The sequence below is a fragment of the Lactuca sativa genome, chromosome 3 (genome assembly GCF_002870075.4).
Source record: "Lactuca sativa cultivar Salinas chromosome 3, Lsat_Salinas_v11, whole genome shotgun sequence".
NCBI lineage: Eukaryota > Viridiplantae > Streptophyta > Magnoliopsida > Asterales > Asteraceae > Lactuca > Lactuca sativa.
Window position 1 is genome coordinate 73,424,069 of NC_056625.2, and position 72,089 is coordinate 73,496,157.

The 72,089-nt window shown below is 35.9% G+C and overlaps 7 protein-coding genes across 8 annotated transcripts; 1 reads left to right on the forward strand and 6 right to left on the reverse strand.

Moving 5' to 3' along the window:
* Positions 1 to 23,371: 23,371 nt before the first annotated feature.
* LOC111879087 (protein DMP9) lies at positions 23,372 to 24,635 on the reverse strand. Its single transcript, XM_023875564.2, has one exon. The coding sequence runs from the start codon at positions 24,035 to 24,037 to the stop codon at positions 23,372 to 23,374; it is 666 nt and encodes a 221-aa protein (XP_023731332.1). The 5' UTR covers positions 24,038 to 24,635.
* Positions 24,636 to 24,758: 123 nt separating this feature from the next.
* Positions 24,759 to 27,518, reverse strand: LOC111879074 (uncharacterized). The gene is made up of 4 exons (XM_023875554.2): positions 27,274 to 27,518; positions 25,973 to 26,540; positions 25,858 to 25,892; positions 24,759 to 25,776 (listed from the first exon to the last, which is right to left on the reverse strand). Exons 2-4 carry the CDS (start codon positions 26,295 to 26,297, stop codon positions 25,000 to 25,002), a joined length of 1,137 nt encoding a protein of 378 aa, XP_023731322.1. The 5' UTR covers positions 26,298 to 26,540; positions 27,274 to 27,518; the 3' UTR covers positions 24,759 to 24,999.
* A 20,746-nt stretch (positions 27,519 to 48,264) lies between these two features.
* Positions 48,265 to 50,539, reverse strand: LOC111879108 (uncharacterized). Its single transcript, XM_023875586.3, has 3 exons — positions 50,374 to 50,539; positions 49,280 to 49,776; positions 48,265 to 49,191 (listed from the first exon to the last, which is right to left on the reverse strand). Exons 2-3 carry the CDS (start codon positions 49,616 to 49,618, stop codon positions 48,544 to 48,546), a joined length of 987 nt encoding a protein of 328 aa, XP_023731354.1. The 5' UTR covers positions 49,619 to 49,776; positions 50,374 to 50,539; the 3' UTR covers positions 48,265 to 48,543.
* Positions 50,540 to 61,501: 10,962 nt separating this feature from the next.
* On the reverse strand, positions 61,502 to 63,264 carry LOC111879072 (uncharacterized). Its single transcript, XM_023875549.3, has 6 exons — positions 62,936 to 63,264; positions 62,562 to 62,657; positions 62,241 to 62,462; positions 62,049 to 62,145; positions 61,894 to 61,956; positions 61,502 to 61,766 (listed from the first exon to the last, which is right to left on the reverse strand). The coding sequence occupies exons 1-6, from the start codon at positions 63,233 to 63,235 to the stop codon at positions 61,573 to 61,575; spliced, it is 972 nt and encodes a 323-aa protein (XP_023731317.1). The 5' UTR covers positions 63,236 to 63,264; the 3' UTR covers positions 61,502 to 61,572.
* A 1,456-nt stretch (positions 63,265 to 64,720) lies between these two features.
* LOC111879073 (uncharacterized) lies at positions 64,721 to 66,966 on the reverse strand. 2 transcript variants are annotated; one of them, XM_023875553.3, is made up of 7 exons: positions 66,846 to 66,966; positions 65,823 to 65,992; positions 65,619 to 65,681; positions 65,490 to 65,537; positions 65,345 to 65,395; positions 65,155 to 65,218; positions 64,721 to 65,031 (listed from the first exon to the last, which is right to left on the reverse strand). In XM_023875553.3, exons 2-7 carry the CDS (start codon positions 65,967 to 65,969, stop codon positions 64,928 to 64,930), a joined length of 477 nt encoding a protein of 158 aa, XP_023731321.1. In that variant the 5' UTR covers positions 65,970 to 65,992; positions 66,846 to 66,966; the 3' UTR covers positions 64,721 to 64,927. The 2 variants fall into 2 exon arrangements, with proteins under 2 accessions (XP_023731321.1, XP_023731319.1); XM_023875551.3 differs by having other exon boundaries at positions 64,721 to 65,034.
* A 1,413-nt stretch (positions 66,967 to 68,379) lies between these two features.
* LOC111879104 (casparian strip membrane protein 1) lies at positions 68,380 to 69,485 on the forward strand. The gene is made up of 3 exons (XM_023875580.3): positions 68,380 to 68,659; positions 68,944 to 69,067; positions 69,165 to 69,485. The coding sequence occupies exons 1-3, from the start codon at positions 68,436 to 68,438 to the stop codon at positions 69,393 to 69,395; spliced, it is 579 nt and encodes a 192-aa protein (XP_023731348.1). The 5' UTR covers positions 68,380 to 68,435; the 3' UTR covers positions 69,396 to 69,485.
* A 315-nt stretch (positions 69,486 to 69,800) lies between these two features.
* LOC111879102 (uncharacterized) lies at positions 69,801 to 71,484 on the reverse strand. The gene has a single exon (XM_023875578.3). The coding sequence runs from the start codon at positions 71,455 to 71,457 to the stop codon at positions 69,910 to 69,912; it is 1,548 nt and encodes a 515-aa protein (XP_023731346.2). The 5' UTR covers positions 71,458 to 71,484; the 3' UTR covers positions 69,801 to 69,909.
* Between the last annotated feature and the right edge of the window lie 605 nt (positions 71,485 to 72,089).

Genomic DNA, 72,089 nt, shown 5'->3' on the forward strand with positions numbered 1-72,089 from the left:
AGTTGATGTTTCATGACGTGACAGAAAGAAAATTGAAAGTAGAATAAATTTGAATTTTGAAAATGAAATATGTTATTAATAAGAAAACTCAAAGTAGAATGCTTAAAATGAGTTGATTTTTAAAATGAAATAAGCTAATATGAAGAAAACTTATGCTAAAAATGAGTTGATTTTTTAAAATGCAATACGCTTGTATTAAGAAAACTACAAATACAATCTTATAATTGGTAGACTTTCAAGTAAATTGTTTTGTTAAGAAAAAAAAGTTGGATGTTTCAATGATGTGACAAAAAAATGAAAGAACGCTGAAAATTGGTTGGTTCTTGAAAGTGCAATATTCTAGTAATAAAAATACTCGAAGTTTAATGCTTAAAAAGTAGTGGATTTTTTAAAATAAAATGTGTTGTTAATAAGAAAACTATAAGTACAATGCTATAATTGGTAGTTTTAAAAAAAAATGCTTTGTTAAGAAAAAAGAAGTTTATGAATAACCAGAAAATCATAGTAGAATGCTAAAAATTGGTTAATATTTTAAAACTCATTGTGTTAATAATAACAAAACTAAAGTAGAATGTTAAAGATGGTTGATTTCTGAAATTTTAAATTGCTAAAAATAAGAAAATTGAAAGTAAAAAGCTAAAATGGGTTAATTTTTTAAAATACAATTTGCTAGTAATAAAAAACTATAATTAAAATGCTATCATTCGTAATTTTTCAAAGAAAAATGTTTCCTTAAGAAAAAAAAAGTTGGATGTTTCAATGACGTGAAAGAAAGAAAGTGAAAGTGGAACACTAAAAGTAGGTTGAATTTTGAAAATGCAATAACCTATTAATAATAAAATGCAATAACCTATGAATGTGGAATGCTAAAAACGTGTTGTTTTTTAAAATGCAACGTGCTCATAATAAGAAAACTCAAAGTAAAATGATTTTGAAAATAAAATGTGCTAATAATAATTAAACTCAACGTAGATTGTTTTTTTTTTAAAATGCAATATGCTAGTGCTGATATTAAGAAAACTAGGATGAGTTTTTAAAAATGCAATGTGTTGATATTAAGAGGACACAAAGTAGAATGCTAAAAATGGGTTAATTTTTTAAAACGAAATGTGCTAATTTTAAGAAAACTCAAAGTAGCTTGCTAAATAAGTTGATTTTTGAAATAGCAATATATGCTACTAATAAAAAAAATTGTAAGTATAATGCAATAAATGGTAGATTTTCAAAGGAAAATGCATTGTTAAGGAAAAAAATTGGATGGTTCGATAATGTAACAGAAAGAAAACTCAAAGTAGAATGCTAAAAATGGGTTGATTTTTGAAAATGCAATGTGATAATATGAAAATTGCAAGTATAATGCTATAATTGGTAGATTTTCAAAGAAAAATGGGTTTTTACAATAAGATAAATGAAACTAACAATTTATAAAGTTCTTCGGTACATGGGATGTTCACGATCCATGGGAACACCATTGATTTTAAGGCATATGTACCCAAAGTTGATTCTATTACCATTGACAATCTCCTTTACATAGAGGTTTGTAAAATTTGACCAAGCGCGAAACAAAAACAAAAAATAGGGACTTCCCGAGTTAAAAAAAATAAGTTAGGGACCAAACGCGTAAATTACCCCAATCCATAGGGACCATTCATGTAATTAACTCTATAAGGATATATGCGGTCTCAAGCATTCCTCTTAAAGAATAGGTAAAAACAAAACTAAGGAGGTGTTTGAGATTGCTTTTTAAACTAAAAGTCCTTTTTAGAAAATTAAGGACTTTTTGATTTATGTCTTTTTCCAAAAGAAACTTTTAAAATGTGTTTGTATGAATTTTTGAGGATGCAAAGAGAAAAAAATCCAAAAGTTACAAAAAATCACAAATTTGTGACCTCTTAAACACCTTCTTTTTCTTCTTTTCATAAAGTTAATATAAAAGAACTTTTGAAGTTATCAAACAACTTCTTAAACTTTTGGCTTTTTGAAAAAGTCAAAAGCCCAAAAAAATCATTTGAAAAGGAATGTCAAACACCCTCTAAACAATGATTAAAAATAAATAAACAAATAAATAAACATTAAAGTTTAGACATTTAGGCTTGATGAAGGTGGAGACCATTCATTAATCCAAAGAAAATAAGAAAAACTTACAAAGCACTCATCTAAATGAATCAGTTTGAGCCCTGGCTCACTTGATCCACAACTTTTCAATATGATAGGTTCTAATCATTAATGACTTCCTTAAGAACAATTCTGTAAATCAAGCAACAAATCCATTATTTCCTTGTTCCTAGATTGTCGAGAGAGAGAGAGAGAGAGAGAGAGAGAGAGAGAGAGAGAGAGAGATGAAATCAAACTCCATGAATAAGCTTAATATTTTTATCAAGATCATTTACATTAGCAAAATCATGAAACCGTTTTAAGAGACGTGTAAGGGAGTGATGCGTGTATATATATATATATATATATATATATATATATATATATATATATATATATATATATATATATATATATATATATATATATATATATATATATATATATATATATATATATATAGAGAGAGAGAGAGAGAGAGAGAGAGAGAGAGTGAGTGAGTGAGATGTGTGATTTGGGGTTTCCGACCGTTGATGGCGTCGACGGTGGATGGTGCTTACAACATAACGGTGGCCCCGTTTTCTTCCCTTTAACGCCTCAGCCCTCAACCTTGTGTTGTCAAAGTAAGGAAGGATAAGATGTTGGTTCAAGATTGATGTGGTGACTATAGTTAAGTTACAGAGAAAGAGAGACGGAATGTAGGTGGAAATGGTGGATGCCTTTTTCAACCATACCGGTCAAAACTCTTTTCAAATCTTACAAGCAACACTATTTTTGAAGTGACCCGAATAGTAATACAATATTTGGTATAATAATAAATGTTATTTTAATAATTATAACAAAAAAAAAATCTTCGATAAAATCTTGTCATTTCGAGATAATTTACGATTTAATTTAAAATTTTATTTTTTTAAACAAAAAAAATCTAGATTATCTAATTTTATACGATAATCTTTCATTTTATGTTGAAAAACAATAAGGGTTAATTTGGCAAAAAAAAATAAGAATAAAACCGTAAACTTGACCGAAAATATTTGGATTCTAACGGAAAATTTATCATTATACTAATACAAAAGGATCTGATAGGCTAAATAAAAACTGAAAATGATACATAATTTTTAATCTTTCAAAACTTATAAAATAAAATAAAATAAAAAAAAAGTCATTAAATGCTTCTAGTCTTTGAAAAAGATCACTGGTGTATTAGGAGATAGGAGATTGTTAGCAAAAAATCTTTTCTATAAATATGAGAAGATATATTTAAGTTTTCAATTAATAAAAAATCAACTACCACGAAAGGAAACAAAACTGAAAAGGAAAAAACTCGAAAAAAAAATCAAAATTTACATTTTTTGGATCATCGGACTCCCTTGTCACCTTCAACCTTTCTATGCCCTTGCCAATCGTCAGTCCCCTACTTTGACATCTGTTTCTTGCTTTGTTCGGGTGTCGGTCCTCTCCATCAATAAAGCATGACGATTGATTCACAATTGTACGCATCTTCGTCGTTTACACTGTCTTTATCCAACGACTAGAAAGGGATAGAGGGGCCATGGCCTCCCCTCTTTTTCAGCCTATTTATATAGTGATACCCTTTTTTTGGTATAGTGTTATAAAATGCGTGAAAGAGTACAGCACATTGCATGTGTTTGTGTATCTGCGTATCTATTGTCTTTTCTATTAAACACTAGAAGCTAAAAAGTATATTAGCTTTTGACTTTTCCTAATGGGATAATGACTTTAAAGGGTAATATATTTTTCGATTTGTACATATTTGGTCACTGAGTTTTTTTTTTGTCCACATTTACCCTGGCCTTCAACTTGTTAAACTGTACATTCAGTCATTATGATCGATTACTCCAGGTTAGCCAAGAAAAATGACTTAATAGGGTAATATATTTCTCATTTTGTACACATTTAGTCCTTAATATTTTTGTACACATTTAGTCCCTAATATTTTTTGTTTCAAAATAAGTCATTTTTGTTTTTGTACTCACTAACTACTTATGAATGGTTTCTTTAGGTTTTTTCTCACGACATCTTACATGGGACAATCATTGATGAAGTGTGTGCGGGTGTTGATGTTTATGTGTAACGTCTCATTTTCACTACAAAAAATTTTCATTTTTAAATAAGGCAAAAGTCCTTAATTATAAATTCATTATTAAGAAAAAAAACATTTATTCCAAAATATATTTATCGAAAATCAGAGTAATATAAAACACGTGGAATCCTCACTATTGTTAATGAGTGTGTACAGTCATGCATTGGTCTTCCCACGATCAACGATAGAACCTAAAAACATAAACAAATGGGTAAGCACAAACTTTAGTGAGTTTACCCCAAAATACTCGATACAACAAACGTATTATCATGCATAACGAGGCCACACTCGTCAGATTGGAATACCTTTGCCCAATCAGTCATCAGACTGGAATGTTAAGATGCAACAGGTCCAATCAGTCATCAGACTAGAATACCTAGGGTTTTTCGGCATGCCGTCTTAAACCAACAACTCTTCTCGAGCCTCCGTGCCTATGGCTTACAGCCGGCCCACACCAGGTATCTTGGCCTACAGCATATAGTAAGACCACCTCATCCTATCCCACCACCATATGGCTATCCCACGTAAGATGTCGTAAGAAAAAACTAAAGAAATCATTCATAAGTACTGAATGAGTACAAAAACAAAAATGACTTATTTTGCAACCAAAAAAAAAATTAAGGACTAAATGTGTACAAAAATAGTAAGGACTAAATGTGTACAGAGTGAGAAATATATTACCCTATTAAGTCACTTTTACCTGCTAACCTAGAGTAGCCGGTCATAAGGACTAAATGTGTACAATTTAATAAGTTGAAGGGGTAAATGTGGACGAAAAAAATTAGTGACTAAATGTATATAAATCAAAAAATACATTACCCTTTTAAATCATTATCCCTTTCCCAACAGATGTACGATTAGTAATTTGGTATATAATTAATTAATTATATATTTTTGCTATTAATTTCTTTTAGGAATATAATATAGTGAGTTATTACTGACCTGTGACTTTGTAAAAAGAATTTTATATATAAGGTGTGGTCTGGTGAGGACTCAAAAATGGAGAGGAATGCGAGGATAATTCTCCACCACCCATTTCATCAAGGGCATTAATGTCAAACTCAAAACTTAGTCGTGGTGCGTTCGCATGCGACTATGTCTGTGGTAATTATACGGAGTCGAGAATTTAATCGCGTGCGACGAATGTCCATAGAACTTCATTTAAGCGAGTTTTATTATTTATTTTCGTTTTTTATATTTTTTAGAAAAAAAGAAATTAAAAAAAAATTACACAGCTATACACTCGGTTTTCATGTTATCTATTTTTTATGATTTTTTTTATTTTTTCGTTTTTTTGTTTTTTTTTAAATATCGTTTTCCTTTTTTTCGTTTCTTTTCATTTTTTTATGTTTTTAATATCTTTAATACAAACTAGAAGATAATAGTGTTTTTGTTTATTTTTGTTTTTATTTTTTGATTTTTTTGTTTTTTTTATTTATTTTTTTTTTTAAATTAAATATCGGTTTGAGTTTTTGGTGTTTAAATATTACAAAATTTTAAATAAGAAAAATATTAAAGATCATAATATTTTTCGTTCATATTTTTTTATTATAAAATTTTGAATCAAATTCTTTTGAATTGTAGTATTTTGAATTAAATTATTTTTGAATCATATGATTTTGCATCAATATATATTCAATTAAATAAATTTTTTGTTCGACAAAAATTATGGATCATTATATATTTTGAATCATAAAATTTATAATTAAGGATTATAAAATATTTGAGTTTAAACAATTTTAGATCGTAACAAATTAAAGATCATAAACAAATTGAACTAAAAGTTTTTTGAATCATAAATATTTTTAATCATCACATTTTGGATCATATTATGTTCAACATTTTTAATTTAAAAAAAAAAAAAAAAAAAAAAAAAAAAAAAAAAAAACTAATATTTCTTAAAATTAAAAATAAACACTTCAAAAAGTTGTTTTTGATAAATTCCTTTTACAAAGTCACTAATATAATTAGTAGAAATATTCCTTAAATTTTCAATATTTTTGAAGAATTTTTTTTTCTGGGTTTGTTTTATAAAAATTAAAAAATAAAAGAAATATATTTTTTTTCAAATTTCATGAGTATGCTCATTTTATTATATACTTTTATTTAAAAATAACAAATTATAATAACGACAAGGGCCTTTTTTCCTTGTTCGTACTGGGCCTTTGAGGAAATTTAATTCCTCATGACCGGCCCTATATATATATATATATATATATATATATATATATATATATATATATATATATATATATATATATATTCAATGGACAATCATTATTAATCAGGAACTAATGAACTAATCCAAAGCGTCAATGAACCAATCCACAGCGTCTGAATTTAAAGCAATCGATGGTCAACAAAAGGGTTGTAGATTTGTACATTTGAAGTGTAGTTACCGGATTATACCAAAAATTCACTTCCTATTTTTAGTTTTATTTTTTTGGCCAGGCCGCACTTTTGTTGAAAAAAAACATCGAATATATGATTGTTTACGATGAGTAACAACATTTATTCAATTCTAACACTAACCTAATACTTAGCAACAAAGTATAAACTCCAATCTTGGTGATAGGTGAAGCTTTCCTATTCCCCATGATCAAGTTTATCTTCCCATGCTCCACATTCTCACTTCTTCTTAGTCCCTGCAAATCAGTACATATGTGAATACCACAACCTGTATCAAGGAATCAAGAATTAGAATGGGTGAGTTATTAGACAGTATAGTGTATATACCTTCATGGTTGGGTTTTACTTTCCCATCCCTTACATCTTGCAGGTACTTTGGGCAGTTTCGCTTCCAGGGCGACTTTCATGGTAATAGAAGCATTCAGCCTCTTTAGGGTTGGCAGAAGGAACGATGAAACCTTTCTTGGTTCCACTTGAAGAGGATCCATCAAGGGACTTTCCCCTGGTACCCTTCGAAGGGCTCTTCCTCTTCCTTCCTTTGCCTTGCCTGATTGCCAAGACAGGGGCCGCGGTAGGAGTAGGAGTAGTAACAGCCAACTTACCTTTAAGACCACTTTCCGCGGTCTTCAAAAGTCCTTGAAGTTTGATGAGTGTAACTTCCTCCTTGTTCATGTGGTATATCATACGGAATTGATCATAACACGAAGGTAACGAGTGAAAAATGATGTCAATTGCCAACTCCTCAGGCAAGTTCACATTTAGCTTCAGCAATCGGTCCACATACCTTTGCATTTTCTGCATGTGGCCCGTGATGGGTTCACCATCCTTCATCCGGGTTGTTATCATGGAGGAGATGATTTCATACCGCTCTTAACGAGTACTCTGATGGTAGTGGTCCATCAAGTCATGGTGCATCTCAAAAGGGTAGTAGTCCTCATAGGACTTTTGGAGCTCTGCTGTCATTGTGGCCAACATGATACATGCCACTTTGGTAGCATCTCTTTCATGTGCCTGGTATTCAGCGATCTCCTCAGGAATAGCAGACAACTCAAGCTCCTTAAGCTCCTTGTCGAGGACATATTCCTTGTCCTCATACGAGTGACCATCCTGATGTTCCTGATCCAATCCATAAAGTTGGATCCATCAAAGATGACTACTCTCCCACAAAGATTCTTGAGAGAGAAGGAGCCATTAGGGTTTGAGCCAGAAGCAACATTGTTGGAAGACATCTAAAAAAGGAAGAAAGACAAGTTTAGATTAGATATAAAGATAGTCCTTAATAAAACACCCAAATGTAATATTAAGGATAGGACCCAACACAATATTTTATAACTTAGAAGAGGGATGTCGTAATCTAAGCTATAAAATATTTGAAGGTAGGTGAATGACGATTCACCAATTTACACCATAAAAACAAAATAAATTATTAGGTTTTAATTGGTTTTGAAACTCTTAGATTCTTTGAGATTCTTGAACTTTTCAATGGCATGTTTCAATCTCGAGTGTGCCCTTCATGTTTTGTGACTAGGAAGCCGAGGATCACAAAACAAGGTGTGAAGTAACCATAAAAATTACTTGGTACCCTTAATGTTTACCACTCAATCGATGTGCTGGTTAACCACATGCGCTCCACCGACCTATGATAAACCTTAAGCCACCCTTTGCCTACCTTGTTAAGTCCAGGTTAGTGTGTCGGTTAACCACACACGCTCCACTAACGACTTAATCAAAGTGCAAAGTGTAATTTCATGGGTTAGCACCTTATTCACATTTTCCTAAAGTAACTAAGATTGGGAATTTATAAAAACATTTAGTTACTTTACATTCATCATACTTTTAATGAAGATTTAAAGTCCTTGTCCTACCCGTTCGGCTAACAACCCTCCACCGGTCAAGGAAGCGGTGGGTGAGAGTGGACACCCATTAAGCTGTCATTTTATAGGCAGCAACCTTATACCCCCCCCCCCTCCTTATAGACCAGCTTCGCGAATGAGGCCTACTAACGGTAAAATAACTTGTTCTTATACATACATACATATATATATATATATATATATATATATATATATATATACACTAACTTATAATATTATAATGTATAAGGGTTGAATTTTAACTTTTAAAATTCTAAGGGTTGGAACTAAGGTTTTTAAAGTGACTTTACATGTTCCAAAACACGAGGGCAAGTTTTGTAACTTTCAAAACTTTTCATCTTTCATAACTTATGAGTTAAATGGTTTATTAAAATGAGACTTTTCATTTTATATAACCTATGTGTTTCTTTAATGGACTTTAAAAGAGTGACTTTTGGTAATCCATAACTTGAGGACAAATTATGGATTCCATTAAAACACATAATGATCAAGAATTAAACTAACAATCAGGTTACAAATAATCCATATGATCTTCTAAACTCATAAGTTCATGAACATGCATATCAACAATTTCAAGAATCATAAATAAACCACATAAGACTTGAAATTTTGATAATGGCTATTGAAAATGGATTAGCATAACCATTACACCAACTAAAACAAGTTTTATAACACCAAAACAATTTAGGGTAATGTTTCTAGTCCATTTCCAATAGCAAAGCTCAAAAAACTGCTCAATGAATGACAAACTCGTCGAGTTCGTGCAATAACACATGAACTCTGCGAGTTTTTGGCCATAACTTGTCGAGTTTTCTTGTCTGGGCAGTTTTTGGCTTCTAAAAAACAAGTTTTCATCAAGTATCAAGTAAACAAGCCTAGGCTCTGATACCATTGAAGGGTTTTTGAGCATTCTAACAATCCTAAGGTGTACATGCAACCCTAGGAACCTTGGATCTATGTTTGACAAAGATACATACAAATTTGATTTTCCAAGGTTCTTCAACTATCTAGCATGGCATTGGAACTTCAATCATAAAGCTAGTAAGAAAAACATACATTTCTTGTTGCTTGGATTCCTTGAGAACCTTGTGAGCCTAGCACCTCAAGTGTGATGCCTCAAATGTATCACACAACACCACAACACTTGGAATAACCTTGAGAGAAGTTCACTAACACTCAAAAATTGGCTAGCCCTCTATTACTTGCTTGTAGTGCCCGTTTTGCTAGACTAGGGGTCTTTATATAGTTGTGGCACAAGTAGGGTTACACCATGTAAACCCTAATTGCCATGGCTTTCCATATTCCATGATCCATGGGTTTGTAAACTCCATGGACTATCCATGGAGCACCTTATGGGTTTTAACCCAATCCATACAAACCATGGATCATTAGCCCACTATACAAGAATAGATGATTTACACAATCAACCCCATAAATTTAATTAGTCTCTTTTTGATCACTTAATTAATTCCAAATTAATTCTTTGATCAATACTAATTAAATAATATTATTAATATATTAGAACTTATAATATATTAATAATCCTTAAGTGTCCTTTCTATCATTTAGTCTATCCAAATATTGCAATGCCATGCAACCCAAATGGACCATGCTAATCGGGTCAAGTACATTCCAGAAATAGTTATGAACTGAGAAACATAATCCAACACTTTAGTATCATGTTTTAGGATCATCTTATTGATTATGAAACCATATCACAATTGATCCTCTAAGGACACCTTAGTGCACTAGTGTGGCTAAGAAATGGAATAGGAAATTGTTGAAATGGTGAAATCAAAAGGTGAATCATACTTCGTTCAAAAATCAAGTCTTAGAGTCATACTCCAAGATTGTGACTTGAGTGACACATCTTAAGAATTTTTTACACACTCATCAAATTTGGAGTAGAAAAATGTTTTTTCTTACTCTTGCATGTTTGAAATTGGTAAGTTGTGATGTCTTGGATAACACAAAGACCAGCTAAGACCAATTGTGTGTAGTGTTTGTCTTGATAAGAATCTTCACTATTTGTTTGTCAAGAAATGTTTCTTGACAAGAGAATCGCATATGTCAAGGGGTCAGTGGGAGTCTAAATGATCTTGAAAAGGTTCAAGAACTAATCAAGAGTAGACCTATTTGACACTAGCACACGAACTGAGGTTTGTAACCCATCATGTTGACATATTCTTGTTTTTGTGCCATTCCAGTAAAGTTACTTATGCATATGAGTTCTACGGGTTCTCAATAGACTACATAAAGGCAAGCACCTTGTTCAATGAAAGTACATTGACTAGTATAGGTGAGCTGCTAAATAACTTGGAGGCAATGGTGGGACCCTTGATGGCAAGAAATTAAGAATGAACAAGTTCAGTCCATATGAGTTTGGATTGGTCTTAAACCTCGTCTTACGATTATGGTTATTACAAATCACATGTATAGGAACACATACACCATAAAATCTAAGTGATAAGGTTTCTCTCCGCTTCATGAAAATGATTGTGAGGAAACGTTTTCACTAAGAGAGATTTTAAGGAGATAGAAATTGTGATATTTGCATTTTCAAATTCGATTATGATTACGGCATCCCTCTTCATAGTTCGAATTGTGAGAAATGGAAATAAGTCTGAATATTCGGGACTTACTATTGTAGGTTCTGAAATAATTTAGACACACATGTGAGCTATCTAAGAAAAGGTGTATGAGTTTGAAAAGCTTAGATAAAGGCTTATCGAAGCATATCGTATTAGAAATATGAACTTTGGAAGTCAATAAGTATTGATTTCTAGAAGTCCAACTGTTTTTTGAATACGTGTCAAACCTAGTGGGAGCATAAATCTTATGCTGGTATGGATATAATTATCATGTTAGTGGGAGCATTATTATTATTTTAAGTGATGCAAGTTAGCAATATTAATTATAGAAAAAAAACTTTCGCTTTGCAAAGTTGCAGGGGTTAAAAAGTTGTTTTGTTATAATTAAGGGAGAGAATATTATATTTCATTTCAAATCTAAAATCTTAGATCGAGAAATTTTAATTGAATTTAGTCAAAAGACATATATGAATGTTATGTTGAAAAGGTTTAACATAGGGGCATTCTATATATGGCAGTATTATATCAAGAAACTGGTAAAGTATCACGTTTTTCATTATGAATCGTGTCCCATACGCTTCAGGTATAGGATCGATTGCATATGCTGTAATATTCGAACGTTCTAAATTTTCCAAATGCCTAGGGCATTAAGAGGGAAAAAGGACTAGAACTGGATTTGACTAAATTAATTAAACAATTGTCAAGGACAATCTAAGGTTCGCCAAGGATTGGTCACTTGTGGGTAGTTGGAAGTATAGTAACGAATGGACCATAATGACATTATTATGATTAGATATGATTCTATTAATAACGAGTTGTCATATGGAAAATATGGAAATGTTTCCATATTGCGAGTTGGATATCAAGAATCTATGTCTAGTTTAGAAACTTTTATGCAAGAAGGATGTTCAAAGTAATGTACTTTGAATATGAGACTTCATATCTATGGAATTGCCTTGTAGCAATCTCCAATAGAGCATTTTGTAATATCATTGGCAAAGTCTTGATGGCTTTGATGCTGTGACATTACGAAAGGATCGTTGCATAAAATGTTATAATCTAACATATTCTAGTAGTGGCGAGAATCTTCTATTCTTACACTAACAATAAGGATTAGAAGTTGTGAAATGAGCATCATTGGAAATGTTTTCAATTGATCTATTTTACAAAGTATGGACCATAGGAAAACAGAGTGTGCATGCTTGGACCATGGGACAACTGTTGTTATAATTCAAGTAAAAAGTTGATTATCCGAAACATTATACAATGAATAATGAGTAATCAATATGATGATTAAATAAAGGTGTTTTATTTATACTCAAAAGTTTGGGGCCATATTGGATTCGATTATTCTTGTGTTTCACTTTGCATGTTTTGACTTCCCGAATAATAAGATTATTCAAACCATCCACAGTCGATAAATACTTTGGAAGTAGGTATTGAAGCTAGACTGTAATGAATCCGACTGTAGATTGTCTGAAGCGTTTTAGACAGAGCAGAAGTCTGTTGCAGTGTTCATGATTACTCCTGAAATAAGATTTGAGTATTCGATTAAACCCACGTTCACTTGAATCACTTCATAGATTTTATCACGGGTGATTAGTGAGATGATAATATCTTATATTCTTGAAACGGAGACGTGTGAGTTGTAATTTAAAAGTCGGTTGCATATTGATAATATGTAAATGCACCAGTAACTTGGTGTTATAAAACATATTGTTGTGTGTGATTTGATGAGTAGGTACAAGCGAGCATTTGAGTCGAAGTTTATCCGTTCCTTTTGCCCAAGTAGGATAAAAGCGATATTTGTGGGCCCCTCGATGATGTAGAGATGACACCCTAAGCGCTTGGCCCAGCCGAGACTAAGTTGATGTGTTCAATTGTAGTCTGTTGTCAGTCGTCATAAATCGGAAATCGGGAAACAACACATGAACAGAGAGTATGATTAAAATCCATTTCTCAGTTCATATGATATCTAGAATGGAGGAATATTTGATCCCTTATCTAAAGGACGCGTTACTGATAAGATCAAAGTTGACAGCGGCTTTTGAAAGCTACGATTGCTCATCAGGTTCTTAAGTCGTACTTGCAAAATAGTTATTAGACTTATACAAGTGGGAGACTGTTGGATTAGGTGTCTAAGCCCATAACTATTTTGGTATGTACTTGACCCGATTATGAGCATGGTCCTTTTGGATTGCCTTCACTCATGCAACTTGATAGGATGACAAGAGAAGAGAGAGTAGAATTTATTATATGAATAATAAACTGGTACTCAAAAATGGTTTTATTAATATATTACAAGTTTAATATATTATTTGGAAATCATATTATTTAATTAGTATTGATCATAAATTAATTTGATATTAATTTGGTGATCAAAAGAGACTGATTAAATTGTAACATCTTGTTTCGGATCGTCGATCTGTGATCAGGGTTCATGGGCTCTAAACCAGGCATGAGGGGGTCTCGGGGTTGCGACGAGTTGTTAGGAGCTTAGGGAATCTCATCACCTATATGTGGTTTGAGGTTCGTGGGAATCAGGGTTATATCGAGGAAGCGATGACAGTTTTATGATTTAGCAAGATAAGTCCTTTAGTTGAAAATGATGGCAGCAGAGTACGTTAGTCGTACGTGTGTGTACGCTTAGTGTACTCATGCGCGTGACTTTTAAGCAGAGCCATGTAGTACGTTGTGCGTACCAGATGGTACGCTGGACGTACTGGGCACAGAAGGAAAAAACCCTAATTCAGGAGTGTCCCTATATAAAGAATGAGATGGCCTCATTTTTGGCCTCCATTCCCAGAAACCAAACCCTCCTAACCCTACTTCGTTCTTAGAGCAGGAGAGTGAATTTGAGAGCTTATGAATGTAATCTTGGGCTCTTGAAGTAGAGAAGAAGCTTTGGAAGAGAAGGAGTGAGAGCCCAGAAGTTTGGATCTGAGCTTAGCTATGTAGAAAGCTTCACATAAAGGTATAAAGCTTCAAGTTTTCTCACCCTTTGATTTGTGCATTTATACGGCGTATTTTTAGGGTTTGTCCCAAAATATGGAGACTTTACAAGATAAGAAGCTCCAGAGACCTTGATCTACCCCCTTTTCAGTGTATTTTGTGGAGTAGAGTCATAAAAATCCAATCTTGGACGTTAGGAGTAGGCCATGCATGAGTTATGAGCTACATGAGGAAAGAGGATGGGTGTTTTGAGTGTTTGTGACCTAATCAGCCATGCAAAGGCGTAAAGTCACTAACTTTATGGATTAAGAGACATTAGGGAGTCCAAATCTGAGAAATGACCTAAGGACTTAACGGGTTAAGACTAAGGGAATGGCCTAAAGCAAACTGAGCGTATGCCCGGCGTAAGATCTAGTACGCCCCGCATACTGGGTTGATGTCCCGATCAGTTTCATGCATGCGTGAGTATGCTGAGCGTACCAAGAGAGGTACGCCCCGCGTAACTCCTCTGTGGGCGTTTGGGTTAGAGCATATGTTGGGCCTTAACGGTGGGCCTGAATCTTTGGGCTTGGGTGTTGGAGACTATGAGCAGGGAAAATATTATAATTATGTATTGGGCCCTTGAGTAGGGCTGGTCACTTGGACTTGAGAGTTGGGCCTCGAGAGAGCCCATTCATTATTGGGCCTTGTTGGGCCAAATGAGTTTCAGGGTGTTAATGGGCTAGTTAGTGGATTTCCTTTTTACCTAATGAGTGAGAGTTTGGACTTAGTTCCTAATTGAGTTAATTGTGGGTTTGGCACAGAGTTAAAGGCCAGTGCGTAGCAGCATCGTTATAGGGGTTGTTCATCATCTGAGGTGAGTATTCTCACTATACTTTACCATGAGTGGTATTTATGTGACAGAGATATATTATGTGCTTATCTGTGTATCTTGATATCCTGCATGTTGTGTATTACTCAGAGTTTACAGAGTTAGGACTGGAGGGTCTATAGAGTTAGGACCAGAGGGTCCATCATAGTTGTGGGACTGGAGGGTCCCACTAAGACACATTGACCGGAGGGTCTTACAGAGTTATAGCCTCGAGTGGCTAATGTGTTGTATGTGGTATTTTTGGGAACTCACTAAGCTTCATGTTTACCATGTTATGTGTTATGTGTTTTAGGTTTTTCTTAGAATCGCGGGAAGGCATCGGCTCGATTGTACACACCAGAGAAGGAGTTATGATTTGAGGATCCTAGATTATTATTAAATAAATATAGAGTTGTGTTTTGCAAATAAATTAAATGGGATTTTTGTGAAATGTGATACGAGAATTATGTGATTTTTAAACGAAAATTTTGTTTGAAAATTTCCGGTGTTACATAAATAAAGGAGACTGATATTACAAGTAACTGTTAGTTGCTAGTTGGGTTGATAGACTCCATATAGTGGAGTGGACGAAATTTATGGGGAAGCCCATAAGATTTCGTCCAAGGGCTCTAAGGAAGGAATCCATGGGTTGCTTAGGCCTTAAGCAGGAATTAGGATTTCCCTCTGAAACCCTAGCAGCCCACACACTATATAAGGAACCCTTTACATAGGATTTTCAGCCCCATGAGTTTTATGAGAAACCCTAGTCAAAATCCTTCCCTCTCCAAGTCATCTTGTTGCATTGAGTGTTTGTGATTCCATTAGAGGTGCAACATTTGAGGCACTAGGCTTTCAGAAGTCAAGATCAAGAAGGATTGTGATTGTTATTGCTACATGACAAACAAGGTAAACTTTCTAACCCTAATCATATGTGATTTTCATATTTGTATGCTAGTCAATTAGGGTTTATTGCTTTGGTATTCAATGTTGTATGTTTAATTAGAAAAACCTAGATCAAAGCAATTAGGGTTGCATGAACACCATAGGAATGATGTTATGCTCATAATGTTGGGTTTTGAGTAATCTAACACTTCCTAAGTGTGCATGCAACCCTAATAAACCTTGGATCTATGTTTGTCTAAATACATGCAAAATAATAATTTTCCAAGGTTCATAACCTATCTAACATGGCATGGGATACTTTTAAACATAAAAGAATTAGATGAGATTACATACCTTTTGATGATGAGTTCAATTCCTAAGGAGTTTGAGGGCCAAGCACCAATAGTGTGAATGCCTCAAATGGAATCACAAATCACCACAAACTCTTGGAAAACTTTGAGAGAGTGTTTACACACATAGAAATCGGTCACACACAAAAACACATACTCTAGTAACACTAGTCACACTAGTGGCTATTTCATGCAACATAAGCATGCTTATATAGTGTACATGATTAGGGTGAAACCCTAATAACCCATGACCTTTCCTTTTCCAAGGATCCATGGGTAAAAAGCTCCATGGATCATCCATGGACTTCCATATAAGCCTAGCCCATTAACAAATGAGTGTTAGCCCACACCATATAAAACCAATAGCCCATAATCTAATTAGTCTTCCTTTTAATCTCTAAATTAATTCATAATTAATTTAAGACTAACACTAATTAAATAACTTCATATTAATATATTATAACTTATAATATATTAATAATCATATGTGTATAACTCTCATAAAATTATCCATAAATAGTTTGGATGAAATGCAACCCAAATGGACCATGTCGGGTCGGGTCAAGTATATACCAAATAAGTTATGGACTTAAACACCTTATCCAACACATAACCCATCAGTACCACCCCAAAACACACTCCACAACAAACACTTAACACCCACCCTCAGTAGTACGACACCATCATTCCTCCACGCCGTCAGTAGACCAAATGTTTTTACCCAAACCCCATTACAACCGATTTTCCAAAAAATAAGCAGCCCATAACAGATTACACAAGCAACACCGGTACTAACACCACAAACTATTAAGGGACCACCACCTATTTTTCAAACATTGGCACCCCCGATGAACAACGCCACAAACGGCCCAAATATCGTGTCCCATACATCAACCTACCCGACATTCACATAGGGAACTATGTTGCCACCACCATTACCACAATACCAATAGCCCTCCATAACTCAGCAACTCACTGTTCCATTCCATCCATAAAGTTGCCTCACCTAATAACTTACAATGGTACCATAGACCCAGACAGCCACATCGACACCTACGAGTGGACCACAACATCCCTAAAACTCAACGAACGTTTCTGGTGCACGTATTTCCCCATAACCCTTGATGGAAACGTAGCGACATGGTTCAAGACACTCCGGACAGGGAGTATTGACAGGTTTGGCCAGCTAAAGTACCTTTTCTTGACCAACTTCATGCAATTGTGCAAATACAAAGGGGATTCCCACTCCATCATCGAGGTTAAACAAATAGAAGGAGAAACAATCAAGGACTACTTTGCTCAATTCACTAATGCAACACTAAGCATCCCGGGACATAATGAAGAACTAGTAGCAGGATCGTTCACATGGGGCCTTCTTTCTGGCCCACTTTCCTATAAACTCATGGGAAAGAAGCCTCAAATGCGAGAGAAATTGAAAGAAAAGGTGGAACGATACATACGAAAAGAAGAAGGAGAAGCCTCGAAACAAGTATACCATAACGTCATGGCGGCCCCGGCCACGAAACACCACCACCCAACTCCCCATAATGATAATCGAGGGGGAAATAGATACCACAGGCGAGACAGAGGTTTCAGACCCATTGTAAGAGATTACAGACGGGGGTGGCGGGCAGAAGTATACACTGTCACCGATAAACAAGCAGCCAAAGGAACAAAGACATGCTACTGTGAATACCAAAAAATCAGAAGGCATGACACAATCAACTGCTCAGTCCTGAAGCGAGATATGGATGAAAAATAGTTAAAGGGAGTTGTTGTGTCTTAGGAGAAATTCTTGGAGATGTTCTGTTCTAGATATGTGCCGCTAGTGAAGCGTGAGATGTTGGCCCATGAGTATTTGGATCTGAGGCGGGGGACGACGGAGATTACCAAGATGTTCACGGAGAGAGACATGTTTTGTCCTAAGTTTGCTGCTTTTGAGCAGGCTCATATGACTCGTTACTTGAGCATGATCAAGACGAATATTAGGTAGTTTATATCCACCCAGCGGTATGGTTTATTGTCAGAGTTGCAAGAGGCCGCCAGGCAGCATGAGATTGAGATAAAGCTCCAGACGAGAGAGTAGAGACCGGCCCTGGTGCAGTCGCAGCCTGCGCCAAAGTGGTTTAGGGCCACTGATTCGAGGTCAGGGAGTCAGAGGGGTTGTACTTGTGGGAAGTGCGGCAAGGTTCATGATAGAGCTTGTCGATCTGCTTCGAGATGCCTTAAATGTGGCAAGCAGGGTCACATCGCGAGGGACTACTGGCAGCAAGCTCCAGCTTCCGGCATTAGACTTTATTATCATTGTGATCAAGTGGGTCATATGAAGGCTCAGTGTCCCTTGCTTGCTGCTAGGCCAGTGCAGGCTCCAACGCCGGCTACTATGAGGATCACAAATGGTATTCAGGGTAGGGTGGAGCCCCCGAGGGCTCGAGGTCGCACTTTTCAGCTCACTGTCGAGGAGGCCAGAGCAGCTCCAGATGTTGTGACTGGTATGTATATTTTCATTATTCTATGGATTATGCTTTATGTTATGCTTATATTTATATGCATTTAATAGGTACGTTCCTAGTGAAATCTTTGTCTGCTCGTGTGTTGTTTGACTCGGGTGCAAGTCATTCTTTTGTATCTCGATCTTTCAGTATGGAGTTTGATATGCCTATTGGGGAGTTAGAATGTCTGTTGCGGGTTTCTATCGCCAACGAACACGGGGTTTCTGCATCTTTGATATATAAGGGTTATGTGCTAGAGATCTTCAGGGTGCCTTATCTAATTAATCTGATCCTTATTCCCATGGGGGATGTATGCGTGATAGTAGGTATGGACTGGCTGAGCAGATTTGGTGTCATGATTGATTGTGAGGGCCAGCGAGTAGTAGTTCGAACCCAAGCGGGGGAGAATTGGCTATTTATGGAGAGGGCACCAGGATCGGTTCAAGGTTTTGTTCGGCAGCCAGGGCTCGTCAGTATATTCAGCACGGGTGTGCATGTTATTTGGCTTATGTGGTTGACACTCAAGTTGGGGATCAGATTTCAGTTTTTGAGGTTCCAGTAGTTAGGGAGTTTGCTGATGTATTTCCAGAGGAGTTACTCGGTGTGCCTCCCGAGAGGCAGGTCGAGGTCAGGATTGACCTTGTGCCAGGTGCGGCCCTGATCGCCAAGGCACTGTACCGCTTGGCACCGTCTGAGATGCGGGATTTGTCATCTCAGTTGTAGGAGCTGCTAGGCAAGCAGTTCATCAGACCGAGTAGTTCTCTGTGGGGAGTGTTGATACTGTTTGTCAAGAATAAGGATGGTTCGCACCAGATGTGCATTGATTACCGGGAGTTGAACAAGTTAACAGTGAAGAAATGTTATCCCCTTCCGCAGATTGATGACCTATTTGATCAGTTGCAGGTTGCATCATGGTTCTCCAAGATAGATTTGAGGTCTGAGTATCATCAGGTAAGAGTGAGAGAGAAGGATGTGGAGAAGACCGCGTTCCGGACTCGTTATGGGCATTACAAGTTCGTGGCGATGCCATTTTGGCTCACCAATGCGCCTACTGTGTTTATGGATTTGATGAATCGGGTCTGCAGGCCAAAATGCATCTTCTCATGCATTTCTTCTCTGGAGCTCACTTATCTAATCTCATCTAAGTGACTTAAACTTATCTTGATCATTTTAATAAAATTAGGGTCGGTCCAGACGGTGGGCAACCCGGGTGACTGCCCAGGGCCCAAAATTTCTTGGCTATGCAATGTGTGTGTGTGTGTGTGTGTGTGTATATATATATATATATATATATATATATATATATATATATATATATAAACTTATTACCTAAATGATTTTTAGGACATAAAGTTGGTTCAAACTCTAACTAGCTCAAAACATAAACAATTTTGCTTGCCTGTTATTGCGAATTGAACACATCTATAGTGAAGAATAAATGATATTTTTGTGAATTTTTATTATATTTGTCTTTGAGGACCCTTTTTATTCTTTTCGCCATGGGCACCATATACGTTTGGACCGGCCTGAATGAAATAACAACTTCATAAACTTTCTAAATGACCATTTTGCTTTCTAGGTCAATATTTAACTAAAAACCAAATCTCTCCAAATTTTAGGTTCTTACAAACGGTATATTAGTCTTTTCAGTTTTTCGAAGAATCAAACACGCAAAAAAAAAAAAAAAAAAAAAAAAAAAAAAAAAAAGGACCACCAATCCAATTTTTTAATGGTTTGGACATTTTTTCTGAAATAATACATATCACAATGACCATTTTTGCTCTTTTGTCATAGATTATTTATGATTAAATTATGTACTTGGTTATATATGTGATTTTATAGGTTTTATTTAGGATACATATGTAATCTGAAGTTTTACAATGATATATGCATAATTATGAAAGTTTTCAAAGATATAGATGAAATTTTCCCTTAATAGTAATTTAAATTCAAAATCAATAAATTAAGAGAATTGCGAAAATTTTAAAAATAGAATTAAAAGGGTATACTAGTCCTTTCAAACAAATTAGGGACCAAATCCAGAAAACGTATTTTAAACTAGCGATGCAAGTTGGAAACTTTTTTTAATCGTATTTACAGTTTATTGCATACCATAAGGACCAAAAATAGTAGTTTACTCAATTTATTGTATAATGGATTTTCCTTTTCAATGATTTTTTTATTTGATTTTGGAGTTTTCCACGTATACTTTGTTGTTATTATCTCTTTATTATATATCATTGGTATTTGGCACAATTTTCCAACAGTATTCACATGAAAGAAAGAAGATGGGATTATAGTTGTTTTCACAATCCATTGAACTCTATACAACATCAACCACAACTCATTAAACACATATTCAATCATAATCACAATTTTATTCCTTCTATTGAACCATTAAATGATTATTCAACTCTACGTCATGTCATAATTCACACTCTATTCAATCCTGGTGATGACCTTATTCAACTCGTCATGTCATAACTCACACTCTATTCAATCCTAGTCATGACCTTATTCAACTCTTATACTACTTGCACTGTGGATGCTCTAAGAGTCATCAACTGATGCAATAATGGAGACAAGATTACATCTTATGCTTTCTCATAACTAGACATCATAGGCACTCAGTAGACGGCGATGAGTATCTAATACATAATATTTGACATTTTCATAAAAGAATAGTCGCATGAAAGAACGATCATGTCTATGCATGAACTTAAACAAATCTATGTTTACTTTAAGACAAAATTGCAAAAATGGTTCCTGTGGTATGCATTTTTTTGGGGTTTTAGTCCAAACCTCGACTTTTTTGGATTGGTGGTCCTTTTGAGCTAGTTTACATGCAGTTTTGGTCCCTGTCCAAACTAAAAAGACTATTATACCCTTAATGAATTTAATTTTTATTTTTCTTTCACTTTTTAAAATTATTATTATTATTAAATATAAAACTAGGCCTCTCTCTCTCTCTCTCTCTCTCTCTCTCTCTCTCTCTCTCTCTCTCAGATCACCATAAAGAATCTACACACATATACATACACACACTCGACATATACAAGCAGTCGCCACTTGTTAGCCTTCAATGACTCCGCTCGATCCTCCCACCATCGATTTCATTCAACAACGCATCGAAAGGAAGCTCGAAGATTTCAGACGATGACCGCTCCTCCTCCGACTTAGTCTGCGTCAGGATGAGAAGAAAAGATCCTAACCCCATTTTCTCTTCTTCTTCTACCTGATCCGACGGTGGAAGGGCAACGACAGGTGGCTGTAGTTGGTGGATGTGGGCAGCCTTGCTGCTTAATTTCTGTTGGTGGATGCTCGACGAGGGACCAAGACGAAGCAGAAACGACGATGGCGTTTGGTGGTGCTGGGTTACGACAAGATGGAGGCGTTTGGTGGGTTTTGCCAACAGTCACAACGAGTAATTTGAAAGAACAAAAATAATCAGGTGTTTTCTTGATCCGATGTCTCCTGTCCCTGATTCAAGATTTGAAATTTAGACCACAAAATTTGAAATCGAACATCTAAATATATCTCTATTTGGGGTTCTTAAGATCAGTTCCAATAACAACGAGTAATTTGAAAGATTTGTATCAAGAAAATCGAGAAAAGCTTATTGTACCTTATGCCGATTAATGAGGTTTTTCCTTTGCATTTACACCGATATGTTACTCAAATACAAGCTTCACTACCTTTGTTTCCTTTCTTTTCAGAAGAGCTCAACGAGAGAGAGGGCTGGGAGGAGCAAGGTTATGGTCCGGAGGTATTTGGGAAGGGTGTTTGCTGGTGGTGGGTCACGACATGGGGAGGTGGAGGAGGTGTTCGAAAAATTAAGTGGGTTAACATGGTGGTGGTTGTTTCCTCCGATCAGTAGCAAGAAGGGGGAAGAACATGGTGGTGTAGGGTGGTGCCTGGCAGCTTGCTCGACAGAAACAGTAAGGAATGATGGTGGGGCTCGACCAAGACAGACGAGGATGGTTTTCGGTGGGGTTATGGTGGTCTATGGCGGCAGTCGTGGTGGTGAGCAGCCTAGACCGGTGTTACAATCACCGTGCTTTCTTTCTTCAAATGGAGAGAGAGAGAGAGAGAGAGAGAGAGAGAGAGGTGGGTCTCACAACTTTTATTAATAAAATTTTATATTAAATAGAAAAAAACATAGCATCAGAAGGGTATTTTTGTCTTTTTAATTTTACGAGGGACCAAAACCACAAACAAAGTAGCTCAAAAGGACTGTCAATCCAAAAAAGTCGGGGTTTGGATCAAAACCCCAAAAAAATGCATACCACAGGGACCATTTTTGCAGTTTTGTCTTACTTTAAATATTGATTCTTTTCTTTATTTTGTAGCGTAACACGGATTATAAACTTTAGTCTCCAAGTTAAACCCTTTTTTCAGTTTGCAAAATTTTGGGCTTGTGTGAAAGCCGAATTAAAATTCTTGATGTCAAGAATGTGGAGGAATATTTCCCAAAAGAAGTGAGATTTTACGTTGGGGCTTGTTATATAATGTAACACCAAGAATATACAAAACACCCTAATCCTATTGTGATTCCTACCATCATTAGATTTCTTACATTCCAATTACTCATGGAAAGACATAAGTGTGTGAAGGAATGACAAATTCCTGTGGAATTCAAATTCCATCGACTTTATACTATCTTTCGTTTGTTAAATAGAAATATGATACAGAACCCAATTTACTACGTACATTAATCATCATCAAACTACACACATTTTCGATAAATCATGAAAAAACAAACAAGAAAACTAATTAAGCAGACAAACATCCAATCCCATATCGAGTGTTTGGAAACACCAAAAATAAACCACTACACACAACCCCAACCATCAACGGAAAACTCTGCATAACTTCATCCATTTCTTTAGTATGCCTTGGAAACAAACAGTTCGTAACCCTATGATCCGAGAAAGCAATCGCTACAAACACCATTGATGACATCATCGCATGAACAAAATCAGTGAAACCAAGTTTATACCTTTCGTCGTCAGGCACCTCTACACCTATGTCCGATTTAAACACTTTTAACCCCCATGGACTCACAAACCCATAGTAAATCTTCCCATCGGACCCACGAAAACTGTCTGTAAAGTGAAAGAAGAAACACGACATAGTGCAGATTCCGAGGAGGACGTTGATCATCAGGGTGGTCACGGTGGTGCATTCACCTTTCCCGTAGACGGAGGGAAGCAGCATCTCGAATGTGAGAAGGGTTCCTGTCGGGAGGAAGTTTACGAGCATTGAAGTCTTTGAGAGTGTTTTCTGGACCCCGTTTGCCATTGCCCGCCGTCTCCGGCCACCGGTGGTTGTAGTGAAGTCTGGCGGTGGCATGGGTGGTGGTGACGGTGGTTGGTGGTCGAAGTTGGCTGACGAGGAGATGGTGTAGATTTTGATGCCATTGTCGTTGGACTGTTCCATTTTTTAAGTTTAATCGGGAGATGGTCTGAAATTTTGGATTTGGTGCATGGTTTTTATGGTGATTATTGCGGTTAATGTAAATTCAAATTTTGGAAAGGCGGTTGATGGGCGGTTTAAACCGTCGCCGCCGGCGGTGACGTTCTGTAGATTTAAAGTTCAACGACTACTGTGTCCTGATTTTATGTAATTGCAACGATTAGTCCTTTCACTTTTGGACGTTATTACTGTTTCCCCCTTTTGGAAAGTGGGAAATCTATAGAAATCTTTTGTGTCCTATCAAGAAAATATCACAACTATGTTAATATTTTATTTTGGAGATTGCAGGTTCGGAATTTGCTAATTTGAAGATCAAAGGTTCTACGTTTACTACGTCTGTTGATTTGAAAATATATAACAATACAATATTGTATAAAGAATTTGTTGAGCTTGTTATTATAGATATGGCTATTAATGGTGAAAAAATTGAATCTCAAATAGATCTATTAAGCTTATAATGGATGAAACTTGGATCTAATAAGCTTATAATGGTTGAAACTGTTTTTTCTTTTTTTCTTTTTTTGGTAATTTACTAATCAATTTTTTTGCAAATGAGTCGATTGCAATTTCGTTTTTCCTACCAAGTAACATCATGTTTGTTTTTCCAAAAACAAATCTATATATTTTTCAGATTTTAAACTTGGTATTATCATTTTGGCATTAAAAATTCAACTTGATGCAAAAATTAGTAATAATCCATGATAAATTAGAAGCAGATATTTATGTATCCCATTAGTTTACACCTCTATCGCAAACACACACACAACCTACAGAATCCCAACTTCCAAAATTACAATATTTTACATATACCTAACAATAACATTAATCAAAACAATTTTGGGGCTCTTGTTACAAGTTAATAATCAAAATCAATTTTAGTCCTTGCACTTCTTATATACACACACACACACCCCATACCATTTTCATCACCTCTTTCTTGAACTTGATGCTGACTTTGAACACCCGACCCCATCACCACCACCACCACCATTCTTTAGTTTTCCGGCGAACTCCTTACCGGAGTTCCCCTTCAAGGAAAGACCTTTTTTGATCCGATTCCGGTTAATTACCATCATGCCATTGCGTGATGGTGCACTCAAAGCCCCTTCAACACAATTCCCCGCCTGAGCACACCGCCAGGGGCGAGATGGTCCATCCTCACGAAAGGTTTTGAGGCGTGGGACCCCCGAGTTTTTCAATTTTGACAAAACCCGTTGTTCAGGAGAATTTCTAGGTTCAGATTTAACACAAATGGGACACGGAGGATCACCTTTGTGTGTTTTTGGTGTTGTTTGATCCAAACATTCTACATGGAAGACATGGCGGCAGGAGAGAACTCCGGTCACCGGAAAATCTCCACTTCTGATGATCTGGCGGGAGCTCCATGGTGATCTCTGGGACAAAAACCGGTCACAGAGACCACATTTATCTCCACTTGATCGATTAATAACATCAGATTCAATTGGTTCGGAAACATCGGAATGCTCAAATTCACAACTAGCAGCATCGGAATCGTTGATTCCGATTCCGATTCCAGAGTTGGTTCTTTCAACTGGAATGGACAACGGGTGGACTGGCTTTGACATGAAGCAACGCCGGCCATGATGGGATTGAGAGGATAGTGATTTTACAATTGTCTCAAAATCACTACTATCTGAATGAGATGAAATCGAAGCTCTTCCTTCATTAGGAGCCGAAATTCCCTATAAAAAATTCTGACATTTTTAGTTTGGGTGTAATCCGACAATGACTCGAAAGTTGAGGGCACCAAAATGTAATTATACCTCAGAATTTGGCGAAAATGACAACGGCCCCAAAACTGCAAAATGTAGTCTTTTTAGCAAATCATGTTTAATAAGTGAATAAGCATATAGTAGTATATTTAATAATTAATATTACCTCTTTTTGATGAATTAGAATATTCATCAAGGCTGATTTCTTGGATAGTAGGTGGGGTCCACTGTTGGTTTGGGGATAAGTCGGATGGGGTACTAAAAAGTGCTCCAATTCCATCAGAAACAGAATGCCGATGATTTGGTAAGTGATTTGTTCTTAACCAGTTTCGACTTTCTCTACTGTTTGAAGATGTAGAAGAACCGTTGTATAAACGGTTTCCTTCTTGGGAACCGAATGATTGAACTTCGGAATGGAATCGGAAATCCCATCTTGGTGGTGGAGGAGAGAAGCTGGTGTTGGTTCGCCAGTAGGGCTCGTGTGGGCCCATGGACCAGTCCTGGCTAACCGCATTGGACCCATCATGTGGCCTGGCAGCCACACAACAGAGAGACCCCGTTTTAGCTATCTTTTGTCACACGGGTAAATTAGTCTTTTGTATGCTTTCTTCAACAACCTCCAACAAAGAACAGTAAAAGGAAGCTGCTTTATATGTATCGATGCAATCCCACTAAATATATCATCATCAATCTTTGTTGAAATCAAATCTTTGTTTGATTTCAGAGTAGAAGCCCTGGAATTAAAGAGAGATAAGGTTATTTATGTAATTTTTGGAGTATTGAAGAAGAAGAAGAAAGTGATGTCATGATGTGAAGTCATTTAGATCAAACAAGATATAGCATCACATGAACCAGACGTACACAAGAAAAAAAAAACATATACGTGCTAAATTAACTACTTTAGAAAGGTAAATAAGCAAGAAGGACAATATCAAGATTCAAGATTCAACTACCAAAGGTCAAACAAAGAACATATGTAAAGAATATATAATGTGAACTCGTTTATCAAAAAATATCCGGATTCAATTCAACTACCAAAGAGTCAAGTTTGACTTTTGTGATTTAAGAATTTAAGAGCAACAATTCCCAAACTAGAAAATGGAAGGTGTATGAGGGGAAAAAAACCTCGCCATGACCACAGCTATTCACGTAATTGAATTCATTTCAGTCCAGAGATGATTTTTGACCATGAAGTAAATTACTATTTTGTAACTTTTTTTTCTTCTCTGTAACCAAAAGAGTAGGTCATAGTTCATCTAATAACTTCAAAGTTAGAACTTTATGATGCTTTGCGATTCAATCGAAAGTAAACGTTAACTAAAACGACCACAACAGGGTTAAAATTCAGAGAAAAAGGATGAAAAAGAATAACTATAGATACGAAAATATGATGAGCATACATTCTATTAAACCGCAAAAAGGTTCAGGATACCATATGAACAGTATAGAAACCCTAAGAAGATTTACCGGTATGCAAAAGGGGAAACAGCATAAACGCAAAGAGACGAGAGAAAGTGTGATAGCTTGTGCGTGTACTTGCTGTTATGATTATGGGGTTTCGAGCAAGGCGATGGAGATGATGATGGAACTTTGATGGCGTAGTCTGCGGAGAAAAACCCTAATAAAACGGACAGTGCGCCATTGTTTTACACTTTTACTTTACCCCCGTTTTTGCTTCATCTCCTTTCTCCTGTCTTGGACTTTCTTCTCTTTTTTTACTTACCTAATTCTAAGCTATATGTTTTATTTTAACAAAAAAAAAAAAAAAAAAAAAAAAAAAAAAAAAAAAAAAAAAAGGGATAAAGACTTAAAAGGGTAACAAACTTTCGACTTTGTTCACATTTGGTAACTAAATTTTTTTCCATTATCTATTTGCCACTGATCTATTAAAATTGTTCATATTTTACCCTTATGACCGGTAACAATCTATTGAAATTATTCACATTTTACCCTTATGACCGGTTGTTACCGGTCATAAGGGTAAAATGTGAACAGTTTCAACAGTTCAGTGGCAAATAGATAATAAAAAAATATATATATTAACTAATATGAACAAAATCGAAAGTTCGTTTCCCTCTATAAAAGTTCAATGACTAAATGTGAACAAACTTCCTCGTGTATTATGTTTTAACAAATCATTTATTTTTGTTAAATTCTAGCAACATTTATTGATGAAGAAATCTATGAAATAAAAAAACAAAACCCCGAAAATATATTAGAAAAAACAAAAAACTGAAACCGAAATAAAAAACCAATGGTTTGGCATTTTCCAAAAAAAAAATCAAAATTTCTGATCTAATTTTGGTTTTACAAAAAAATGAATCATTCTTACTGATGTGAATGGTTTGACATGTGGAATTAAAAACCCACAAAGAACACGGTGATTTAGGTGTTTAAGAGATGCATTCGATTATGAAAGGTATTTACAAAAAATTATCTAGATCTAAATCTACATAATTAACACACACTAACACACTCAATGTTACATCTCTCAAGCACACATCTGCATGTGGTATGAACTCACCTTATATAGAGGTATTTACATGTCTCTCTCTCTCTCTCTCATGTCACAAGGGAGAGTTTTGGATAGAAAATTTCCGAATTGAGCGCTTTCTCATTCCCTTTTTGGTTTTATAATCATTTTTCGATTATAAAAAGGGGAGAGAATTAGATATGAAAATCCGAAAGTTGAGTTTTTGTAAAACAAAATTCAGATTGGAAAATTGTGATTTTTTATTTTGGAAAATACCAAACCATTGGTTTTTTATTTCGTTTTCGGTTTTTTGTTTTTTTAATATATTTTTATGGGCTTATTTTTCATAGATTTCTTCATCAACAAATATTGCTACAGTTTAATAAAAATAAATAATTTGCTAAAACATAATACAAGAGGAAGTTTGTTTACATTTAGTCATTGAACTTTTTTAGAGGGAAAACGAACTTTCAATTTTGTTCACATTTAGTCACTAAACTTTTTTTCGTCATCTATTGTAAGGTCGAACCTTGAATATGATGATGTTTGAAATACATCTCAGCATCAACGTATATCTCAGTATCAGCATCAGCGTTTGAGCAGCTCAGCGTGTTTAGTTTATTCAGTGCATTGTAACAGATTTTGTATTTATCTTGTTTCCATAGTTAGTGTAAATTAGTTAGCTGGCATATCCCTGATTTGTAGGGATTGTCTAGAATAGCAGTATATAATCTCTTGTATAGGTTTGTGAATGGTCACGCCTTTCACAAACCCTAATCGCTGCTTTGTGCACACAATAATCTCTTTGTGAGATTATCTTTCTTAGTGAAAGTTTTTCTTCGTGAATTCTTCTTATTCTTATTTACTGTCATTGTTTGATAAATTGATTGATCTAAAGGCCTCTTCAATTGGTATCAGAGCAGGTTTCTCTTATCAAACAAATGGCTTCATCTTCTTCTTCATCGAACTCATCAAATCATCCCTCCGCTAAAATTCCTCCTTTTGATGAAACAAATTTTGCCATGTGGAAAATAAAGGCTCTATATGCTTTAGAGTCAGTAGATGAAGACATGTTGGACATTGTCGAAAAGGGTCCATATGTCCCAATGTATCAGCCTCTGAAAAACAACGTTCCTGATGGTGCTATGAAGAAAACACTTAGAGAAAACTGGACGGCAGATGACAAAAGAAAAAATGGTCTAGATGTTCGTGTTCGTGTCGCAATCAGCTACGCTCTGCCATACAATATTTTTGGGCTAGTTCAAAATTGTATCTCAGCAAAAGAGATGATGGATACTCTGACTATATCTTTTGAAGGCACTGAAGAAGTCAAAGCTACTCAAATAAATGATCTTAACCGAAGGCATGAACATTTTTTTGCTAAGAAAGGTGAAACCTTGACTCAAACCTTTAACAGATTCAATACTCTTGTTAATGATCTACGAAGATTAGATCAGTTGAAGCATAGAACTGTTCTAGTGCAGAAGTTTTTGGATTCTCTGAGTGCAAGTTGGGAGAACCATGTTGATGTGCTAAAAAATAGTGAGAAGATCAACACTATGGACTTACAAAGTCTATATGGAAATCTTCGATACTATGAGGAATCCAAGCTTCAAAGAAAGGAGCTGATGAAAGATTCTCAGCGTGAATCATCTGTAGCCTTGTTCTCAAACAAAAAGTTAGTGTCAGATTCAGACACTGAAAGTCATTCAGACACTGATTCCTCTAAAACTGACACTGATGATCTTGAAAAGGTTGTGGCTAGTGCAGCTTTAATTGTAAAGACCTTTGAGAATTCAGGCCGAAACTTCTCAAGGTTTCAGAAGAAGATGGGTGGAAAGTTTTCAAAAAGATCAGAAGCTGATAAAAGGCATGGTATTGATAAGAAAGAGAAGGATCAGTGCTTTAACTGTGAGAGCACTGATCATTTTGCAAAGGAATGTAAACAAAAAAACAAGGCTCGGATGAATAATGGAAGCAGAAGTACAACAAGTTGATTGAGAAGCTGAAAGCAGAGAACTTGGAACATAAAGTTCTTGTTGCTGAAGAAGAAAAATGGAAGACTGATGAGGAGTCATCAGATGATGAAGTCAAGTGTCTAATGGTAAAGATAGAAGACACAGATGTTCCTGAAAAAGGCACAAGTACATTTGATGTTGATATGTCTGATGCTGTTGAAAATTCCAGGAAGCACAACACTGACTCTTCTTCAATGTATCAGGTTAAAAACTTTGTTTCCTATTCAATGAATGAAAAAATCAAAATGTTTGAGTATTTGGGTGTTATTAATTCTAAGAAGAATCAAACAATAAGAAATTTGCAAAATCAAATTAATCTTCTTGAAACTGATATATCCATGAAAAATAACATTATTGAGTCCACTCAGGAAAATCTTAGAATCACTAGTTTGTCAAACTCATTTTTGTCTACTGAAATTGACAATGTTAAAGATCTTTTGATCAAAGAACAAACTGTGCTTCATACTTGGGCAAAATCTCACAAAAATGCTAATTATATTATTTCTGTTCAAATTCCACATTCATGTGAGAAAATTCTTGGGGGTAATTTTGCAGAAGCTGAAAAGGTTTTTAAATCACAACAAAAAGAATCTGAATTTTATTCCATGAATGAGATGAAAAACAATTTCAAAAATAAGTTTGTCAGTAACTCTTTTATTAATCAGAGTCTAATTGATGAATACTGTGTTACTAACTCTAATGGTGTTACTGAGTGTAATGTTGAAATTACCGGAATTGATCCAACCTCTTACCCTGCACATCTTGTAAGACCAACTCCCCTCACTAAGAATAGTATTGCCTTCCCTATCTCAAACGGAGTGTTTCATGCAGTTCATGAACAACTTAAGCATTTTCCTGATTGCAATGCATCTGTGAATAAGTCCAAATCAGACACTAATAGCTCATCATCTATCACTGATCAAATTCTTTCTGACACTGAATTCAGTTGTGACTCAATGATAAACAAAAGGATTCAAAGCTCTCTTGGTGAATCTTACATGTCAAAATGTGTCAATTCCAAAAATTTGCTCACCAAGAGGAACTTTGGTACTAGAGTTTGTTACAGATATGGTGATACCTCTCACAAGATCAGTGAATGTTCATTTGATAAATCATCCTTAAGAGCTGATAATATTAAAGTTAGAAATGAAAAATGGACTCTTAAGTCAAATTCTTTAAACTGTCTTCCTAAGGAGTGTTATAATCTATTATCAAATAAGTTTGTGAATGACCCATCCTCGAATGGGTCAGTGTGTTCTAACTAGTTTCTCAGCACTGCAGGGTCAGGAGCATCTTTGGTACTTAGATAGTGGTTGCTCAAGGCATATGACAGGATCCAAGTCTCTCCTGGAAGACTATGTCAAGAAAACTGGTCCTACAGTAACTTATGGAGACAATGGAAAAGGGTTCACTAAAGGATATGGAAATATCAAATGCAATAATGTGGTTTTTCAAAACGTTTCATATGTAAAGGGTCTCAAACACAACCTTATCTCCATCAGCCAACTGTGTGATGCTGACTATGAAGTTCACTTTACAAAGAAGGAAGGTAGAGTTGTCAACACTGACAAGAACATCGTACTTTCAGCAAGTAGAAAGGATGATATATATGTTCTTGATATGTTCTCATGTGACAAGGCGTTGATGCAATGCTTCTTTACAAAGTCTCAGACCAATCTCAGCTGGATTTGGCACAAAAGGTTCTCTCATCTGAACTTCAAGAACCTATCCAAAATATCCAATCAAGATCTAGTTAGAGGACTCCCAAAATTCAACGTTGTTAAAGACAAGATGTGCTCAGCTTGTGAACAAGGAAAACAAACCAAGTCATCTTTCAAACCAAAGTCATGTTCCAGTATATATGTCCCTCTACATTTGCTCCACATGGACTTGTTTGGACCTATTCCCGTCCGCTCTCTAGGTGGAAATAAGTATACTCTAGTGATTGTGGATGAGTTCACTCGATTTACATGGGTGGTTTTCCTGAAGAAGAAAAGTCATGCTGCACAGGAAATTATCTCACTGATTCGTAAGAATGAGACACTGACAGGTCTCAAGGTTAAACAACTAAGAAGTGATCATGATACTGAGTTCCGGAATTTAACTCTTGAAGAATTTTGTGATCATAAATGCATTGGGCAAAACTTCTCAACTCCTCATACTCCTCAACAAAATGGAGTTGCTGAACGAAGAAATAGAACACTGATTGAGGCAGGAAGGACCCTGATGATTCATGCTGGTCTTCCCATGTCATTTTGGGCTGAAGCTGTCAATACAGCGTGCTTTACTCAGAATCGATCTCTAATTCACAGGATTCACAAGAAGACACCATATGAATTGCTGAAAAATCGAAAGCCAAACGTATCCTTCTTTCACGTGTTCGGATGTATTTGTTATATTCTAAATCAGCGTAACCCAAGATCTAAATTTGAACCTAAGGCTGACAAAGGTATTTTTGTTGGGTACTCATCTATTTCAAAGGCTTTTCGTGTTTTTCATGTGAACATGCAATGCATTGAAGAATCCATTCATGTGAAGTTTGATGAGGAATCATACACTGATGAAAAAGTCACTCATTCCTCTTCTATTTTTCAAGAGCTTCTCTCTTGTCCATTTGACAAAGTTTCTCCTGCTGGAGATGAAGCTGGTACTTCTGATTCTATCGTTCCAGTTCCATGTTCCTTGAATCAAGATACTGCAGCCAGATCATCAAATAATTCATCAGGTGCTGATGAAATCCTTGAAGCTGAAGACTCTCCTGCAACTGATAACCTGTCAGTGTCAAACTCTCAGGAATCAGCATCAGTTTCTAAACATCGATATCATCCTGTTGATCAAATTATTGGGGATATTCATGATGGTGTCCGAACCAGATCTCGTGTATCTAATAACTTTTGCATGTATGTTAATTTCGTTTCAATGATCTTACCTGACAATATACACACAGCTCTTCAAGATGCTGACTGGATTAAAGCCATGCAAGAAGAACTGAATGAGTTTGAAAGGCACAAAGTTTGGACTCTTGTCCCAAGACCATCAGGAAAGACTATCACCGAAACTCGCTAGGTCTATCGTAACAAGGTTGATAAAGATGGAATCATTACTCTCAACAAGGCAAGGCTTGTCGCTCAAGGGTTTACTCAAATTGAATCCATCGACTACGGGGAAACCTTTGCTCCAGTTGCTCGCATTGAAGCAATCAGACTATTTCTCGCATACGCATCCTACATGAATTTCACTGTCTATCAGATGGATGTGAAAACAGCATTTCTTCATGGTGTGTTAGAAGAAGAAGTATTCCTCAATCAGCCCCCAGGCTTTGTTGACAAAGATCACCCTGATTATGTGTACCGATTAGACAAAGTTGTTTATGGACTGAAGCAAGCACCCAGGGCTTGGTATGAAACGCTGACATCGTATCTTCTTGAAAATGGATACAGACGAGGAGCAATCGACAATACTCTCTTCATCAAAAACAAAGGCTCAGACATGGTTCTTGTTCAAATCTATGTCGATGACATCATTTTTGGCTCTCCAAACGAGAAACTGAGCAAGGAATTTGCAGAGATCATGTCTCAAAGGTTCGAAATGAGCATGATGGGGAAGATGACCTTTTTCTTAGGTCTTGAAGTTCAGCAACAAAAATCAGGTATTTCTATTTGCCAAAGTAAATATATTTCTGACTTGCTAGTTAAGTATTCTCTCAGTGACTGCAAACCAACCTCTACTCCAGTGTCCAAGACTGATAAGATGCACGCTGATCCAACTGGAACTGATGTCAATCACTCTTTGTATCGAGGAATGATTGGATCTCTTTTATATCTCATGGCAATTCGTCCTGATATCATGTTTGGAACCATTCTTTGTGCTCGATTCCAAGCTAATCCCAAGGAATCCCATCTCATGGCCGTCAAACGTATCTTTCGATACTTGAAAGGGACTCAAAACTTAGCACTGTGGTATCATTGCGACTCAACATTTGAACTTTTTGGATACACTAATTCAGACTATGCAGGATGCAACTTAGATAAAAAGAGTACGTCTGGTGGATGTCATTTCCTTGGAAATCGTCTCATCAACTGGTCTAGCAAGAAGCAAACATCAGTAGCCATCTCGACTGCTGAAGCTGAGTATGTTGCAGCTGGAAGATGTTGTGCTCAACTCTTATGGATTCAAAATCAGCTTCTAGATTAGATTAAGTTCTCAAAGACTCCCATATATTGTGATAACACCAGTGCCATTCAAATCACACAAAACCCTATTCAGCACTCAAAGACGAAGCATATCGAAATCAGACATCATTTCATCAGAGATAATGTTGAGAAGGGAAAAGTCGTTCTCGAACATGTCAAGACTTCAGAGCAACTTGCTGACATCTTCACCAAGGCACTGGATTCTCAAACAACTGCTTACATTATTGGAGAGCTTGGAATGATTACTTTGTAATTAATTTTGCTGATTCATTTTGCTAATGTTTGGTATTGTCTTATAAGCTGATGTACATTGTGCTGATGATGACATGCTGGTGATATTTGCATACTGAGTACATTTTGCTGATGTACATTTTGCTGATTCACTGTACTAAAAACCATACACTGATAACAACTTGAAACTCTTTGCCGATGGTTAGATCAAAACACCAAGATCTATCACACGCAACTATCTCTTCTTACCAATCCTACACTGATTCCGTGATTCAGTGTGACAAAACACACGCTGATGAGAATCTAAAATCTTTGCCGATGGTTAGACCAAAACACCAAGGTTTATCACACGCAACAATCCTTTCTTTACCTTCTTCTCATTAAGTGTCTAATGATTCAGTAAGATAAACCACTCACTGATAAAGTCACAACACTCTGTGCCGATGGTTAGATAATGCAACTAGTATCTATCACACACACCAATCTCCTTGCTAGCCCCAATTGAGCAATTTGTACCTTGAATTGACGGAGAAATATTTTCAGCATGTAACTTCTGTGACACTGATCTTAGCACTTCGGCAAACACTGATTGACGCTTCATCTTCAGTCAACGGATCTTTTACCCAACGGCTATTTTTTATCTGACAGGTTGTTACGATACGCCATTATTTTTGAAGAAGATAATCATTAACTTTTTAAAGGCCCGTTTAATTTCATATTTAAACCTCTTCTTACCCTTAATTCAAATTTTCCTTCCACAATCCAAACTTCTTTCACTTACACTCAAAACCCTAAAACCCAAAAACTCTCTAATGGCTGCTTCTTTGTTCACCTTCTCCTCTACTTCACGAAGGTTAATCCCTGCCCCAAACTCTCCTCCTCTCCCAATATACATCAAAGCCACAAACGTTGTATTTAACCCTGATATTCCAGATGTTCATAGAGGTCTTGGACTCGATGATTTTGTTAACTTCTTAGCCTCCTGCTGTCTTCGTTACGCCATCAGTGACATTCCATCAGAGTTCTTCCCTGAACAAGTCTGTGAGTTCTACTACACAGCAACAGTCAATGATGAAAACAATGTCATCACCGGGACCATTGGTCGTGGAAGACATTCTATCTTTATCACCGCAGAACTCCTCAGTGTTGCACTCAGGTTACCTATCTTTGAACCTTTCTCTGAACTTCCTTCTATTGAACGGTGTAGACGTCTATTCGATCAACTGGGATATGATCACTCAAAGGCTGGTGCTCGATCGGCTCTTATTCTGCGTCAATGTATGACCCTAGGATGGAAATTTTTCACCGGTGCTCTGTGCAAGTGTGTGGGTCACAAGTCTCGAAGTGGTGATCAACTGAGTAATTATGAGCAACAAGTCGTCTGCTCACTTCTTCTCAACAAAAGACTTGATTATGGGGCCCTATTCTTTGATCAACTTGTTCAGCTTCTTCATGCAAATGTACGTGCTGATCACGTTCCCTTTCCACGCTGGATTGCTCTTGTGCTCGATAAATTTTTCGCTGCAGACTACTTCTCACACCCTGGAAATCCCATCCAATGCCCTCGCATGTCTATTCGAATGTATCAAGATGATCCCCTGGATACTGACATCGGAATCTCTGATAGGATGAGAGAATGGATTGAAAATCCATACACTGTTCCTTCTCTCACCACTGATACTGATGAAGGAGGCGCTGATGGTATCCATGAAGATCATGTCGGTCAAGAGGATGAACCACATGATGGTGGTCATTTCTCTCCTCAAATTTCTCATCATATCGTCTCTGTTGCTGAGAAAGTTCCCTCAGCTCAAAAGGATTCACTGAGTCAGGGGGAGCAACAATTTCAGGGGGAGCACCAATCTCAGGGGGAGCATCCCTCACAGGGGGAGAATCCACCCCAAGGGGACCAATATTCTTCGGGGATGCCACCTAGCTCACCAGCAGCTCCAGCCACTTCATTTATTCAAATTCCGACCTCAGCATTTACTGAACTTCTAACACTGACTCGGGACATGAATCAGCGTCTTCTACGCATTGAGGCTGATGTTAATCGGCTAAAGGAAGTTCTTCTACATACGTCTCCCTCTAGTCCCCAATTTGATGATGCTCAAAAAGGGGGAGATACTGATGATGATGCTGATGCTGATGATAATGCTGATGATGAACCAAATGAGAGAGACACCGAACCTGTTGACAACACCATTGTTCAGCCTAAATCACCAAAGTCGATGCATGAGTCTGACTCTGCGGGGCCTAATAGTCCAGCAGCCACTGAAAAGCTGGTTGAAGATAGTGAGCATGATGATAAACCAGATGATGAATGTCAAATACTGGATATGAACTTCATTAATCCCCTTATTCCAGTTCAAGAAGAAAATTCAAATGATCTTGATAATGAATTTCAAAGGCCAGACATGAAATTAGTCGATCATGTTGTTGATCCCATTATTCCGGTCCAAGGAGAAGATTCAGATGTTGCCAGTGAAGATTCTCATCCGCTATCTCGAAAGCGTAAGGTAGCAGATACTGACTTGGCTCATTCTCAAACTGATACTTCTCTGCCTAGCAAGAAGCCCAAGTCCATAGTCAGTATATCAAATTTGGCGGCTGAATGGAATATGTCTCCTGATCAAGTTAAACAAATTCTTGATGAAGCTAATCAAGCTTAGCTTCTAAAGAATATTGCTCAAGCTGATGAATCTCTGATTCAGCATAAACTTCAGGCCAAAGGATCTTTTGAAGCTCAAATGTTGAAATTCTTGGAATTTCAGTCCAAATCTCAATCTTCTCAGCCTCCTTCTAGCAGCAGTAAGCCTAAGACTGACAGTGTTCTTGACAGGATTGATCGAAAGAGGTTTGAAGATGTTCTTAATCGACGAGTGTGTGGTGATAAGATCATCAAAGTTAAAGCTTCCAAACCACGCAATGAGAAAATTCTTACGTTGCTGATCACTCGTCAAGGTCCTCAGCATACATACACTGAAGTTGTCAAGAGGGATGAGCTGATCAAATATGGATATTCTGAATGGATGGAATTACTCGAATTAGCATCCAAGCAAACCTCAGCTCACTCCTCTGAACTGATGTGTGCTCTTCATCTGCTGATCAAGAAAGTTCAGCATTTGGATCTTGTTCCTAAAGAACGACCTCAGTATCAAGGCCAAAGGTCATCTGTTCCGAGAACTTGAAGAACCAAATTTCAAGTTGATAGTGAGGAAGTGTTGGTTCTGGACTTTGGTGCTGGTGGAATAAACAATTCTCTTCCTATCAGTGTTGACCCGGTTCAGCATAAATTTATCTCAGTTCCTGAACACGGGATGTTCTATCTTGATAAAAACAGAAAGATGTGTTTTCAGCGAACTGCTGAGATCCCAAAGGCTCCAACCACTCATCTCGTTGGCTTAAGGCAAATGTGCATGAGTCATCAAGATCTCTCAGGAGAGTTTTGTTGGGTTTTGAGCAATCTAACACTTCCTAAGTGTGCATGCAACCCTAATAAACCTTGGATCTATGTTTGTCTAAATACATGCAAAATAATAATTTTCCAAGGTTTATAACCTATCTAACATGGCATGGGGAACATTTCAATATAAAATAGTTAGAAGAGATTACATACCTTTTTGATGAGTTTGGTTCTTAGGAGTTTGAGGGCCAAGCACCAATAGTGTGAATGCCTCAAATGGAATCACAAAACACCACAAACTCTTGGAAAACTTTGAGAGAGTATACACACTTGTATATTTCGGCCACACACAAGCTCACACACACTAGTTCACTAGTTTCCCTTAGGTGCCATTTCATGCAACATAAGCATGCTTATATAGTGTACATGATTAGGGTGAAACCCTAATAACCCATGACTTTTCCTTTCCAAGGATCCATGGGTTAAAAGCTCCATGGATCATCCATGGACTTCCATATAAGCCTAGCCCATTAACAAATGAGTGTTAGCCCACACCATATAAAACCAATAGCCCATAATCTAATTAGTCTTCCTTTTAATCTCTAAATTAATTCATAATTAATTTAAGACTAATACTAATTAAATAACATAACTTCATATTAATATATTATAACTTATAATATATTAATAAACATATGTGTATAACTCTCAGAAAATTATCCATAAATAGTTTGGATGAGATGCAACCCAAATGGACCATGCCGGTCGGGTCAAGTATATACCAAATAAGTTATGGACTTAGACACCTTATCCAACAAGTTTCACATTCTTATTGCTATGGAGCTGCTGAATAGAAGACAGGAGTTGTTGGATAGTCCTTACTGGCCAGTAAAAATAGAGGCTGAAGCTGAGTATGAAGAGTTCTTGTCTAGAGGTGTTTTAACTTAGTTAGTTTTGAACATCATCATATTGGGGGAGATTGTAAGGTCAAACCTTGAAATATGATGATGTTTGAAATACATCTCAGCATCAGCGTATATCTCAGTATCAGCATCAGCGTTTGAGCAGCTCAACGTGTTTAGTTTATTCAGTGCATTGTAACAGATTTTGTATTTATCTTGTTTCATAGTTAGCGTAAATTAGTTAGCTGGCATATCCCTGATTTGTAGGGATTGTCTAGAATAGCAGTATATAATCTCTTGTATAGGTTTGTGAATGGTCACGCCTTTCACAAACCCTAATCGATGCTTTGTGCACACAATAATCTCTTTGTGAGATTATCTTTCTTAGTGAAAGTTTTTCTTCGTGAATTCTTCTTATTCTTATTTACTGTCATTGTTTGATAAATTGATTAATCTAAAGGCCTCTTCATCTATTTGTCACTGAACTATTGAAATTGTTCACATTTTACCCTTATGACCAGTAACAACCGGTCATAAGGGTAAAATGTGAACAGTTTCAATAGTTCAATGACAAATAGATAACGAAAAAAAGTTTAGTGACTAAATATGAACAAAGTCGAAAGTTCGTTACCCTTTCAAGTCATTATCCCAAAAAAAAAATGTAACCAACATATATTTCTTAGTCCCATGTAAACATAGCAAATTTTGCTTAGCGTATATTTATATTATTTTTTATATTGAAAATTTATTTGTAATTATCTTTTTGTTTTGTTTACGTCTAGATAATTTTTTATTTTTAGTATACTAGGTAACGGATTTTTTGAAAGTGTTCACATAGGACTATTATGATTGGTTGTTACAGTCAGTAATAATGGTCATATGTTAATACTTACAATAAGTTTGTTACTTAAATGTGTAAAAAACACTACATAGATGTAAACAAAACAAAAAAATAATTATTCTGATAAGTCCATTTCCTATTTGAATAAAGGTGTTGATCATAATGTTTACAATATTAATCGATTTAGTTAAATTTTCTTTAAACAATATTTATGATGATATATGAACATTTATATTGATCACGACATGTTGGGAGCTGCTTTTGGTAGCGTAATTATCAAATAGCTCTATATATACATACGATACAAGAGCAATGTTATCGATTTAGATTTTTAATACATAGAGCAAACTTCATTGAAGATGGTGTTCTTCCTTATGTCATTAGTTTTCATCTCCGGTACTTTTAGTCTCTAGTAAATTTTAATTTTTATATATATTATCTTAAACAATAAAATTTTATATAATGATGATATGTTTTTTCCCGGTCATATATAGGGTTTTTTACTGAAGTAGTGGAATTTAAAAAGATATTTACCAAAATGGTGTAGGTTTAAAAATATTTACCATTTGGGTTAAAGTTTATACCTAATCAAAATTAGAAGGTAAAAAAAAAGGAGGGAAATTGAATTATCAGGGTAATTATCTTTTCATTTTGTTTACATTTAGGTAACTTTTTTGTACACATTTAGGTAACGAACTTGTTGGAAGTATTCACATATGACTAATATAATCGGCTCTAACTTGCTACAACCGGTTATAATGGTCATATTTGAATACTTCCAACAAATTCGTTTAATCTCCCAAAAATTAAAACTAAAATTTCGATTTTTAACTTAATAAAATCATTATCTAAAACACCGTCATAGAAACCATGGTAAATCAAAGTGTATCAATAAACATCCAAGTACATCAGAGTAATATAAAATGCGAAACGATATGGTGTGTGCACTACAATCATCTCGGGCTCTTCCCCTTCAAACCAGAATTACCTGAAACATAAACTGAAAACTGTAAGCACAAAGCTTAGTGAGTTTCCCAAAATACCACATACCATACATATCAAACATATAATGGGCCCCGCTCGAAACAGATCTGTCATTCATCAGGCCCCGCCCGGTATACATACAACATATAAACGCATGCATAAAAATCACAAAGATAAATAACATACAATATAATCATTCGGCCCCGCCCGGTATATATATAAACACATGAAACATGCAAGAGTCATGCAGATAACTAGCATCCTAAACATAATAAACCATGTGTCGGCATTGGTGCCTTGGACCCGCTAAGCACAGTGAGGAAACTCACCTCAAGTTGCAGAATCTCTCAGATAAAATCTCAGTCTACTGGTCCGGAAAATCTCCACGCTAACATCATCAAATAATATACAATTAATAATTGGATCTCGACCCATAATTAAGAATCGAAGTTACTTGTCCAATATCCTGGGTAAAAGACCATTTTACCATTTTTCTTACTTGGCCTATAACCAAGGCTCAACCCATTTGCTCAAAAAGCCCAATTTCCTAAATGGCATTCCAAGGCCCGATATGGCCCAAATTCCTAATTTGGCCCAAAAACTATCATGGACCTAAATTTAGAAGTCCAATGACCTAACAAGACCCAAACCCGAGGAATTCAACCCAAAAGTCAAACAACTGAGTATGTTGGGCATACTCAGACTTACATTTGGCATACTCCTTCCAGGACCAGTACGCTCATCGTACGAGATGAGTACACCCAACATACTCAGCAAACTGCCAAGCCAACTCATTGAGCACTTATTTGGTTAAGAAACCATGCCAAACTCTCATATCTGATTCTAGAAGGTGACTTAACACGTAAAGTTGGCAACTTTACACCCATGCATGACTTAACGGGACCCAACACTCAAAAAGAAGCTTAATAAGAATCTTAACACTTGCATGGACCAATATCTCTCATAAAGACCACATTTTTATGGACAAAGGACCTCAATGGAGCTAAGATTAACATCCATGGCTTGTGGAGTAGATCAAAATCACAACTTTGTCTCAAAAGACCCAAAAATGCATAAATAACACCCTAAGTTGGATCTAGCATAATGAATCATCAAGATGGGAGATTTTTTTTTACCTCAAATGACTTATTAAGATGAAGATAACTCTGGATCAACAAGGTCAAGCTACTCCCAAGCAACCTCCAAGTATTCTTCTTCTTCTTTACCAAAAGCACCACCAAAACTCACTTTCAAGCTCAAAACTCACAAAAGATACTTAGGGTTTCGATATTAGGGCATAGATGGATGGAGGCTGATCAATAAAATATCCAAAGGTGTTATAAGTTGTTTAAATAGGGTACAAACCTTAAAATTTAGGGTTTTTCCTTGCATTGCATACGTCGTGCGTACTCCCACATACGCCCAACGTACGTAGGTGTCTGCGCGATCTGGAAGCGGGCTAGTATGCTAAGCGTACTCATAAAGTATGTCCCGCGTACTAGTGTGGGACTATAATGTGATGAATTTTGCATTATGGGGGTTAAAGGAAACATACCAAATTATTGAATTTTATATTCTTTACCTAGATGTGTACAAAAAAATAAGAAGTTACCTATATGTGAACAAAACGAAAAGGTAATTACCCTAATAAATGTGGACAAAAACCTTTTAATTTAAAAAAATGTTTGTTTTTTGATATCAAAACATATTGACCATAGATTATACGAAACAAACAACCTATATTTACATACACATGTTAATCATATTGATTTTTAGATGATAGTGAAGACGATGATGGTTATGGTGGCGGTGGTGTTTGTAGCGGTGTCGTAGGTGGTGGTGGCGGCGATGGTGATGGCAAAGGTGGTGGTAGCAATGTTGGCAAAAGAAGTAGTAGTAGAGTGACGATGTTGTCGATGATGGCAGATGTGATGGTTGTGGTGGTCGAACTAATGGCATAGTGGTGGTGGCAATGTTGGAGGTGGCAGGGGTGGTGGTGGTAGTAATAGGGGCAGTCTTGGTTGTGGCGGAGGTGGCAGAAGTAGTGGTGGTGGATGGCGGTGATGGAAAAAGAAACATTATATTAAGGTTAGAACTTAGAAGACGTTTTAAAAAATCAGAAGTTATTTTTTGTTTTCTGAAAAAATAAAGTTCACGCAAACCTTTTTTTATACTTGTGGTAATAAAAAAGCAAACAACCATTTTCTTTAATGTATGTTTGGCCTCAGACGTAATAGGTCATCCAAACCTTTTTTCTATAAAAACAGAAAGAACATTTTTCATTTAATTTTTTATACATATTTTACCATTAACCTTGTTTATGACGTTCAAAATATATCATTATGATCATGTATTGCAGATAAAACATATTTTTTTCACCTCCGTCGAGCCTTTGAGATAACATGACTTTTCTGACTATTTTTACATGGACACAAACATTTCAGGTTCTTGAACACATACACTCATATTTTTGTTTTATTTTTTTGTTTGAGATCCTTATTAGGCTTTAAAGGATTTTGTTGAGTTTTTAAAATATCTATTTTTGGGTTTTCTGATTTTATGAACACTTGTTTTTTAGTTTATCATTTCATGTGTAAACACCAAAAACTCAATGGCTAACCCCATATTTCTTGTGTTCTTGACTTCAAAAACTAAAATCAACACACCATGAAGATACACACATGAAATCAAGAACATGATTTCACATTCATGTGTGTGTGCGCGCACGTGCTCATGAGTGTGTGTTCTTGAGTTCAGAAACCAAAAACTCAAGGATTAAGCCTAGATTTCTTATGCTATTGAGTTCAAACACCAAAAATTAAGACAAAATTTTTGTTTTTAAATTAATAAAACTATTATCCAAAACATCATCATAGAAATCATGGTGAATCAAAGTGTATCAATAACATCCCAATACATCAGAGTGATATAAAATGCGGAACGAGGTGGTGTGTGCACTGCAATCATCTCGAGCTCTTCCCCTTCAAACTAGAAGTACCTGAAAACATAAACTGAAAACCATAACCACAAAGCTTAGTGAGTTCCCACAAAATATCAGATACCATATATATATATAATAGGCCCCGCAATTCATCCCCCCCCCCCCCCGGTAAACAGATCTGTCAGTCATCAGGCCCGCCTGGCATTGGGCCCCGCCCGATATACATATAAACATATAAACATATAAAAACATGTAATAATCACAAAGATAAATAGCATACATGATAGTCATCGGGCCCCACCCGGTAAACATATAAACACATAACAAATGCAAGACCCGCTAAACACAATGAGGAAACTCACCTCTAGCTGTTGAATCTCTCAAATAAATCTCGGTCTGCTCGTCCGGAAAACCCTCGTGCTATCATCATCAATAATATCCAATTAATAATTGGATCTCGACCCATATTCAAGAATCTAAGCTACTTGACCAATTTCCAGGGTAAAAGACCATTTTACCCTTTTCCTTACTTAGCCCAAAACCAATGTCCAACCCAACTACTCAAAAGGCTCAAATTCCTTAAATGGCATCACAAGTCCCAACTTCCAAATTAGGCCCAAAAATCATCATGGACCTACTCCCAATGAAGGCCCAATATCCATTTATGGCCCAAATTAAGAAGTCTTATGGCCCAAAAAGGCCCACGCCCTAAAAGTCCAAAATAGTCCCGAGTCTAAAGGTCGAAACGGAGAAGTCCACTGCACTGAGTACGCTCGGCGTACGAGTATTGACTCGGAATCGGGTAGCTACCCAATACGCGCAGTGTACTAGGGGTTACATCTCGCGTACTGTCTAGAGTCCTATTTGGCCAACTTTGTCTTAACCACTTAAGCTCTTAACGTCAAAACCTCAGATCTACTTCATTTCAAGGCATCAATGCATAAAGTTTGCAACTTTATCATCTTGCATGACTTAATGGGGCCCTACAACCTGATTTTGTCCGTTAAGACCCATAATAAGGGCTCAAACTCATGCATGGACCAAATATGCTTCATCAAGATGGGACATTTTTACACAAGGAACGTCATAGGGGCTAAGATCTAGCGTCCTAGCCCTTGGAGGGACTCCAACCCCCAAAGAGAACCAAAATACCATACTAAACTCAAAAACAATCCCTAATCTCATACTAACACAAAGAGGTTCCAAGATAAGAACTTTATGTCTCTTGATCTAGCAAACTTGATGAAGATTCTGGATCTACAACTTCAAGTCCAACCAAAGCTTGGTCACCAAGCACCACCTTCTTCAATGCACACCAAAACAACACAAAATCACTTCCAAAGCTAAAAACACACTAAGGGAGGCTAAGGTTTTGATCTTAGGGTATTAAGGAGTGGAGGCTGACCAAAGGATACAACCAAGGCAACATAAGTTGCTTAAACAGGGCACAAACCCTACAAATTTGGGCTTGCCCCTACTTAGCGTACGCCTAACGTGTGACATCCCCAATTTCACGTCCAGAAAAGACCGATTTGTTTATGCTTTATTTGAAAATCAGAGTATACTTTTGAAGAAATATTTGCGGAATTTGTTCCCAAAAATATGATAAAGAATTTATCAAAGCATTTCCGAAGAAATGTATTTTCATTATATTAAAACATCGGGAGGTCATTGTCAATACATATCAAAAGCATAAACATAAACAATACATGCCCTACAACATCTATTATTCTAATGACCTATAATCCATTGATCTCTCATCAAATCATCATTATTGTGCCCTCTTACCAATACCTGTATACAAGAAACTGAGTGGATCAGGCTTGGGAGCCTGGTGAGCACATAGGGTTTTCAACCCATAAAATTATGTTTATTAATTTCATCAATCAATCAACTCGGTTACTCGTTCCTATTATCCTCACCTTTTGTCCCTAAAGCATCTAAATTAAGGGACCTAACCTAAGGATTTTTCATTTGGGTGACAACACTGCTTAAGGGATTCCTCAGCAATATATGTCAAAAAGGCAACCATAAGTGGGATGGAGTACACCTGTTGAACACTTAGTTCAAAAACACCTACAGGTTGTGATCATGTTAGCGTTCCACTAGACTGTCTAAAATAGTTTGTGGTCGTCATCTATACTTTGCTAGATGACTGGATCATCTTAAACATCGAGCCCTTTCATCAATTTTATTTCCTCTTTCATCATCTATTTCATCTACCCATCTTTACCCATCATATTCATAGGTATAAAATACATATACAGTTTAAATCAAGTTAAACATGTCTATTTTGTTCATCTAGCATAAATATCAAGTACACAAATAATATGCACACATAGCACATAGTTTATATTAAATAATTCATATCTATGTGTAAGATGAAAGAAACTATGCACTCACTTGTTAAAGTGATGATTCCCAACTCGGGCAGTGCTTCGCTTCTAACAATTCTATTTTTTTCGACGAAACCTAGTATCATTATCACCAGATTTTAGTCTAATATTTATTGCAACTAATTATTAGTCTAGATTTATCATTAACTCAAGGTCTATGAGCAATATTGTTTTTCTTGTATTATATAAGTGCTAAACAATACTTTTTAACTACTATATACAGATAGGGGCCAGACATGAAACATCGGAGGGCAGGACCATTTTGGCATTAACCCTATGTGGCCCTTCAAACCATATTCTCCGTACCGCGAGCAGTTAAAAGGTATTATAATAACGTTTCATATAATTTATAATACTTAGCACATGTATTCTTTATAGTTTCATAGTAACGACTTATGACTATAAATATAAGTTACTGAAAACAGAATAGTGTAGATTAACTTATCGAGCTATTAACGAAAACCGAGAAATTACACTGACAGTACTTCGACCCTAAAAACTTCTTTTATCGGCTTTTTGACGACTAAGAGGTTCTCTATCGCACCCCAAAACTAGGAGAAATCGAACAAGAAAGAAAAAAGGATTCTTAGAGAGAGTTTAGAGGAATGGAGTAAGGAAATATGAAGAATTTGATGGGTTTTGAGCATTACAACATTCATATGGTGCACATGCAACCCTAATTGTTTTGGATCTAAGTTTTTCTCTATTAAACATGCAAATACAAACTCCAAAGCAATAACCCTAGATCTAGCATATACAACTCGAAATTCACACACACACACACACACACACACACACACATATATATATATATATATATATATATATATATATATATATATATATATATATATATATATATATATATATATATATTAGGGTTAGAAGATTACCTCACTTGTTATATTGTAATAACAACAACAATCCTTGTTTGATCTTGACTTCTGAAAGCCTAGTGCTCCAAGTGTTGCGCCTCTAATGGAGTCACAAACAGTCAATGCAAAGAATGACTTAGAAGAGAGGTGAAAATCGGCTACTCTAGGGTTTCATAAAGCTTAGGGGCAAAAATTCCATATGGAGGGGTTCTGTATATAGCTGTGGTTGCTAAGGTTTTTAGGTGGAAACCCTAATTCCTTGCTTAAGGCTTAAGCAGCCCATTGACCCCCTCTTTAGAGCCCTTGCATGAAATCTATAGGGATTCCCTATATGATTTCATCCACTCCACTCTATGGAGTCCATCAGCCCAGTTTTGCAACTATCAATGATTTGCAAAACGAGTACCGCCATTATTAATCAGTTTCTTTAATCCCAAAATTAATATTAAATTAATTTATGATTAATCACTAATTAATAATATGATTTCCAAATAATATATTAATATTATAATATATTAATAAATCTTACTCTTACTCTCTCTCTCCAAGCTCATATTTATATAGGACATTCTTGTATACGTGACATGTCTTCTTGACACTTCTACTTTGATCATCCCATTAATTATCTCTTCTTATCCATATTGTGGCAAATAAATGTCCATTGTTTGGCTTCTTACTCAATCTTATCTCTATCACAACAATTCTTGAATGTCTAGGGTCACATCTGGACTTTCCATTAATCTTCTGGAGTCTTGAACCCCTATTGGAACTAAGGTTCCATAATTGATCGTTTAAAGCAAACACAAAACCGATAACCACTAAGGCCAATTGAATCAACCAAACACAACAAACAAAACGTTATTTAATGTGAACGTTAGCCGTCGGTTGCCTAACATGTCCAATAACATCACATCTCCATGACTTATTTATATTTTCTACATTTTGTATCATATCTAACATCTCTCTGTCACATGTCTAACGTAACATTATTATTTTCGCAACTTCCATCTTCCTCTCATATGCCTTTTTATCAGCCAACAATCCATACAACATAACTACTAACATGTAGTATATTCCCTCCCATTCATCATAACCCAATAGTCAAGACAAATAGACAATGTGTGTTCTTTTTCTTTCTTTTCTTAGTAACCCTTATAGTTTGGGGTTGTTCGACTGGTTTGTAAAAGTAAAGTCACAATTTAAAACATATATTTGCGTATCCACATTAAGCACAAGCAAATGTAGATACAAGTATGATCAATATCAAATCAATTTTACTCCCTATCACATACAACAAAACCTATGCGATCTTGACTACCAAAAATCAGCAAATTAGATATCATATTTTACATACTATTACACAAGAAGGAAAATTTTAACCCAAGATGAACAATTTGGGTCTCTTGCTACAAGTTAAAAATCAAAACCACCAACCTTTGTGCTTGTAGTTATATACACACAAAATACCATTACCACGTCATAACTTCTTTCTTGAACTTGATGCTGACTTTGATGATCCAACCCCATCACCACCACCACCACCACCCCATTGTGAAAAACCCTTGAATTTTCCGGCGAACTCCTTGCTGGAGCTGCCCTTCATCAACACCCCCTTTTTTATCCGATTTTGGTTAATCAACAACATAGCATTACATGGGACCCCGTTTTTCAATTTTGACAAAACCCGTTGTTCAGGAGAATCTTTTTTAGATTCAGATTTAGAACAAATGGGACAAGGAGGATCACCTTTGTGTGTTTTTGGTGTTGTTTGGTCCAAACATTCTACATGGTAGACATGGCGGCAGGAGAGAACTCCGGTCACCGGAAAATCTCCGCTTCTGATAATCTGGCGGGAACTCCATGGTGATCTCTGTGAAAGAAGCCTCTCACAGAAGCCACATTTATCAAAACTACCACTTAATCTGTCAAGAGAATCAGATTCAATTGGTTCTGAAACATCTGAAAACTCAAACTCACAACTGGAACGGTGTCTGTCATCGGAATCATGAATTCCGGAGTTGACTGGATGGACCGGTTTGGACATGAAACATCCCCGACCAGCGAAATCACTACTGTCTGAATCGGAAGAAATAGAAGCTCTGTTTTCATGGGGAACAGATAGTCCCTAAAAAAAGTTTAATTGTTTTTAGTCGGGTGTAAAAACTGACAACAAGTCGTAAGTTGAGGGTACCAGAATGTAAAGATAATAATACCTCAGAAGTTGGAGAAAATGATAATGGCACCAAAACTCTTTCATGGAGGTTGATTTCTTGTATAGCTGGAGGAGTCCATTGCTGAGCTGGAGATAAGTCAGATGGGGTACTAAAAAAAGCCCCAATTCCATCGGAATTAGAATGCCGATGATTTGGTAAGTAATTTGTTCTCAACCAGTTTCGACTTTCTCTACTGTTTGAAGAGGTAGATGATCCGTATAAACCGTTTCCTTCTTGGGAATCGAATGATTCAACTTCGGAATGGAATCGGAAATCCCATCTTGGTGGTGGAGGAGAGAAGCTGGTGTTGGTTCGCCAGTAGGGTTCGTGTGGGCCCATGGACCAGTCCTGGCTAACCGCATTCGACCCATGTGGCCTAGCAGCCACACAACAAAGAGACCCCGTTTTAGCTATCTTTTGTCACACGCCTAAATTATTCTTTTTTATGCTTTCTTCAATCTTTAATAATGTCAACCCATATATCAAACATCAACCATCTGTACAAATGAAAAAGAATATATAATAATTCAAGTCAAAACAAACAAAGAACTTAAGGATTAAGGAATAAGGAACGTCTTTCATTATTCGATTATCTGAAAGTCAAACCAAAGAATCATATTTGACTTTTGTGATTAAGAACTGAAGAGCACTAATTCACAAATTAGTATATGGATTATGGCGTCTATATGAGAAAAATAAATCTCGCAATGATTACAGATATCACATTACTTAGAACAAATCGGATTCATTTCAATTGACACTTTGACCATGAAATTTAGCAAAATGAGTATCGCAGGGTTGTTACCCTTTTAATAACTTCAATTTAGTGACTTTATGATGCTTTGCTACTCAATCGAAAGTAAACATTCGTTAGAAGGGACATACTAGGGTCAAAATTCATAGAAAAGGGTCAGGGAAGTTATGAAAACGGATGATACTGTGTGTGTACATCTATTAACAATGAAAATGATTCAGGATGCCAAATAAACAGTGTAGAAAACCCTAAGAAGCTTTATCGATAAGCAAAAAGGGGAAACAGCATAAACACAAAGAGACAAGAAAAAGTGTGAGAGAGAGCTCGTGGGTGTACTTACTGCTATGATTACGGGGTTTCGAGCGAAGCGATGGGGATGATGAATTTTGGTGGCGCTGTCGACGGAGAAAAACCCTAATAAAACGGAGAGTGCGCCATTGTTTTACTTGCCCCCCATTTTTGCTTCATGCGCTCCTGCTTTCTTCAACTTTCAAATTACCTTTTGGATCGTCTGCTGGTAATTTCACTACAGTTACATATATAATTGTTTAAATTTCCATTTTTTTTTATATTAGAAAATATACATAAAATAAAAGTCATATAATTTTCTTTTTTTAATCGATATATTTTATTTTGGTCAATAAAAATTATTATTTATTAAACTCCAATAGAACATATATCATTTCTTATATACCTACATAACATTATATATACTTTATAAAATAGCATATATAACTTTTTTAAATTTATTTATATAGTATGTACATAAAAAAAATATAAGCTAAAGCAAAAATATAGGCCACAATGAATTTTCTTTAAAAATAGATGTTTTTTTTACCAAAATAAAATATATTGATTAAACCATAAAAATAGTCATAATATAATAACTTTTATATATATGAAAAATAACATTAAAATCCTTAAGTTTTCAAAATAAAGACGATTCTATTATAACGTCACTTTGCTGCGTCTACTTTTACCATGTTATCGGTTTTACATGTTATCTTGAAAAAAAAACCTTAAGTTTGTAATTCGTTTACATGTTTATCCTTACTTTGACAAGCTAACGAGTCTTATTGGCTGACGTGGTTTGTCATGTCAGCGTAGTTCAAAACCCCACAAAATTCCCGTCACTCAAAAACAATTGGACATCCTAGTTCTTTTTCCAGTTGTCATCATTATCTTGTAATTGGTCACAACTATCATGTTGGAATAGTGTCTAAGGCTGCAACTATATTAGGCAAGTATTTGACCCGGTTGTGCATGGTCCTTTTGGGTTGCCTTCACCATAGCAACTTGACAGGATGATTTATTATTAATATATTATAAGAATAATATAAGGAATAATAATATTATTATTTGATTAATATAAGTCATAAATTAATTAGGAATTAATTTGGTGACTTAAATTGAATAAAGGGGCATAAACTGTCAATTGATTGATAGTTATAATTTGGGCTATAAATCCCTTATGGATAATGGTGGACGATTTCTAGGGTTTTGGATAGGCTTAGATTTCGTCCAAGGCTTATCAATTAGGGTATTGGATTGCTTAGGGCCTAAGTTATCCAATTAGGGTTTAAGGGTGAAACCCTAGGAGCCTTACAGGTATAAATAGACCCCAAAGGTTAAGGAAATCGGCACTTGTGCTTTAGAAAGAACCCCTGGCCGATTTTGATGCCCTCTCCTTTCTCTTAAATCATCCTCTTGCTAGTTGGTGTTTGTAAGCCATTAGAGGAGTGACAATTGTGACTCTAAAGCTCCAAGGACAAGAAGATCAAGCAAGTGATTCAAGGTATACTTCTAATTCTGATTTCATATTGTTATTATAGTCTATTAGTCATTAGAAGTCTTGGATTGAATGAATGTTCAATTAGAGAAACCTAGATCCAAGCATTAGGGTTTGCATGTGCATATAGGAATGTTCATATGGCCAAAACCCATCAGTGGTATCAGAGCCTAGATTGGTTTCTATTGAATTGATGCCTTGGTTGCTTGTTTGATGCCTTCAAAATTCGAATTTTGTGTTTCTACCTGATGCACTCGGCGGGTCCCATAGTGGACTCGGCGAGTAGGCTAGACTCGGCGAGTCCATTGTGGTACTCGGCGAGTCCAAGCGTCAGAAAGAGCTAATTTCGGGATTTCTTGTTGTTTATCTTTGAGATACTTGCCTTAATCATATTAGATCAATATAAATCCGATTTTATGATATATATGAGTATATTCTTGATCTAATTGAAGATATTTATCAATTAATAAAATATTATTTCCTTATGTGATAATTGATTAATTATTTTAATTAAATTGGTAAATTGTTTTGCAAGAAATTATTAAATAAATCAAATATGGATAATTATGTGATTAAATGTTAATTTAGATTATTTGTTATTTGATCCCCTATGTTTTGAAAAGTTTAAAACTTGCCCTCAAGTTTTGAAATTTATGTTTTGTGATTAAAAGTTTAATTTAGACAATTTAAATTTCAAACCCTATAAGGTGGGTATAAGGTTGCGGCCTATAAAATGGCGCTTAATGGGTGTACACTCACACCCACCGCTTGCTTGATCGGTGGAGGGTCGTTAGCCGAACGGGTACGATAGAGCAACCTCATCTCTTCATTAAAACTATAATATGAAATACAAAGTAACTACATGTTTTTCAAAAATTCCCAATCCTAGTTACTTTAGGAAAAGTGAATTGATGCAATCCCATGAAATTGCACTTTGCACCCTTGCTAAGAAGTTAGTGGAGCGTGTGTGGTTTACCGGCACACTAATTGGTTCTAAGCAAAGGTGGCAAAGGGTGATTCATTGTTTATCATAGTTCGATGGAGCGTGTGTGGTTTACCGGCACATTGAATAGGTGATTGTTACAATGAAGGCACCATGTGAATTTGCATGGTAATTCACACCCACTTTGTGATCCTCAGTATCTCAGTCACAAACGAGAGGTGCATATCGAGATTTAAACATGCCATTGAAAGGTTTCAATGAATCTCATCCAAACCTAGGAATTCTCAATACATTTAGAACTTAAAGTTATGTTTTCATGGTGGAGAATTAGTGAATCGTCATTCACTTACCTTCAAATTGTTTGCATGTTAGATTACGCCATCCCTTTTCTAATATGTAAATATTGGTGTTGGATCCTAGCCCTAATTTTTCTTGTTGGGTGATAATTAGGGATTCAAATTCTAATCTATCTTTGTCCTTTCTATTTGTAGATGTCGAACGCGAACAACGCTGCTACTGGTTCGTTTACATTGATGAGCCTTTGTCAAAAGGTGACTTTCGATGGGGCGAACTTTAGCGAATGGATAAGATACATTCGCACAATTGCTCGCTACGAGGACAAGGAGTATGTCCTCGATGAGAAGCTCGAGAAGATCAACCCAAAAATCGCTACTCCGGCTGAAATGACTGCTTTTGAGACTCATGAACGTGATGCAACGAAGGTTCATTGCATCATGATAGCCACAATGAACGCCGAATTCGAAAAGTCCTATGAGGACATGTATCCATACGAAATGCACCAAGACTTGTTGGAGAGATACCACCAGAACGCGAGGCAGGAGCGTTACGAGATTTTCACTAACATGATCTCCACCAAAATGGGTCATGGAGAATCTCTTACCGTGCACCTGCAAAAGATGCAAAGGTATGTCGATCGTCTTCGCAAGTTGAATGCTGACTTTGGGGAAGACTTGGTGATCAACATGGTGCTTCACTCTTTGCCTTCGTGTTACAATCAATTTAGGATGACCTACCACATGAACAAAGAAGAGGTCACCCTAAGCAAGCTCCAAGGTCTCCTTAGGGTTGCTGAAAGCAACCTCAAGGACAAGTCTGTTGCACCCACTCCCAATCCACCCGTTGCTCCTGTTTTGGCCATTGGGCAAAGAGGAGGCAAGAAGAGGAAGGCTCCGTCTAAGATCCACCGCAAGGGAAAGTCCCGAGATGGTTCCTCTTCTAGTGGGACCAAAGTTGATTCCGCTAAGCCTAACCCTAACCCAAAGGAGGCAGAGTGCCATCATTGCCATAAAATAGGGCATTGGAAGAGAAGCTGCCCAGACTACCTGCAAGCCATAAGGGAAGGAAAGATCAAGCCGTCTTTCGCAGGTATATACACAATTAAATCTAACGATTCATCTCATGCTATTTCTTGGGTCCTTGATACCGGTTGTGGTTACCACATGTGTTCTGAATTGCAGAGACTAAGAAGAAATAGGGATGTGGAGCATGGATGAATAAATCTAATCATGGGGAACAGAAGATCATCGCATGTGACCAAGATTGGAGTGTATTCTTTAGTGCTTAGGAATGGTTTATGTTTAGATTTTAACAATTGTTGCTATTCGCCAGAAATGGCAAGAAACATCATTTCATTTCATGGTTTGTTTAGACAAGGTTTTAGATTTTCTTTTAATAATGAGAATGGTTCTATTCTTGCTTATCTAAATGGTGTCTTATATTTTGAAGCAATACCATGTAATGGAATTTATGAAACTGTTATGATTATAGATAACTTAGGAAATGATGTTTTATGCATGGATTCTTCCAATGGTATGGATAGAGCATCCTTGTGGCATTGTCGTCTTGGACATGTCAACAAGAAGCGCATAGCCCAACTCCAAAAGGATGGAGTGTTGGAGTCATTCGACCTTAGGGAAGATGACACATGCGAGTCTTGTTTGCTTGGAAAGATGACTAAGTCACCCTTCACTAGTACATGTGAGAGGGTGAGGGTCTATTGGACCTCATACATACCGATGTATGTGGACCGTTTAGATCAACCACGAAGGATGGAAACCGCTTCTATGTGACTTTTACCGATGACTATAGTAGATAGGGGTACATCTACTTAATCAAGCAAAAGTCAGAAACGTTTGAAAAGTTCAAAGAGTTCAAGAATGAAGTGGAGAATCAATTGGGCAGGAAAATCAAGATGCTTCGATCCGATCGAGGAGGAGAGTACCTAAGTCTTGAATTCCACGACTATCTCAAGGAGTGTGGAATAGTTTCACAATTGACGCCACCTAGGACACCGCAGTTGAACGATGTGGCAGAAAGGCGTAATCGAACCTTGTTAGACATGGTTCGCTCTATGATGAGTCGTGCTTCACTCCCTATCTCTTTTTGGGGGTATGCCTTAAAGACTGCCGCCTATATCCTTAACTGAGTCCCTACTAAGAAGGTTGCCAAAACACTTCACGAGATGTGGACAGGGAAAGCTCCCTCGTTAGCACATATCAAGGTTTCGGGTTGCGAGGCTTTCGTAACAAGAGATACTCACGGCAAGATCGAACCTCGTAGTGAGCGATGTATTTTCATCAGCTACCCGCAAAAATCCTTTGGATATCTCTTCTATAAACCGAAGGATAATGTTGTCTTTGTTGCGAGGAGAGGAGCTTTCCGAGAGCGAGAACTCATAAGCCAAGGAGACAGTGGGAGGCAAATCGAGCTTGAAGAGATTCAAGAGTCGATAGATGAAGGAACCTCTACCGCTGGCACTCAACCCGAGGAGGAAACTCCGGTTGAACCGATTGACGAGTCATTACCTCTTAGACGTTCCGAAAGAGTTAGAGTTCAACCCCAATTTTATGGTTTTCATATTACTACCGAAGGGGACACATAGATTAGTGATGGTACACTAATAAATCTAGATGAACCTAATAGCTATAAGGAAGCCATGGCAGGCCCGGAGTCTGCGAAATGGAAAGAGGCAATGGACAGCAAGATCCAGTCCATGTATGACAACCAAGTTTGGAATTTGGTTGATAATGTGCCCGAACGTAAGACCGTTGGGTGCAAATGGATCTTCAAGAAGAAGACCGACGTGGATGGAAACGTACACACATATAAGGCGTGATTGGTTGCGAAAGGCTTTACTCAAACTCCCGGAGTTGACTATGATGAGACCTTCTCACCAGTTGCAAAGATAAAGTCTCTTAGAGTGATGCTAGCTATTGCCGCATTTCATGATTATGAGATTTGGCAAATGATTGTCAAAACCGCTTTCCTTAATGGAAAGTTGGTTGAGGATGTTTACATGGCTCAGCCAGAGGGTTTTGTCGATCCGAAGCATCCAAATAGAGTGTGTAAGCTTGAGAAGTCCATTTATGGACTTAAGCAAGCGTCTCACAGATGGAATCTTTGCTTCGATGAGAAAGTCAAAGAGTTTGGATTTGTACGAAGCGAAGATAAATCATGTGTATATGTCAAAGCCAGTGGGAGTATAGTAAGCTTCCTCGTTCTGTATGTCGATGACATACTACTCATAGGAAACGACGTCCAGACTCTGCAGGAGGTTAAGTCCTGGCTCGGGAAGTGCTTCGCTATGAAGGACCTCAGAGAGGCTTCCTATATTTTGGGAATAAGGATAGTGAGAGAACGAAGTAAGAGACTAATAGGACTTAGTCTAAACACTTACTTAGATAAAGTACTGAAACGTTTTAGTATGGAAAACTCGAAGAAGGGAGAATTACCGATACAAAGTAATGCCAAGTTGAGTAAGACTCAAAGTCCGAGTACCGAAGCTGAGATAGCAGAAATGAGCCGAGTTCCATACGCTTCCGCAGTTGGCTTAATCATGTATGCTATGACTTGTATTCGCCCTGATGTAGCCTTTGCTTTGAGCATGGTTAGTAGATATCAAGGGAGCCCTGGCAGAGCCCATTGGATTACGGTCAAGAATATCCTTTAGTACCTTCGTAGGACGAAGGAATGGTTCTTAGTCCTCGGAGGGAGTGATGACTTGAAGGTGCGGGGGTATAGTGATGCCAGTTTTCAGACCGACAAGGACAACTACCGTTCGCAGTCGGGCTGGGTCTTTACCCTGAATGGAGGAGCAGTAACTTGGAAAAGTTCCAAGCAGGAAACTGTAGCTGATTCAACGTGTGAATCAGAGTACATTGCAGCGAGCGAAGCGTCAAAGGAGGCAATATGGTTGAAGAACTTCATTGGTGATATTGGAGTTGTACCTGCCATAAAGGAGCCCATGGAGATTTTCTGTGATAATGAAGGAGCGGTTGCCTTGACCAAGGAACCGAGGGATCATGGTAGATCTCGACATATCGACAGAAAATATCATTTTATTAGACATCGTGTAAAAGAAGGACAACTCGTAGTGAAGAGGATATCATCAGAAGATAACCCAGCAGATCCGCTTACGAAGGGACTGAGTAGGGTTAAGCACTTGCAGCACGCTAGGAGTATTGGGCTGAAGGATGATATTAGTATAGATTAGATAGTATTAGAAACGTGTAATAGATAAATGTAATTAACATTTGATGATTAAATAAAAGAGTATTATTTATGAGTAATGTTATTGTCTTATGTTAATTGTTTAACTATTGTTTCTCTTTGCATGTTTTAACTTCCAGAATAATTGAGTTTATTAAGAATAATCGAATTATTCAAATTGTCCACAATCGTTCATATGTTGGAAGTAGATATGAATGAAGATTGTCATGAATTGGTGTGTAGATTGTCTAAATTGTATTAGACATAGCAAAAGTTTGTTGCAACGTTCATGAGTGCTTATGAACTAGTTTTGAGCAACGGAACAAACCCGCGCTTGCTGGAATCACCTTATGGAATGTAATAAAAAGGGTGATCGCAAGACGATAATATCATATGGTCTTAAAACCAAGATATATGGTTTGTTATTTGTTAATTGGTTGTACATTGATAATGCGAAACCGCATCAGTAACTTGATGTTATAAAACGCATTGTTGTGTATAGTTGATTAATGGATAAGTAAATGCATGTAAGTCGAAGTTTATCTGTTACTTTATCCTAAGAGGGTAAAAGCGATATCTCGGCCGCTCGATGATTTGATTTGACTTATGTGTCGGGCCCGGTCATAACTGAATTGATGTGTTCGATTAAGTTCTATGTCAAATAAATCGGAGATCGAGAAACCAAATGCTAGACAAATTAGTTCCATAGAATTGTCAGCATGATATCTAAACAGAGGACTGTACGATCCCTTATCTAAAGGACAAGATTGATTAGATCAGAGTTTGACAGCGTCTTTGAGAGCTACGATTGCTAATCGGATTGTACTTGTACATATAGTTACTAGACTTGTCCAAGTGGGAGACTGTTGGAATAATGTCTAAGGCTGCAACTATATTAGGCAAGTATTTGACCCGGTTGTGCATGGTCCTTTTGGGTTGCCTTCACCATAGCAACTTGACAGGATGATTTATTATTAATATATTATAAGAATAATATAAGGAATAATATTATTATTATTTGATTAATATAAGTCATAAATTAATTAGGAATTAATTTGGTGACTTAAAGAGATTAATTGAATAAAGGGGCATAAACTGTCAATTGATTGATAGTTATACTTTGGGCTATAAATCCCTTATGGATAATGGTGGACGATTTCTAGGGTTTTGGATAGGCTTAGATTTCGTCCAAGGCTTATCAATTAGGGTATTGGATTGCTTAGGGCCTAAGTTATCCAATTAGGGTTTAAGGGTGAAACCCTAGGAGCCGTACAGGTATAAATAGACCCCAAGGGTTAAGGAAATCGGCACTTGTGCTTTAGAAAGAAACCCTGGCCGATTTTGATGCCCTCTCCTCTCTCTCAAATCATCCTCTTGCTAGTTGGTGTTTGTAAGCCATTAGAGGAGTGATAATTGTGACTCTAAAGCTCCAAGGACAAGAAGATCAAGCAAGTGATTCAAGGTATACTTCTAATTCTGATTTCATATTGTTATTATAGTCTATTAGCCACTAGAAGTCTTGGATTGAATGCATGTTCAATTAGAGAAACCTAGATCCAAGCATTAGGGTTTGCATGTGCACATAGGAATGTTCATATGGCCAAAACCCATCATATCATTCTCCGACATCATCCTCCGTCACTATCTTTCTCCAACCACTACCTTCTTCGGTGAAAATCTCTAGCCACCCCACAATCACCCCCGACCATTGTTTCATTCTCCGACGAAAATTAGAACTATTTGTGGTTCCTAATCACCTACAACATGAATTATAACCATTTGCGGTTCCTACTCTCATTTTTTGGCAAAAAGTTCTAACACCACCACCTCTATCAAGCCATATGTGGATCTCAAACCCACATTCTTCCTTCTTTCATTCTCAAACCAATAATTTATGTTTGGTGAAAGAGAATGAAAGCAAATGGCTCCATCAAGTTTGATAAGTTTTTTATTTTATTTATTTATTTTGTAGACGGAAGTGATGTTGGTGGTTGTCAGTGATAGTGATAGTGATGGTTTAAGGTTTTGATGTTCGATGAAAGATGATGAAACCAGACGAACTCACCTTCCCCCTTATTCCATTATGTGTTAAGGTTTTGATATCACATTAATGAGTTTTTTTGTATAGTATTGGTTTTGATTTAAGGTTAGAATTTAATTTTAGTTTCAATGTTTCTTGTAGGATTTGGTTTTGATTTGAGGTTATGATGGTGGTAATGGTTGTCAATGACATTTTGGTTGTGGTCAATCGCAATGGTTGTTGATGACGGTTGTGGTGTTGATTGTCGACGGTAGTGATCACTGATGGTAGTGGTGGTGATGGAGAAGGGGTGGGACCCATTAATATTAATCTTGAGGGTGGTGGTTTAACTATAAAGAGGCAAGAAGTTGGTATGACAACCTACATCGGTCGTTAAGCTCATTCGGCTGCAAACATGACAGTCATGTGGCATGGTAACCGACTAGAGAGTATAAAACCTACTAACTGTTTAAAATCTTGAAAACTTCATGTTACAATGCACCTACAAGCTACAAGTGATTTAGGGTAAACTCATTTTCTATTTGAAAAAACTTAAGGATATTTATGCCATGTTCCCCATATAATTAATTTTTTTAAGATTTACAAAACATGTAAAAGATGCCAATACAAAAAGTTCATGATATTATAAATAACCATATATTACCCTCTAATATAAAACTTATGATTTACCTAACATGTAAATGATATTATAAATTATACTTAATATGAGAATTTGATCGGTTATAAAAAAATGTATTTAAATATCTATTTTTATCGTTACATTAAAAAAAATTATCGATCAATAAAAATATGTTATTTTCACGCCAATTGTCATATTATAAAATATATAAAATATGGATAATGATTTAAAATAGTAACCAATTTTTTTATTTGTACACATTTAGTCACCTAGTTTTTTTCCCCATAATTTTCCATTAAACTTGTTTGAATTGTTCAAAAACCATGCTTATGACCTACTATAGTAGGTTTCCAATATATTTGATAGCTCTAACGATGTTTGCAACTTTGACGAGATTTCAGTCATCTTCTTCGACGGGTCTCCGGCCAACAATGTTTTCTTCCGGTGAGCTTTCAATCATCTTCTCCAGCCAACATGTTTTTTCGATGACATTGTCAAATTTTTAGAACTTTGCCTGACCTCATCACCTTCCCTTATTGCACCACTCGACCCCCTAAAGCACCCGCCGATCTCGTACCCTAACTCCGATCTGCAAGCACTAACACCTCTGGTTCAAATCTTGGTTGAGAGAGAAAGAGATAATGGATGCGGATTATGATGGTGGTGGTGGCTGTTGTAAACGAGGTGAAGGCGGCGGTGGTTGTTGTTGTGAATGGGCTTGGTGGCGGTGATAGAAAACGTCAAAAGTTACCTGGTAGCGGAGAAGTCATCAGATTTAATGGTAATGATAGTGGTTAGTGTGATGGTAGATGAAAAGGGAGCGGTGGAGGTGAAGAACCTGAAGGAGATGGATGTACAATGAAATGGTGCACTGGTGGTGGCATGGGTGGTGTTGACCACCAGTGAGAGGTGTTATGTTTTAGGGAGACTCGTCGGAATAATCATTTTGACCGAAGACTTGTTGGAGAAGATGCCTAGAGTCTCGCCGGAGTTGCAACGAACACCGAAAACCAACAAGTCATAAGGGTAAGATATGGACAAAAAACACGTTTAATGGGTGAATATGAACAAGAAAAAAATCTCATCATGACTAAACGTGTACAAAACGAAAAATATGTTCCTTTTTTATTTCATTATCCCTATAAAATATCTTATTTATATACAATCAAATCAGTAAGAAAAATCACTTATATATTTGATATAATAGTTGAGAATTTATCATCCACTTGCTTGTTTCATTCATCATGACCACACTCTGATCAATTATTATAACATTTTTCACCTTATTTTTTTTCTAGAAAAATAACTATTTATTTGAAACTAAACCATTAATATACCTCTACATATTCATTGGTACTTCCACTAATTCATTCGAATTTTGTCCAAGAACACTCCAACCATAAAAAATATAAATAAACCAATTACTAACTATTTGAGTAATAATTAGAATCAACTATTATACTTTGAGCAATAATTACAGTCAATTATTATACTTGTTCTTATTCATGGTCTTTCTTTGCAAAAATCTTATCTTCATTTCTTCTTATATCAATTATCAAACTCGCCATCACATAAACACGATGAATTTAACCAATAGAACATAGATAAATGGTACATATGTGCATACATATTACTTAATTACTTGCAAGCAATTCCATATGCATGAGGGTTTATTAATGATGCAGAAGAAAGAAAAGCTGTTTTCATGTCAACATTTGAGAAGCCAGCTTTAGAAATAGTCTCTCCTGTTTCTCTAGTAAGATGACATCCATCTGCAACCACCTGCTGCAATGGATCTAAAAAACTCTGCATAACTTTCAGAAGCGAACCATCTGCTCAAAAAAATGAAACCAAAAATAGATCATCTGAATGAAGCCAAATGACCATTTTACCCTTACATTTCAACAATATGTTGGTGTCTAACTACATTAAGTCCTAACATTTTATTCAGTGGAGTACCTTTGGCAGCTACATGCTCCACAAATATGTAAAGCCCACCTGGTTTAAGAACCCTTTTGATCTCTGCACAAAATAAAAAAAATATGACCCTTTACTTTTCTTTAAAATCAGATTTTGATTAAAGAAAAACAACTCATAATCAATGGATCAAATACCCTGAAGGGTCTTGTTAACATCTTTAACAGAGCATAGCACCAAAGTGCCCACCACTGCATCCATGGAAGCATCACTTACAGGTAATGCTTCTGCAACCTGCATAAACTTGTGGGTGTTATATAACAAGTTTTTATAAATGTTAAATCGATTTAGTTAAACTTGGTGTATCATTAAGAAAGTGAAGATCATACGGCATGAATAAACTTGAAATTCTTTTGAGGTAAACCAGAAGCTTCTGCTGCAGCTTGAGCGTACTTTTCCATCTTTTTATTCGGATCTACACCGATTACATTTGCATCAGAAGTCGCACTAGCATAGTATTTGAGATTAGGACCCGTTCCTATGCCTATTTCCAGTATATTTGCAGGCTTCCCTGTTAGATTTGCAAAAAGTTGCGACTTATAACCTGCAATCTTGTCAAATAATATGTCGTTTACACAAAAGGAGTAAAAGGGAAGGGGGTTTTCTATAAGATTTTTGGTTTACGATACAAAATTTAGTTGAATACGAACCTCAGTCTCGTAAGATTTCATTGTTGTATCCATGGCTGTAGCGTAAAATTCCTCGTACCAATCTGGTCTTGGAGGGTGAACCCTGTTCAGCACAGCCTTCATAGAACATTGAATCCCTTTAAATTGATGTTTTTAAGTGAAAATTGAACCAGTAATTAGTATATCTTCGATGTTGGTTATAATTGCAAAACAATCAACAAAAACCCTCAAATTCCCAAACAATTGACAGTATATTAGTAGCAAAATCAACTTCAAAAATGAATATGAACATTCTGAATTTTTGCAAACATGTTCGATGACCCACTTGAAACTCGTTAAATAAAACAATTGCTTGGTCGACGTTTCGGGCGAACATTAAAATCAAAGTTAGGTACCATGGGATCATCAGAAAGCGAATCGAAGCCATTGGAATAGCGAATTGGGATGAGAGCTGTGGAGATTGTTGCTAAAAATGCCCTTCTCCCACATAAGCAAATCTTGTTGCTGCTGCTGCTGCTACTGCTACATGATGATGTCGATGGCGAATTCGTAATGTTTTGGATCGATTTGGGGGTAGAATTACGGCGCGAAAGATTCAAATTCAATTTGATGTTGAGATGATGGAAGGGCGTGGACGTGTGTGAAGTTTGGATGAGAGGAGAAGAAAGGAACGAAGAAGAGATTCCAAGAAACATGGCTCAACCTTATTCTTGAATCTTGCTACTACTGGATTTAAATAATATAATGTAAATTTGATAAATAACAAAATAATTTTTTCGACTTTAAAACATTATATTATTTTATGTTTAAAGTTTTTTTTTTGAATCTTAAATTGTATTAAAATGAAACAAAAAGTGACATTTGATAGCTTGAAGTTTAGAAAACATATATTTTGAAAACCTAAAAAAAATGTACCGAATTTTATTGGTGCAACTAGAATTGTAGATTAGAGATGAAATAGTATCTACATTTCGAATGTTAGATGTAATATTTTTCAATTGAATTTCATTATTTTTTTAAGTTGATATGTAAAACAAATCACTTTCTTATTTTTTATATACTATAATCAATAAAAAATTAAATATCCTTCTACGTTTCTTTATATTTATCTTTTTATCCGTATAAAATAATGACGATTATTTTAAAATATTATTATTTTTACCAAAATGTTACACTTGTCACCTTTTGATATGAGGAGGATGAAAAAGTAGAAAAATATTTAATTTCTCATAATTTATCATTAAACTGACGTTTGTTGCCCATAATATCATTTTGATCAATTATTGCATGTCGGTCTAAATGGTTTACCCGTTCAAAAAACATCATTAAACTCATATTGATTGTTTAAGAAATATTATTAAACCAACCAATATATATCTACACAATTTACTATTAAAGTAACTTTTGTATATATTTAATCATTTTCACACATCATTAATTTTTTGGCCATCTTTTCCGACCAACACAACTCAAAAAAAAAATAATAAATAAATAACACTAGTTTTACATACCTTACTTCTGTTGTCGCTCAATCATTTCACTACTCTTATCTCTCTCCTGCTAACTTTTGTTAAAACCACGAATACCCACCTTCGATCAAGGATTTTATATTAGTTTCTTGGCAGAGGTGGTGGTAAATGGTGGAAATGGGTGATTGTGGTGGCAAATGGTGGATAGAAGGTGGTGTTTGTTGGTGGAGACGGATGGTGTGGATGGTGTTGCCATTTTGCAACATCTCCCATACACATTTCTTTTACTTTCATACCATCCTTAACAATCCTATCCTTATCTTAATTTTTTGACACAACAAACATTTAATAAGCTGCTCCTTCTAGATTGTACAAAACAAGCTCATCATACTTTATTTTCCTCCATAACGTTTTTGTACATGGCTATATATAATTATCTAAGTATCAGTTTACCATCTAAAATCTTTTTCAATTGTACAAAATAGGTGAATTCTTTATGAACCAAAATCAAATCTTCTAAACAATTTATTAAGATGATAAACTTATAGCACCTAAAAGGGTGAAAACCCTGTGACAAACAACAATCAAATGATCCCAAGGATATGACCACATGATCATTAGATGATGAACAAGTATCGTGTGTAAATGAGTGAGAATCAATCCAAGGACCCACTTGAACCAAAAATTGATCCATTTTGTTGCACAACATCAAAAAGATAACACTGATACAACATCAATAGAGGAAATAATACAAGTAAAAAAGTAACATAAGTTTATTTTTCCCATCATACAACAGAGGATATAATATCACGAGACATGTATGTGTTTCTTGGTTATGAAACAATAGCTGCAAAATTCATGCAAATGTTATTAATACCAGTGATGGTTTTTGTTCCTTCAAAACTTCAAAAAAAAAAATCAGATCATATGGTTTTGATCTTCAGAATGAGATTTGTCATCCATACTTAATTCCAATTCTTGCCCTTGATCCTCTGAAGCAGTTAGATTTAAGCTACCATCATCTACTGTGACCAGAAGAGAGAGAAAGGTTTTATAGACTTTATAAAGACAAAAATGTCCCTCTCAATTAACACTCATTACAATTATCAAATATTTAATAATGACAAATTTTTTGTAAAACACACCTTCTCCTTCATCTGCAGGAGCGTAGGATGATCGTCTTGAACGAACTTGCTGATGTGGCGTAGGCTGACAGAAAACATCAAGTCAAACAGAAGTGAGTCATAACATAATGCAAAATTATATATATATATATATATATATATATATATATATATATATATATATATATATATATATATATATATATAATACCTGCAATTTTGGGCGTAGTGCCTCTAAAGGTCCTTTGCTCTTTTGTGACCCCTGTTGTAAAAAAGACAAGAATAACATGAAGCATCAAAACTTTATTAAAATAGATCAAGAGTTTTAAAAAAAAAAAAAAAATCATTTTAAGTACCTTTCCTAGTGCCCAATCTGCAGAATCAAAGAAAGCACGATCATGATCCTGTATGATTGGGGAACAAATTAGTTGTTAGTATTCTTCTTCCATAATTAGAGAAAAAAAAAAGAATGGAAATTGAATTACCTTTGAGATTAAAGGGGTTTTTCTTGGTAGTAATCCACCATATTTTTTCTTGATTACAGCTTCCTGCAAACAATGAACTTTGTGAAATTTCAATTTTAAAGATCAAATAAGCACATGATTTAAGACTTTTAACTAAATCCCTTGTAATAGTGATAAAGGGCAAATAAGTAAATTAGGATAATATCTACAAAAGAAAGGAAGTACCTCTTGGGCTGGTGTGGGCATGGGATTGTCCTCTGCTTTTTCTAAATCCTTTGGGATTTCTTGTGAAGATGAGTCATTGTTTACTTCAACTTTTTGATCATTATCCACAAGATTAAGGTCTTTGGAACCCACATTTGTCTCGGACATTTTGCACGTATTTACAGAAAAACCTGCCAATAACACAAGAGTGGGATAATTTTCATAATGATACAGTTTTTCAAACTTTTCATGGAAAAACATTTAGTCCCATATATCGATGATAGGCTTAATTGTCATCTTATAAAACTAAGTTTACTGTTTTCTATCTCACTCAATAACCTTCTTTATTTTATCATACTCTAAAATGAACGAAAGCATTCATGTTATCTTTTCTCAAAAAAAAAAAAGCAATAAACAACATCTTGGGTCCAAAATTGTGGTTTTTGTAACAAAAATCACATAATTTAACGCATAGGAATTGGGATGCATTTCATGAACATCAAGAAAAATGGAGAACCCAAACTGAATCTGCATACCCTATTGATCATATCAATCTATGAGCCTTAGGTTTTAGTTATAGAACACAAATTCAACAGCAAAATTGAATGCCTAATCAATTACTTTAAGTGAAAACTTCAGTCATATCCCATAAATGGCAAGATTTACGCAAATTTTGAGTAGCGTATGTTCATATAATCAAATTCCCACACAGTAAAAGCGTATAAAAATCCCAAATCTTAAACATTTTTAGTGAAATTCAACTGGTCTAAATTCAATAGGTGATCTTCTCACCTCAAGTTTGTAATATGTAAGGAAGAACACACGCGCAAAATGGAACCAACGTGTATCATTAGCAAAGTTTTACAGAACATAAATCCATCGATTCTATAAGAAACATGCATTACAGAATCGCAAGTAATACAACTCAAGAGCTAATATTAATCAAACATGAAAAGGTATTTTAATTAATAACTAATACTGAGTTCAGAAAATCTTAAAAAGTATGGTAGATTTGAAGATGAAGAAGAAGAGTAGAAATTGTACCTGATGCGATAATCAGCAAGGAAGTTGCGAAGGGAAATCAAGATTTGTGTTGGGAAGAAAAGGGAGAGAATCCGGCAGAGTGTTCTGCGTAATTCAGAGGCTGTTGCGTTCCATTTACAAGGACCAGAATTTTTTTTATAATTTTTAATTTTTAATTAACATTAATTACTTAAAAAATATAGAAGTTTAGTTAATTATTAATTATAAAAAATGCATTTAATTAGTTATCTTATTTTGATTTAAATATAAGACTTACTAGTTTATAACCTGTGGAGACCACAGGTATAAAATTAATTAATTTTTTATAATAAAATTTTAAAATTATTAATTAATTATTTTAAATAAATTATTAATTACGAGATATTTTTATTAGTTATGTAAAATTATAATCGTTGATTTAAATAAATATATAAAAATAATTTTTAATATATATTAGACATTTTTTATTTGTGAATTAATGAAAACAATAATATAAAATTTAAAATTGAAAATGAAGAATACTTACATTGACAAATAACATCACATTAATTAGGAGGTCTAATAAATTTAAAAGGGAGAACTAATAGATTGACAAGTAACATCATATTAATTAAGATGTCTAATATAGTAACACATGACAAAATGACTACTCTTTTATTAATATAAAGATGTTTCAAAACCATCGTTACGTTCATCTCCTAAAATTTTTAAAACATCTTGTGTTTGTATAATTTTCTATATTTACTGATAGCACACATACTAATTTAGAAATTGCAAGCATTTTATTCGCATAATTTATAAATGTTTTTTGAGCATATATATTAATATATATTATATAGTTACAATTTCACTACTTGCCAACAAAAGTTAGAATCAAAGAATCATCATTCTGCTCCAATAGGAGGATTTTGTGGGACACACCTAATTCCTAAAGTCTTAAAGCAATGTCATCTAAATTTAACAGCGTTCTAAAAAGAATCTTAATATAACAAATTTCAACGGGACAAAACATCAATTATATTTCATCTTTAAATAAGGCACTTTCTTTAAAATGAATTAAATATTATATTTCATTCAATCTAAGATTAAAGTTAATTTATCAAACTAGGCAGAAATTATTTTCTTTTTTAGTATAATATGCGGTAGAAAGATTTTGATTAGGGTTCTTGGGAGGGGTTGGGAGGGGTTATAGACCCATTGCGTATCTACGTATAAATAAACATAAATGTGTGTATATGTATTTACGTATAAATAAACATAAAATCATTAAAGAAGCATATCCTTGTTTTAAATCTATATAAGCATTTCTTTAATCAACACCTGAAAACAGAAAAAGCATAATGTTATTTATGGATCCCAAACAACAACTACCAAAAATAGACCATATAATGGAGTTGGATGTTGACAAATGACAATTTCTTTAATATTTGAGTGGGTAAGAGTCCAAGACTTTTTTTAAAGTTCTTAAGAAATAAAAATATACAACCAAAACCTTACATACAATACTAACTCAACTATCTTGATTTGTATAAATCCCCTAATTTCTTGAACAATTTCAAATACAAACTCTTAGAGTCATCTTATCTTCTAATTGAAAATTCATAATACAAGATGATGAAAGCCGAGCAACTCGAAGTAGGAGGAGCTACATCTAAGGTCTCAACCCGAGTTGGGTCAAACAAAGGGATTTCTGCAATGGACCTCGTTCTACGCATTGTTGGTGTCGTGGGTACGTTAGCTAGTTCCATTGCCATGGGAACCACAGAACAAACTTTACCTTTTTTCACACGTTTTGTTCGTTTCAATGCTCAATATGATGATTTTCCGTCTTTCAGGTAAGTTTGTCTCCATCCAACACAAATATCAAATACACTTTGCATTTTGCATGAACAAATTTTGAGACACGACAAATGTCTTGCAAACCCATACATAATTCTCAATATAATCGAATTTTAAGACCCCCACGAACATTTGTATGTCACATGGGTGATTTTTTTATAACAAAAATAACGAGTTTAAGTATCTTTAGTGACATATGTCGGATAAATGATAAAGTTGGTTACCATTCATATCATTAGGGTTTCTAAAACCGTTATTGATTTGGTATTTTACAAAATAGGTTGTTTGTGATTGTGAATGCAATAGTATGTACCTATTTTGTCCTCACAATTCCGTTGTCCATCGTTCACGTCATGAGGAGTGCGGCAAGAGGCAGTAGAATTCTTTTGGTAATTCTTGACACGGTAAGAAATTCTATAAATAACCCGGGTTTTGAAGGTCATAAATGTAGATGTATTTTTTTTCTTGATATTAAAGTTGCAAAATAACATGGTTTTGAAGGTGATGTTGGCTCTTTTAACCGCCGGAGCATCTACGGCAACATCAATTGTGTATTTGGCTCATAATGGTAACAGCTCTGCAAACTGGCTGCCAGTCTGCCAACAGTTTAACAACTTCTGTCAACGGGCATCAGGATCACTAATTGGATCGTTTGGCGGGATAGTTGTGTTTATACTATTAATCTTGCTTGCCGCCATAGCATTATCGCGACAAAGGAAGCACTCGCTTTGATTTGAGTTTAAAAACGATTGTGATTTTTTATATGTTTTTCCTTGATTAATTTGTGTATGAAATATTAAGAATCCAGATTTTTATGTTCGATTATGATACATTGAAACACGATTGATACAAATGTTTTTTAAATGATTTGAGAAGAATACGAATTCCTTGAACTTTGCATTCGGTTTTCTTTGTTATCACTTGAAGCTGCGTTAGTGATTGCATTATCTACCAATAATTTCTTTAAAACGCATCCACATTCATTACACATAACATGACAAAAGATCTTGTATTGTGTTTGGCATGAACAGGACTTAAAAAAATTGAAACACGATGAGACACATAATCAATCTTGATCTCTCATCTAAGACAAAAGACATGAATGTCCTTGTCTAGTCCCATGTAACAAACACAACATAAAGAGCACGTATGGAAGTATATAACCATTAACCATATAATTACAAATAAATAATTATGTATCGTGGATTTACATACCAAAGCTAATAGAACCGAATAAGGGTAAATTCTATAGATGAAAACCAGTCCATCTTCGAAAATTCTTGACATCTTTGCCATCGGAAACTGCCATTCCGATTCCGGTGTGCCCGATTCTCCCTATTCCTTTATAGTACAATCTCCATTCATCTTCTTCGCCTTCCATATGAACAAGATAAGGCGACCCAACACCTCCATCATCCCAACACCCTTCTGCATGCTCCAAAATGGGCTCACCACCAACTCTCCTCCAATCTTTTAGCCCATCAGAAGACCTAGCCAACCCAATCGACCTCTTCCCATCAACACCCACCCCTTCATACACCATCAAATAACCCCCATCTTTCTTGTTCTTCACAACACAAGGATTCATGACCCCACACTCGTCAAAATTACCAACTTGCCCTCCCCCCATGATCTTCCCGAGCTTCACCCACCTCATCCCATCGCGTGATCTTGCCATTCCGATTCCAAAATGTCCCTTTTCGGAATCGAACGAGTGGTAATACATCCTAAGATCACCACTGGAATGGAAAACAACTCGTGGGGATGCGATAAACATGGAATCCCATTCCCCTTCGGATCCTAAATCGAATAAAGCTCCACTATGGTGTTCCCCTTCAATCCTCGCCCAATGTCTACCATCTTGACTCATTGCTAAACCAGGTAATGACCTGCAAATCTTGCCAAATGTTTTGCCACCATTTTCAGGGTTTTCTAAGCTGAAGTCGAGAGGATTGTCTAGGAATTCAATCTTTTCGTTACTAAAACCAGTATAATAGAGCCAATAGACAGCATTGCTTGCTCGAATCTTGGAGCTAGACATGACCATGGATTCACCTGGCATAACACCGTTTGTATCAAAAGCCCACCAATCAGTACTCGATTTCAAGACTAAACCCACATCGCTACCAGATTGAACAGCTCCTTTGCCTCTTTCCCAGTGGATCCCATTGCTTGAAACCGCTAACCCGATTGAAGGCGTATCCAAATTCCCTCCGGATCTTCCATGATACCACATGTACCACCTCTCTTCTTCGTCGCTCAGGAATCTCTTTACTACAGGAGAACCAATTTGAAAGCTATCCCAAGAACTCTCTAAACCCAAATCGAGAACCAAGCCTCTGGAAACCAAAGTGTTTGAAGGGGATTTTTCTTGATTTGAGTTGGGTTTTTGTGAGTTTTGGATATTGAGATTTGAATCGGATGAAATAATTGAATCTTGATCCTCTATTATGTTGTCTTTGTCATCTGAAATTGTTGGTTTTGTGGAACAGTGGGTTAGAAATACTGGATTTTGATGGGGATTTCTAGGGTTTGATGAGAGAATGATTTGGGGACTGAGGAAAGATGAAGAAGCAGGGTAAAGATCGGACAGATTTGATCTTTTGAAAGATGTGTTGATTTGGTTTCTTGATCTTGGAGTGGTGGGAAATAGGAGGCTGTTAATGGTGGTGGTTGTGGCTGTGAGTTCCATGGGGAGATGAGTGTTTGTGAGAAAATATGAAAAGATCATATTGAAAGAAGAGTTGGCAGACTGTTTACCAATAAAATGATGACACGTGCATGGTTTTTGCATTCTGTTTTCTTGTCCTTCTATTTTGTTTTATCCAAGGGTTTGATATTTATAGACTGAGAACAAAAGACATGAGAATAAGAGAGCAAACAGATAAATCTTAAATGAAAATATAAAGTAAGCTAAAGCAAATCTCAGCAAGATTTTATAATTTGATAACAAGTTATTTGAAATTTTGTTACGATTTCCTTTCTTTTGACTTTTGAGTAATAGAAAGCATTGTATGTGTCTTTTGATATTTTAGTTTTACTTGTGGCTATTGTGTGTCTAATATAGCAAAAAAGAGAAGATCAAAAACACAAATAAGGAGTGAAAAGTGAAAATCATCTTAAGGTTTTGAAATATCTTTTAGTATCAAAACATCACCTAAATGCAACATGATTGAGAGCATCAAATGAGTCACATAATGAACTTGATATCAATATGAATGATACCACATAATCAACAAGTATAGTGTAAAAGCAAAAGGAATTAGGTCATACACATATGGATGGATACCAATGCCATAGAAGAAGCAAAGGTATCATTCACTTTCTTATTTGGTTTAGGGCACCATCACCTTAAAGAAAAAAGGAATTACAGCCCTCTAGATTTCATTAACAAAAGTATCAAACAATTTATAGCTAAGAAAAACG

Coding starts and splice junctions, on each gene's coding strand:
- LOC111879102 (XM_023875578.3), bottom strand. CDS start 71,457: ATGCAAAAACCATGCACGTGTCATCATTTTATTGGTAAACAGTCTGCC.
- LOC111879072 (XM_023875549.3), bottom strand. CDS start 63,235: ATGTTTCTTGGAATCTCTTCTTCGTTCCTTTCTTCTCCTCTCATCCAA. Junction 62,658..62,935: donor CGCTTTCTGATGATCCCATG/GTACCTAACTTT, acceptor TGTTCTATGAAG/GCTGTGCTGAACAGGGTTCA. Junction 62,463..62,561: donor TGAAATCTTACGAGACTGAG/GTTCGTATTCAA, acceptor TTATTTGACAAG/ATTGCAGGTTATAAGTCGCA.
- LOC111879087 (XM_023875564.2), bottom strand. CDS start 24,037: ATGGAACAGTCCAACGACAATGGCATCAAAATCTACACCATCTCCTCG.
- LOC111879074 (XM_023875554.2), bottom strand. CDS start 26,297: ATGGGCCCACACGAGCCCTACTGGCGAACCAACACCAGCTTCTCTCCT. Junction 25,893..25,972: donor TTCTAATTCATCAAAAAGAG/GTAATATTAATT, acceptor TACATTTTGCAG/TTTTGGGGCCGTTGTCATTT. Junction 25,777..25,857: donor CATTTTCGCCAAATTCTGAG/GTATAATTACAT, acceptor AATTTTTTATAG/GGAATTTCGGCTCCTAATGA.
- LOC111879073 (XM_023875551.3), bottom strand. CDS start 65,969: ATGTCCGAGACAAATGTGGGTTCCAAAGACCTTAATCTTGTGGATAAT. Junction 65,682..65,822: donor TGCCCACACCAGCCCAAGAG/GTACTTCCTTTC, acceptor CATTGTTTGCAG/GAAGCTGTAATCAAGAAAAA. Junction 65,219..65,344: donor CACTACGCCCAAAATTGCAG/GTATTATATATA, acceptor GTTTTCTGTCAG/CCTACGCCACATCAGCAAGT.
- LOC111879104 (XM_023875580.3), top strand. CDS start 68,436: ATGATGAAAGCCGAGCAACTCGAAGTAGGAGGAGCTACATCTAAGGTC. Junction 68,660..68,943: donor GATGATTTTCCGTCTTTCAG/GTAAGTTTGTCT, acceptor TTTACAAAATAG/GTTGTTTGTGATTGTGAATG. Junction 69,068..69,164: donor TTTTGGTAATTCTTGACACG/GTAAGAAATTCT, acceptor ATGGTTTTGAAG/GTGATGTTGGCTCTTTTAAC.
- LOC111879108 (XM_023875586.3), bottom strand. CDS start 49,618: ATGGGCCCACACGAACCCTACTGGCGAACCAACACCAGCTTCTCTCCT. Junction 49,192..49,279: donor CATTTTCTCCAACTTCTGAG/GTATTATTATCT, acceptor AACTTTTTTTAG/GGACTATCTGTTCCCCATGA.